Source organism: Prosopis cineraria, unplaced genomic scaffold, assembly GCF_029017545.1.
Source record: "Prosopis cineraria cultivar Desert tree isolate PC_DT_omini unplaced genomic scaffold, ASM2901754v1 PC3, whole genome shotgun sequence".
NCBI classification, from domain to species: domain Eukaryota; kingdom Viridiplantae; phylum Streptophyta; class Magnoliopsida; order Fabales; family Fabaceae; genus Prosopis; species Prosopis cineraria.
The window spans coordinates 27294025-27366113 of NW_026555334.1; the positions used below are offsets into that span (position 1 = coordinate 27294025).

At 32.9% G+C, this 72089-nt stretch overlaps 1 protein-coding gene and 1 pseudogene across 2 annotated transcripts; one reads left to right on the plus strand and one right to left on the minus strand.

Moving 5' to 3' along the window:
* Positions 1-14254: 14254 nt before the first annotated feature.
* On the plus strand, positions 14255-24420 carry LOC129307358 (phytochrome E-like; annotated as a pseudogene).
* A 690-nt stretch (positions 24421-25110) lies between these two features.
* Positions 25111-34069, minus strand: LOC129304847 (protein MEI2-like 5). Of its 2 annotated transcripts, none has more exons than XM_054944672.1 (13): positions 33845-34069; positions 32187-32229; positions 31958-32101; positions 31393-31868; positions 30231-30389; positions 30030-30146; positions 29788-29939; positions 28831-28922; positions 27744-28695; positions 27580-27664; positions 26538-26606; positions 26082-26261; positions 25111-25723 (listed from the first exon to the last, which is right to left on the minus strand). In XM_054944672.1, the coding sequence occupies exons 2-13, from the start codon at positions 32215-32217 to the stop codon at positions 25595-25597; spliced, it is 2586 nt and encodes an 861-aa protein (XP_054800647.1). In that variant the 5' UTR covers positions 32218-32229; positions 33845-34069; the 3' UTR covers positions 25111-25594. The 2 variants fall into 2 exon arrangements, with proteins under 2 accessions (XP_054800647.1, XP_054800645.1); XM_054944670.1 differs by having other exon boundaries at positions 33713-34069.
* Between the last annotated feature and the right edge of the window lie 38020 nt (positions 34070-72089).

Here is a 72089-nt window from a genome sequence, read left to right on the forward strand (position 1 = left end):
AAATTGAGTTTTATTAATTGTAACAAGATTCACTCATTAATTCTTGCCAATTTTTTCTTGCATTAGTTTCAATCTATTTTTTTCTTCTTCTTCAAGTTCCCTTACAAGGAGGAGAAGGTATTGGTCTTTACTTGTTCTATTGCTCCATATATGCTTCTCTTTTATTTCATTAGATTTGATATGATGTTTTCAAGTGCTTTGGTCTCTATAACATTTAAAAAATTTTAACCTTGATTTATTAACTTAATTAGGTAGTTAGTGAGTTAAGAAGGTGTGTGGCTAGAGGGACTTAACTTAGTATAATTGTTGTAATTTCATTCTTTAGCCTTAGAAGTAGGTCGAATCGATGGCGGGCCACCCGGGCAATAAAAGAGGATGAAAGGTGAAGAGTTATGTTTTGTGCCACACGCTGCAGCACATGGTTGGTCTATTACAATGCATGGACAAAATTTAAATGTAACGGGCTCTTTTGTGCCATGCACCACGGTGGAGGGTAGTGTGCGCCACGGCGCATGGCTAAAAATTAAATAAATTAGCTCATGATTTGCGTGAAAATAAAAGAGAGAAGAGGAGGAGAATGAAGTTCTTGGTTTTGGCTCTGCTAGGGGGGTGATATTTGGTCCCTTATTGATAGATTGAAGTTCTCAAACACCCAAGGTAAGATTATGGTGCATTCTTCTTCCTTTATCTCTCTCATTTATGATTATTTATGATAAGGTTTGAGTTGGGAGAGTAGATTTTCGATCCATAAGAGTATGGGTTCAATTATATTGGTTAAAATGAGATTAATGGGGGAGTGATTTAATGTATTGGAATATCACATTGATGATTTTAGAAATGGTTGGTCTATGGGAGTATTTACTATCTAAATTGGTATTTATGAGGTAGTTGGGAGAGGTAATATGGATTAATGATTGTTTGAGGTCTTATTAATAATAATATGCATTTCATGAAATCTAATGAGCCCTTTAGGTATAAATAGGTAGTGGTTATGAGTTGCTAAAAAGTGGTATGAGGAGTTTTTATATTGATAAAGCTTAAAGAGCTAGATGATGATGATATCCTTGTGATATGGTGTAGATAGGTTTTATCTTGGTACCATTCAAGCTCATTGAAGCTTAAGGGAAGTTGATATTAGTAAGGGTAAACCTTTGACCTCTCAAAGGTTTTAAGGTAATCAGGGAAAACTTAATATTTATAATTGTATGTTAATTGGTTTATAAAATGTGTTTTTATGGTTTATTTGATGATGCATGTTGGCAAGTGTGTGATTGTGAAATTGGTTCTTTTGAAAGAAAACCTTAATTTCCCACACCCTTGATGTTTTATGAAAGTAATTGTGAATTAGGAATAAGATAGGAGAATGTGATGAAATATTGTTAAAAGTAGAGCAATTGTGTTATGGAGTTCATGTGTTGAGAAAAGATTGTTAAAATGCATATTATGTGGAAAATGTGCATAGCAGTGATTATTGATGGGAGTTTTCCTAGGGATAGGAGTAGATTGGTTGAAATCCATGTGGTATTGGTAGTGACCGTTGGAATTGAGAACTAGCCTTGTCATCGACCGTTGAATCAAGAGGTAAGCCCTTGTCTCATGATTGATTTGAGACTATCTCACTTTTTCTATAAAGGACTTAAACCTAACTAGTCTCTATCGATTCATGAGGAGACTAGATAGGGGTATGACACCCAATAGTTGTTAGTATTGAGAGAAACCGGATTACATAAGTGAGTAAATTAACTCTAGCTCGGTAGCTCCTCATAAGTGAAAGGCTGGGTTAGTCCCGTGAAGGATGTATCCACGTGATAGCTACCGATTTTGTGTTGGAGGTAACAGGAGGATATAAGGTTAGCATATAATCATGCATATAAGTCCTGGTCACATGGGTTGTTAGTTTTATGGTTCGGCACGTGTTAAGGGCACATAGTTGTTATTTTTGCGATTCTGAGTTATGTTTTTTTTTTTGAAAATAACATGATATGGTGTGTTTGTGTCAAGCCCGATCCTATGGTTGTTAGTTTTTGTAAATCGTGGCCAATACTATATGATATATGTGTTATGTGCCATTTGCATCTATTTACATTAATATGTAATTGTAAGGATTAAGGTAAACTTGGTTACTCAGTGGCTGTACTCACCCCTCAATTCTCATATGTTTTTAAGGACTAGTTTTTATAGATTATCGAGTTTATCGAATTCGAGTAGAGGAAAACATACAAAGGCTTAGGATTATGGAGTAAATCCTGCTTATGCCTTTCTTTAGTTGTTTTCATTTGTTAATGTAATTGTCAACTAGGATTAATTGTCATGATTTGGTGTACTACTTGTATGATTTTGTGTTTAACTAGTGTATTTTGTACCCTGGGATAGTGAGTTTTTGTTGTGAACCAGAGGATAGGACCAAAATATTTGTGCAAGTCTGAACAGTATTTTTGAAAAATAGGAATGAAATGGGTTGATTTTGTGCAACTTTTCCTTCCCTTCTATGTTTTGTGTGAAATTAGGGTTGAGTAGTGATTTTGAGAAATAAGTGTTTTTTGATGTGTTGTGGTTGTTGCACGAGTCCACAAAAGTCTATTAAGTATAGTCGGAGGGTTGGTGTAGGCTATTGGCACGTGTGGTTGACTTAGGACACCTAAGTTGGGGAAATTTTGTGAAAATATATCAAAATGGGTTTTTAGTATCCAACTTTTTGATAGAAAATGAATTGAGTATGAAACAGGTGCCATTAGCTAGAATTAAGAGAAAGCTTCATGTAGACACTGAAACCACCTCAACCGAACATCAGATGAAGATTTGGGACACGTCAAGAAGTTCACTCCCTATATTGTCAAAATAACAACACTAAATCTATCAAATTTCATGCAATGCACCGTGGCACATGGCACCTCATGCCGTGGCGCATGGTATAGAGAAGACATGCTGCGGTGCACGAGCCGTAACTTGCGGCGCACGTGTCAAATTCTATGTGAAAATTTATTTTGAGTTTAAAAACTCATTATTTAGGTCCCATTGTCTTCCAAGCTTTTGCTTTGTTTTTTAAACTCTAATTTGAAATTCTTAAATTTATGTATGGGATTTGAAATGACAAATTGGGATTCCTGTGAAATGATTTTTTGAGAAATTCTCTCTTTCAAAACTTCAGATAACTATAATTGAGATTTAATTTGTGGTTTAACCTCAGGGAGGTTACAGTCTCTACTTCTCTTGGGTTTTCATTATTAATTTGGAATTAACTTGCTCATTTTTTAGTCTTTAGATAATTATCTAAATATTCAAGGGTAGGATTTAGATGTTCTTGAATGATGGCAGAGATGATGACAATCCAATTCTTGTTTCAAACTAGTTTAGCTTTGAGCACTCATCTGGATGTCTTTTTTTTTTATCTTTTGATTAGAAAGTTATGGAATCTCTCTTACTTCTGCTTCTCTTGGGCCTATTTCTTTGTATTTCTAGAATTATTTTTCTTTTTTAAATATCTGCATCATATTGAGAGCTTATCTACTATTGTCTAGTTCTCTATTTTCTTTATGATTTATTTATTGTTTATTTGCTATGTAAGTCTAGGAAATTATGCTATAATTCAAAGATATCAGAGGTGCAAACACGATGGATTTCTCATGCTTGGACTAGCATGATAGAGGAAGAAGATCTGACATGGCAAGTGATATAGCAGCCAGATATGAGATAGATGGTCGAAATATTTCACTTAATGATTAAAGTAATACCTCAGTCATAATAGGTAGATTTGTGTGATTTTGGAAAACATGGGGGCAATATTGTGTCTTTTAATACTTTAAGATATCAATTGCACCTCAGAAAAAATATTAGGGATATATTTGTACTCTAACCCAAATATAAAAATGACCACTACCATGATAGCAAATATACTACTATGGTAGAATAAATTAAAACTCATAATTTAATATAATACATTTATAAATCTAGGTCTTAAGTTTCACAATAACTAGATTTCCAAAGCAAGAAAATAAGTAAATGTCAAAGTTTGAAAGCATTGAAAGCACGTGATATCACTTGTTATCAAAAATTACTTTTAAAAGATTTAAAAACATCATTTTCTCAAAATTGGCTCACTTGCACTACTACATTTGATGACTCAGAGGTCATTCGCCGTAGCTAAGCCATTTATTAGTTGTGCTTAAATCTTCTATGACAGTATCACAATAAAGCACCATCTATCGTAGCATACTACACAGAACTCATGACAGTAACTTGTTGTCATAATAGATCTAAGGATCAAACTTCTAGCCCGCCCTAAATCTCTATCTAAGATCCAATTAAGGTAATCTAGGTGTTTACAGAAAACTCATTCAATTAGCAAACTAAATGACATTAGTTTCATTTTCAAATAATACTAGACTAGACCCAAAAAATTGGACACCTCGAAACAAAAATAACCTTATTTTCACATATAGCCCACTTCTAAGGTGTCCAAACTCCACCCTAAGTGACAAAAGCCTAAATCAACACCTAGACCACACTCAAATGATATAGGACAACCTGTATAATACACCATATTATGTAGTTAGCGCACATATCATATTTTTAACTCTTAACCTTTATTTTTGACAAAATTCCAAAGGAAGGTTTCTAATAACAATTTTCCAACATAAGCATTTACATGCATTAAAATGATTAATTCAAACTTGCACAAACATTTTGGCCCATTTCAAATATACAAATTCTCAACACATATAACCATGAGCCCAAAATGCAAACCAATCAATATGCATGTGGTACAAGTATAATAAAAAATCAACCTAGTTGGAAATACCATTTAATTACACATATAAATTTGAAAACAGTAGGAGTCATTACAAAGGATTAACATCCTATTGTCACGGGCTGAGAGTCTGGCGCAGCATACAGCACCCGTGCGGTGTCCTGGAGGACCTATAATCCTCAAGACAAGCCTTACCACATACGAATCTCACTAGTTTCGCCCTGCCATGGGCTCATCAGGGAGGCGGTACTAGCCCCTAACCAATTGTGCACTTAGCTCGAAGACTAAAGGCAGAACATACCCAATGCCAATGTCGCCCCCTTTACCCCATATTGTGCGAGGCTAACTAACGGATCGTTCAATACATTGGTCTTTACTACACGGTCACAGAGATATCATCCGTGACATTCTCCCATACCCAATTTAGCATGCCCTCGTGCTAGGGGAGAAAGACTCTGCCCAAGGATCGCCCGTACAGTACTGCCACAAACACATTAGCTTACTGCTGAATGGCCACCCGAGTCCTGCACTCTTAGGACCTACTCGCACCCACGAGCCAACAGGAGTGGAGTCGACCACGGCCAACCTTCCCCCCTGAGTCACTATTTTGGACCCACCTACTCGGAGGCCTTTCTGGAGCGGTGCCGAGATCGACTAGTCCCAACATGAGACTCCACAGGCACATGACAGTAAAGTACAATCCTGCTCTCTGATACCACTCTGTCACGGGCTGAGAGTCTGGCGCAACATACGGTGCCCGTGCGGCGTCCTAGAGGACCCCATAATCCTCAGGACAAGCCTTACCACATACGAATCTCACTGGTTTGCCTGCCATGGGCTCATCAGGAGGCGACATTAGCCCCTAACCAATTGTGCACTTAGCTTGAAGACTAAGGCAAAACACACCCAATGCCAATATGCCCCCTTTACCCATATCGTGCAAGGCTAACCAGCAGATCGTTCATACATTAGTCTTACACGGTCACGGAGTTATCATCCGTGACACTATGCCTCAAATCATTCCCTTTTCCTTGTCTGGAGCTAGTACATATACAATGTTAAATGAGGGATGAGTATATTACTTAGGACTAGAATTAGTATAACTAAATCATGCACATACAAGTCAATCAATTAAAGGCATGCAAGTGGGCATTTAAAACAAACATCATAAATGACCAAAAAAAATACTATGCATGATCATTAATCTCCCTTAAGACCTCCACCAATCCATAAGCTACAAAATAATTAAGAGCTAGACCTATGTAATTAGGCTAGTCCAAGTTCTTTAATCATGAGAGGTGATCCAACTAAAACCATATACTCATTCTCAAACTATGAATTTTCCCTTCTCAAAGTCAAGGATGTCACAAATCCCTGTTACCAACTTTATTAGTTGGGGTTTAAGGGTGACCCCTATTACCACCTTCACTAGGTGGGGTATAAGGGTAGAAATTAAGGACGAAAACACTGAGGCCTTATAGTATTGGTGCGATTCACATGGATTTAAATTCACTATTCTCTACTAAGATGAACTCTCGCTATCATTATGATCATGCCAATAAAATCACCCCCTAATCAATACATGGCATGTCTCATTGTCGTCATACTTACATTTATCAAGGTCTTTCTTAATCTCATGAAGTTCAGGTCATTATTTGAAAATAATCATCATTTCAATATTTTCTATTATTTTATTAATACACAAAGCCATACTTGCATATTTTCAAAATAAAAAACAATATATTCATTGAGTATATAAGAAATATATTTTCATGTTTCACAAACACCCATAATTAAATTAACGAGAAAATCACATGAATTAGATCCTCTTAATACCTTTAACCTTTAGGATACCAAAGGTTACTCATCACACAACTTGCTTATCAGGCTATATCCAAGCTCAAATGTTGCACAATGTAGTTAAGCTACAATATAACAATAACATCACTATAACATCCATTTCCAACACTTTAATTCTCACATAATCAACCCAAATCCCAACCTCTTGGATTTTCTTACAACTAATAGGTACATTATCTCCCATTAATTTCATTTAACTCCCATTAGGTTTAATATTACCTTTTACAGCTCCAAACAATTCAAGTCCATTACTTAAATGCTTAGGGTTTGTCCAAAACCTAAGACCCATGCATATAAAAGTATAAAATCACCAAACCTTGGTATAGAAAACTTAAATTCCTATTAGACCCATTTAGATCAATAGATTTGGACCCAAGCCCTAAGATCAAAAAAATCACCATCTCCTTTACAAACCCTAACTTAAAATGGAGTAGAAAGGAAGGAGAATGATAGGAGAGGCTAACCTTGTGTTTTAGAACTCTAAATCCCATCAAAATTGCATATAGACAAAGCCTTAGAAGAGCCCAAACAGAGATCCCTCGTTCTTCCTTCCTTTTCTTTTGCTTTTGAATACTCGATCTATCTTATTTATTTCTAATTCAAGCCATCCCCTATAATGAATGGTATAGAGAAGGCCAATTCACCTTAAGTCCTACAATTAGGCCCAAACAGCTCAATACAAATCCTGGCTTGATCTAAAGGTTGTAAACAAAATATAATAAGCCTATTAGTCATTTCTAACCATCCTTAAATCAATGTATGCTTAAATTAATGATTAAAATATATGATGTTATGATGCAATGATAAAAGCTTCTTCTCACTGCACAAAATCCATCAAGGAGTAAGTAAACAGTAATATCCACCTTGACATTACCAAAACAATACTCTGAACACATCGTTGTAATAACCATGAATGATAAAATTTCCTAAATAAGGTTATCACAACACAAGGGTTTAAGGAAAAAAATAGGTTAAAATATTAAAATCTCAAGAAAAACCTTTTTTAAAAATACGTTTGAGCTCAAACCATGATTTAAAACAAATTAAATATGGTAGCGGAAGTATAGAACCCAAAATCATCACTTAATTGCAACAAGAGACAAATCTAGAAAATTTCCAGAAAAGGCCCAACCGCCATGGTTCAGGTGTCACCTGCCACTGTGGATGGTACAAAGAGACCTCGTTCCCTCTGTGTAGTGCGCCACAGTGCATTTTTGCTGTCATGATAGCAAACATCTATTATGATAGCATTCCAGGACAAACTTTTGGAGCACGCTGTTTCATCATCCAACATTCGATTTAAGCAATTCAAGTGTCTACACATTGCTCTTCGAGCTCTCTATCTATTCTCACACCCAAACACTTCATCCATATAAAAGTAGGACATCATAATCCAATTTAATCCATTTTCAAATCAAAACACACACAAAGGTGTCCAACATCCACAACTTAGTGCTAATAATCTTAGAAACACTTGAACCAACTCAAATAGACCACAAACCACCTAATAGACTAATTACAGCACATCAACAATCCAAATACAAATTGACCATCAAAACCCCAATTCCATAATGAATTCAAAGGTTGTCTATAATTCACCATAATTATCATTTTGGCCAATCTAACACATAAACAACACAAATAAGTTACTTACACTAATATCTTGACCTTTCACAACAATTTCAATATAAATATATTATTCTAGGTCAAGATACATACTCATACACCACAATTCTCATGCAAGTGAATACAAAAAATGAATTCATAAGCTATTTGTTATAATACCAAAACATAAAGGGAAGAGCTATACAGATAAAGCTCTTCAATCCTCGATAGTCCCTTCCTTCTCTTTGCCCTTATTGGAGCCCTCATTTGTAAAATTGTAACACGAGATAAGATAAATATCTCAGTAATATAATAATTTACAACTATCAATTAATATGCACAACTATAAGAAAGTAAAGCTCATATATATAAAAACACCTATTTAGCATATTTAAACATAAACGTTTCCACAATCATAGATCATTTTCACTTTAGCATAATCATTCTACCATTTGAGCCTCTATATCACCTTGATTAAAACTAAAGGCTCTATTAGACCAAACACACATACACAATAGCCTGAGCTTATCTTTAGTAGTAGAATCACCTAGTCAAAGGTGTCATATCCTATTTCTGAACTATAGTTTCTCCTTATGACACACGATTTAGGGTGTCATTATTCCAACACTACATTACAGTGATGCTAAGGAGCATAAATTTCCAACACCATACTCCACATGAATACTAAGGAGATAATCTCCAATGTCATATCCTATTAGGCACTAAGGAGATGCCATATGGACTTCCACTACTTCTTCTTACAGGCAAACTTCCACCCCCTATCATGATCATACTCATTTTTTTCATGAAATTTACATATTTGCATCTAAACCATCAATTACACATATAACTGCTTTCATAAATTTATTGTTTTTAAAAGTCATTTTCTATGCACAACATCCTCATTTTGTAATATGCAACACTTCCAAACACAGGTATGCAAAATTACACATTTACTCACAATAGTTAAATATTTAATCAAATAGAGTAAATTATTTTATTACCTCAATCCTTTTATCACAACAAAGGGTTACCATGGTCTAAATATGTGCTTCACAAAGTCCACACACGTAACAATACTCAAGCAATATATAATCTACATGATTTAACAATAACCATCAATTATCACTGTAATTAAACCCTAAATACCTATTATACCCAAGATCCCATATAATACTATCAATACCTCCAACACACTCCATTTATTCCATTTGACAACTAAACACACTAATAACATTAATCCTTTACTTACATTATTTCAAAACTCCCAAATTTCATTTAGGGTCCATCCAAACCCTAACCAAAAATTTTAAATCACTACACAATTCATAAACTTAGGTTTACAAGTTTGATTTAACTCTCCAAAACCTTATCTAAAGCAATGGGTTTGGTCTAAATCTAAGGAAAACCAAAATTAAACCTCAACCACACCCACATCTACTAAAAATTTGTATAAAAGAGAAAGGAGAGGAATAAGAAGCTTACCAATGTAAATTCCAAGCTCAACACACTCCCAAAGTAATGTTGGAAGCAAGCCTTAATGGCCCTCAAACCTTCCTCCATCGCCTCTCTCTCGATTCTTCCTTTTCTCCTTTTGAAATTAGAACATTTTGCGTCTGGTTTATTTCTGAATTTGGCCGTGCACCATAGTGCAATGTGCGTGCGTTGTGGCACATAACATAGCAAGTGCCTATGCCGTTTTGTCCTCCCATTTGAGCCTTGTTGATCCTTACACCATCCTAACACAATTTTCAGGCTGTTCAAATGTCCAATAACTTTATTAGTATCCCTTAAACATTATTAATCTCATAAATATCTTATTTTGATCAATTTATCATTCTTAAACACTCAAAATTTTAAATTAAAAATTTAAAATGTTACGCTGACTATAATGGCAATACCTTCTTAGGTTTCCGTACTCTATTAATGCAAGCCTCTTTCTTGATCCCGTCATTCGAGAGGATGTCAATTCCCCCATGCCTTTAAGTCGCTCAACCATTTCGCTCCTGCTTTAGTCTATCTAAACAATTGAACGCAGGTTGAGGGTGGTTGGTGATATTGGTGGTCTTTTTAATGGCAGATCACAATAATCCATGTAATCCATGTCAGACAGCCATTGTTTTGCCACATGTAAGTCTATTCAAGAGATAAAAGATGCCACATCTGATTCCGTCGATCAAAACTAATAAATTAACGGTCAACGTGACTCTAATTTGACAATTGGTCAACATTGCCACATTCCTGAAAGATTAAGAGCAGCATTGCTTCAAAAATTATGTTAGGATCCCAAACTAGAGTAAAAGTTTTAAAATAAATTTATACTTTTAACCATATATATATTATATCCATTTAATAATATTGTTTATTTAATTATAACTTTATTGATTCAATTATCAGTCTGATTAAATAAAAAAAATGGAAATTCATTGACCTTTTTCACTTTAACATCTGGTTTGGATTCTAAAACGTGAATCACATCTCAAGCCAAACTAACTTTTTCATATGCCAATTATCATATTAAATTTTAATCTTTGAAGTTCCGTATGTTAATATTCCTTTTATTGATCATGATGATGATGTATCATTAGTTTTTATTTTGTTGGTTAAAAGATCAAATCAAATAAAAAATTAAATGAGGATGAGTACAGGGCTCATTGACATTGTTAAAACTTAAAATGTCATTTTACCGCGTGACTCTCAAGTCAGCTTCTGTAAATGCTTTCTTCTTAATCATGAAGTTGTTATTTAAATTTAAGTTTTATCATTTTTAATGTATTATTAAGGTTTCTTACAAATTTAGCATTGTTTTGTTTTGGCCAACGATAATTTCAACATTGTTACTTGGTGATTTGTTCAATCATATAACCTATATAACCTTTAGAGGTAGGTAACAATAACTTTAATTATCAGATTTTTATTTAAAAGTCAAGCTAATTAATTGATTACCCTTACATTAGTGTGAAAAAGGCCACCAGCGTACATTAAGAATTGAACAAAGCATTACGTATAATTTGTTTTTAATAAATACAAGAAAGCTTGACTCAATCCTTTTAAAAAAAAAAAAAGATTTAGGTCAGACTGTCAGATTCAACCTAAATTACCAACTATAATTATTATATGCACAAAAGTTAAAATTTAAATATCTCATTATTTATTTAAATAATAAGAGTATTTACTACACGTACTAATTTTAGTTGGTATCATGTAGATTTCTTACCATTTATTAAATTAAATGATATTCTTAAATTTTAAAAATAATAATTGCTAAAGGCCATTGACCATTGGGATTTGGTCCACACAGATTCCCTCCCCATCCCTGGCCTGTCATGAGAAAAGTCCCATGTCCGGAAAAGCTATTTAAAAAAAAAATTTAAACACACACACAAGACACAATTCTCAGAATCTTTATATGAGAAATTAATCTATATTCCAAAATAAATACTCTAAAACGCCATCTTAATATTTTAACACAAAAGTGCTAATGCTTCACGTCATATATAAATTGTCGTTTATATTATATTTAGTCTTTCCTGTACATCAAAATAGATGTACTATGCATGAATATTTTGTGTTGGCCAAAAAAAAAATAGTTTAATATTTTGCTTTTGAATTCGAACTTTAGAAACTGGCTTTCTTGGGGTTGATGCTTGACCTGATAAATAGTGCACTTTGTTTGTGGGCTACTAGGGATTCTTCTCAATCGTTCACCACTAACAATAATCGTTAAATTTGTCCCAGAAAAAGAAAAATTAATTGTTAAATTGTAAGGCTCACGTTTCATGGCCAAACCAAACTTTCCTTCTGTTCTGTCCCTTTCTTTCACCACAGATTTTGTTTTTCAGCCGCATACACTGCGTCCAAGGTGTATGTTGATTCTTCTGGAAAAAGGGGGGAAAAAGTGTGTTAATTATTATTGGAGATTTCATTTTAAACATTCAAGTGTCATAAGGTAAAAAAAAAAAAAAAAGAAATTGCCATGGATGATCTATTAATCCATGTAACGTTCCCTAATTTCTCAAAAATTACTTCATGCGTCATGAAGAATAATCACGTGTATAAGTACAATTTATGTTAAGCTGCACTTACATAGGATCTGAACAACTAATTTATCATTTTTTATTTAATGCAAAAAAGATATATCTAACTTACATATTTGTAAGCAAGGGTTACTCTTTTATTTCTATTTATAAATCACTTCTTACATATTTTAATAAAATTAAAAAAAATTTAAATGTTATTAATTATATCTTAAAATTTAATAAGTTTTTACTTTTATCTTCTAAATGGGCAAAAAGAACTATTTTTAATTTTTTTAACATTTAATACAAGCAAAAAAGTACTCCCTTTGAACTACAATATAAGACATCTTTTAAAAAGTTTACTTGTTATTAAATATAGAATATTGGATAATTTTTATATTTGTTGTTTAACTATACCTTTACTTCAATTATTACCCTTTTTAAAAAAAGTTATGCATTGAAATATTAGTTATCATTATCAAAGCTCTTATGTATAGTATTTAATGATAGTGTAAATAAAAAGATATGAACATGTTTTTAAAATTTAAAGTTTTAACTAACATTGTTCCTTAATCGTGAATTAATTAACTATAACTTATATTATGATTCAAAGGGAATAAAGATGAATATAAAAAATAGTAAAATACTTTATAAATAAATTAAAATTAATATTCTCTCTCTACTTTGAAAATAGCACAAGAGAAGTACATATCATGGGAAACTAGCATATTTTATTAGGACTTAAAGTTAAAAGATTCAAGATAAACTAACTAAGCTCTTTTAACCAGTTGAACTAACTATCCTTAAAAGAAACACATAATTCTAAACATATATATGGCACAATTGTTTATGGCAATGGAAAATTAGAAAATTAATTAATAAAAATTAAAATTACAGGAACTAAATTAATAATTGGAGGAAATTTAATGGATAAAAATTTTTATTATTACTTAAGATAATTTAGGGAGTAGCATTAGAGTGTAAATCTATTTATTTATTTTTATTATAACTAATATCAATGTCAACGAAAGATATTTATAATAAAGACATAACTCATAGGTAGTAAGTGAAAACTAAAAAGTATAACTTATTAAATAGTATGAATTCTGTAAAAAGAAGTCAATATAATTAGATTGTGAATTCATATTTTATTGTGCAATATTTTATAATTATCATGTTATCAAGTTAAATAAAAGCGAAATAAACTGTTAATAGACAGTGGGAAGAATGTCATTTTTTTCCAGCAATAACTCATACTGATGCAGAAGATTATTTGCATATCCAAATTCGCAGTTTCTGTATATATCAATGCACTCTTGATTGAAGTTAAAGCGAGTTCTTAACGAGCTTCATTGCTTTCCACGTCCCATTCTTACTTGGTGAGTTATGAACTTCATTGCTCTAACAACCATATTCCAGAAAGCTTTAGACTACAGATTTCCTCGGTCTGAACTATGAAGTTTTCTTCCTGGTGAGAAAAGCCTAGCACGGCTCATGGCTGAACCGGGTCTTGAGTTCAGATGCGGGTTCAAGAGATTTTCATTTCTCGTTTATCCTCTGGCATTCTGGCAATCCGTGGTCCTTGGGAATTGTCATGGCAATAAAGCACAATTACGTTGTATAGAAATTTGCTTGGATTGATTTGGAAATAATATAGGGAAGAGAGAGAGTGTGTGTGTGCTTACATTTTGGCATTTCATTATCAGTGCGCACTTTTAGCAAAACTATCACCGTAAAATTACGTACATAAGAATATGCTACTATGCATTCGAAAGGGAAGTAAGGTGCTTCATGATTCGTAATGCAGGATTAAGGTAAAGTAATTAACGAGTTCTAAAACGATTTTAAGGTGGAGATACCATCATAGCAGCAAAATGACGAAGGTGTGGGCAAAACACGACGAGAATCAGGCACCAGAATACACAAGCAGGTGTAATATAGATGGTGGGTCATAAAGATCCAGATGCTTCAATTCGTTTTTGGGGACAAACCAGAAGGGTAGATGAGCTTCTAAAGATCTGCTACGAGCAACATGAAGACCATCACCAACACCGCCAACAGAGACAAATCGATTGCTCAGTACCGTGCCGATGCTGAGATTTTCACCGAGTTTGGGCGTTCTAGCGTGTCTGGCAAATCATTCGACTACTCGAGGCCGATACTTTACCCTCCAAAATGGGCGTCGGAAGAGAAAATGACGACTTATTTATCGAATATCCAGAGAGGGGGTCTCATTAAGCCCTTTGGCTGCATGATCGTAATTGAAGAAGCCACTTTCAGGATCATCAGCTATAGCGAGAATTGCTTTGAATTGTTGGGTTTAGAGAGACGTTTTGATTCGAAACAACTGATGGGTCTGATTGGAGTTGACGTTAGAACCCTGTTCACTCCTTCTTCTGGGGCTTCCTTTGTTTAAGCTGCCGCGTCAGAGGAAATATCGCTTTTGAACCCGACTTGGGTCTATTCAAGGACGACTCAGAAGCCATTCTATGCAATATTGCATAGGATTGATGTGGGCATTGTGATTGATTTAGAACCTGCACTGTCCAATGATCATGCTCTGTCACTGGCTGGGGCAGTACAGTCTCAAAAACTTGCAGTTCGGGCAATTTCAAGGCTGCAATCTCTTCCTAGGGGAGATATTTGTGTGTTGTGTGATACGGTTGTTGAAGAAGTCCAGAAGCCTACTGGATATGGCAGGGTTATGGTTTATAAGTTCCACGAGGATGTATCACGGTGAAGTTGTATCAGAAATCAGGAGGTCAGACTTAGAGCCCTATTTGGGTTTACATTATCCTGCCACGGATATCCCTCAAGCTTCTCGCTTCTTGTTTAAGCAAAACCGTGTCAGGATGATATGTGATTGCCATGCAAATCCTGTTAAGGTCATACAGAATCAGCAATTAAGGCAGCCCATTTGCCTGGTCAATTCAACCCTCCGGTCACCACATGAATGCCATGCACAATACATGGCTAATATGGGCTCTATTGCTTCTTTGGTGATAGCAGTTATAGTCAATGGAAATAATACAACAAAACTTTGGGGTTTATTAGTTTGCCATCACACTTCACCACGTCACGTGCCTTTTCCTCTTCGCTATGCCTGTGAGTTTCTCATGCAGGCTTTTGGACTGCAGCTTTACATGGAGATGCTAAGAGCATCACAAATGGCAGAGAAGAGGAATGCTTAGAACGCAGACTTTGTTATGTGATATGCTTCTTCGCGATGCCCCATTGGTTATTGTTACTCAGTCTCCTAGTATCAAGGATCTCGTGAAGTGCGACGGGGAAGCATTTTATTATGGTGGAGATTGTTGGCTATTAGGCACTACCCCAACCGAGTCACAGTTAAAAGATATTGCAGAATGGCTACTCAGTGACCATGGGGATTCGACAGGTTTGAGCACCGATAGTTTAGCCGAAGCTGGTTATCCAGGAGCTGCTTTACTGGGGAATGCCGTTTGTGGCATGGCAACAGCAAGGATAAATATGAGAGATTTTTTGTTCTGGTTCAGATCTCATGCTGCTAAGGAAGTTCAATGGGGAGGAGCCAAGTACCATCCAGAGGATAAAGATGATGAAGGAAAAATGGACCCAAGATCGTCATTTAAAGATTTCCTTGAAGAAAGCAAAAGCAAAAGCTTGCCTTGGGAAGTGTTAGAAATCAATGCTATTCACTCATTGCATCTTAAAATTCGAGAACCCTTCCAAAACACACGGAACTTTTGTCCTAAGATATTTAGTTATGCTCAGCTTAGTGATACTGCAATGGCTGGGATGGACGAACTCGGTTCAGTGGCATTTGAGATGGTTAGATTAATTGAGACAGCAACTGTTCCAGTTTTTGGAGACGATTCAGCTGGTCTAATCAATGGATGGAATGCGAAAATTTCAGACTTGACGGGTCTGCAGGCCAGTCAAGCTATGGGGAAATCCCTAGTCAATGAAATAGTCCATATTGACTCACTTGAAACTGTTGAAAATATTTTAAGCAGAGCCTTAAGGTAAATCTGTTCTAAGAAAAAGGTTCCAAAGTGATCTCATGTGGAGTTTTGATATTGGCATGTAACTCAGATATCATGGCATTCAAGAGTCATTGCTGTAACTAAATTATTCTATAGTTTAAAAGTCGCTCTGGGGGCAATCCTTAGAAATATGATTCCCCCTTGATTTCGTGAGATATTCAATTCATAAAACTCAAAAGTTACCCTTTCCATTTGTCGTGGTTGCCAAAAGTGATTTCGCTGCTCTATCATAGATAATTTCATGTACCTTGATGGGCTAAACTCTCTTGATATCTCTATGATTTATTCCTGTTTGCCTATTCTTAACTCACCAAGCTTCTTTAAATAATTCTAGTTTTGATTGGTTGACTTTTCTTTATTTGCATTCCTGCATATAATAGAATTAAAGACAAGCATTAGGCAACGCTTCTGCTGGCTTTGCCAGTGCTTACGCTTGATTGATATTCTGAATCTGTGAGACTGAACATCTCTTTGGTTCATGTATGTTGTGGAAGTTACTGGTGTTAAATTATTATTATGACTCATGAAAGATCTGCAAAAATGTTACTGATGACTTGGATTCTGACTTTCCCGCTAATTTTTATTTCTTTTCATTCAGTATTCTCTAGTTTTATTTTGGCCTACAAAGTCCTTGGTTTTATTATTTTGTCATTTCTCTCTGAAAAGTTTCCGAAGTATAGTCATTGATTTAGCAATGTATTCTTGAGGTGAGGAGGACAAAAATGTTGAGTTGAAATTAAAGCATTTTGAGCTTCAACAACAAAAGTCTGTTATATATATAATAGCTAATGCTTGCACAAGTAGGGATAGCAGAAATGCTGTTGTTGGGGTATGCATTGTGGGTCAAGATATCACTTGTGAAAAAGTTTTCCAAAACAAACTTATCAAATTGAAAAGCGATTACAAGGCTATCATACAGAGTCTAAATCCATTGATTCCACCTATATTTGCTTCTGATGAGAATGCCTGCTGCTCTGAATGGAATGCAGCCATGGAAAGGTTAACTGGTTGGAAGGGAGATGAAGTTATAGGAAAAATGCTCCCAGGGGAAATCTTTGGGGGTTTATGTCAACTGAAAGGTCTTAATACATTGGCCAACTTTATGATTTCATTGTATAGAGGAATCAGTGGCCAAAATTCTGAGAAATTCTCTTTTGGATTTTTTAATAGACAAGGAGAATTTGTGGAGGTTTTCTTAACAGAAAACAAGAGGAATGATGCATGTGGGAACATGATTGGCAGTTTTTGCTTCTTGCAAATTTTGTGCATGTTTGGATTAACCCTCAACCTTAGTTAGAATCAGCCCAATTGAGGTTAGGACAAAAAAAGCCCATTTTGTGTTGTTTGGATTAAGAAGAAATCTCAACCTCAGTTAGCCATAAACGAGCATTTTTTGGAAGCCCACTCTCCTGGCTTTTGCATCAGCGTTCACATTGTAAACTGTTGGAATCATTAATGATGTTTTAAAATTTGTATGCTTTCTCTCTTCTCTTAGCATCAATCTGCGAGGCCATGAGGCTATTTGATTATTTTTTTTATCTTGCTTTCTTCCTCCCGTGACCTCCTGAGCAACACCTCCAGCTTTGCTTCGCTTCACCTCCCAAGCTCTTACACATCCAGCACTTAACCTCGGTCGATCTCTACCTTAGTTGAAGCTCCAAGATCTCCATGTTGAAACACCAAAATCTGAGGTTACAGTCATGGTTTCTCCTTGCTTAGAAGTGGTTTCTCCACGTTACAGTTGCCTCTCGATCTCCACCTTCTCCACCAGATTTAAGGTTGCCGTCACCGAATCTACTCCCCATCGACTGTCCTTGGCAAGTAAGGTTCTTCCTTTCATCTCATTCCTTACCTTCATTGTTGCTATGCTCTGAGTTTGTTTTCTTCCTCCTCATCGTTTGATTTTGCTCTGCCTGCATCGTCTTATGCTCTGCCATCCTCACTCTGCTTCTTTTTCTTTTTTAATGAATTGTGAGCAGCTTTTGTTTTTTGCTTTGGATTCTAAAGTCTGAACTATCTGCTTTGCTTTCATTTTTTACATTTGCCTTTCGTTTTTCATCTTATGCTTTGCTTCTTATTTGTGTTGATTCTGTTATTGGTTGCATGAGAGACGAGTTAGGTCAAGTCCTGTACTTGAGGATACACTTCTTTCTCGCTTGTGTCTGCAAAATCATCTACCATTTTCCTTAAACATGTGCGAACTCTTATGTTTAAGGAAGCCAAAGCATTAGGTCGATCTTTGGCCTTGATAGCATCATATTCCTTCAAGGTGACAACACGAAAATGAGGATGAGAGTGAAAAGGAGAGAAAGGAGTTTCAGGTAAGGGCCTATGGAAAAATCCAAAGGAATATCAATGAGCACTCCTGCTCACTGTGATGCAATGCAGCACCGAAGTGAACTTCCCATTTGACAGTATCTCAAGGATGTAACTGACATGCACCACAAATGCATCTGGATTCGGGCGCACCGGAACCCACCCGATTCATTCTTTGAAGATCTGGAGCCCACCAGTTTGGTCCTGGGTCAGGACTTGGCTTCGGGTTTGGTGGAGAACTGTGATGATGGTGTGTCTTTGTGTTGCGCGAGACCTATGGCTTGATCTGGATCTAGACAACTTGGATATGAGTTCATTTGAAGCATTTGGTTATCACTTTTCACCCATTTCTTCTCTTTATCACACACCCCCAATAAATTCAGCATCATGCCTATTCCCTCTACTACATTCTTCAACTGCTTTTGAATTTCTTCCATTTTTTCACTGCACCAACAATATGTACATTACATTTGTACGAACTCTGCTTCTGTTATAATATTTGTTATATCACATTTTGGAAATGGAGAATCTAAAGCCAAAGCTAGACATTGGAAATGGAGAGATAGTGAAGGCTTGACTAGTTATAATCAATTTTATTGTTATAATATTTGTTATATCACATTTTGGAAAAGTCTTGTCCTAATCATTTTTTTTTTGTTACAAGGGAGGAAAAAGTCTTATCCTTATCTATTTATAGCAAAATGTGGAAAAAAGAAAAAGGAATAGAAAAGATCCTGATATGTTTGCACTATGAAGTAACTTTAGTGCTGATTTCCCAACTTCGCTTATGTTATTGTGTGTTCTTTCTTTTTATAACCTTTTCCTCTCTTAATAGAATCTGGGCATATAACAATTCCTTAATTTCATTTAGTTTTATTGTGGCTCTAGGATATGATGGTAAATTGATATATATATATATATATATATATGTAAAGATATTTATTAATTTTGCATGTTTGTGATGGCCGGCTAGTCTATAGAACAATGAATAGTGACAAAGGAAAAGCTGTGTGGAATTCAGCCTTGACAGAGATTTTCATTAAGGAATGCTTGGAGCAAATGTATAGGAAACAAAAGAAAGGAACTGCTTTTAACAAAAATGGGTGGCAAGCAATAATTGAGAGGTTTGAGGCAAAAACAGCAAAAAGGTATGAGTGAAAGCAACTGAAAAATAAATTGGACAGCATGAAGAAAGAATGGAACATATGGTACAAATTATTTTCTAGTGAAACCGGCTTAGGATGGAACAGTGTCAAGAATATTGTTGATGCTTCGGATGGGTGGTGGGAGCGAAAAATCTTGGTATGGATAAGTTATTAAGTATTTTTTAGATTAGAATTTAATTTGAGAATCTTAATTGTTGGCTACTTGAATGCTTGCAAGAAAATTCCCTTTATAAAAAATTTAGACATAAAGGGTTGAGATTTGCAAGGAAATTAACCTTGATATTCAGGGATGTCTTAGCAACAGGGGAGACACTATTTGTACCGTCTACTACCCAAACCCAAATAAAGGAGGATGATGATGATGAGGATGTGTACCTTCCCACCATTGACCTTCAAGAAGGATTCAGTGATAATAAAGAGGAGCTAAATTTATCTGACACTGCAGCACCTACGGGGGTCATTGATGAGTTGTTAGGCCTAAATGTCACCACAAATATCAATGGAACTAGTGGTGATGGAAGTCAAGGCAAGAGAAAGAGGGTTGAGGGAGTTGGTGGGAGGAAAAAGCAAAAAGTCCCTGCTTAATGAAAATAGCAGATGTGATGAGTGAAATAGCTAAAGATAATAGAGCTAGAACAGAGACAGTGAACAAGATTTTGGCAAATGACATAGGAGTTTCCAAGGTGGTGGCTCACCTAAATGGACTTCTAGAAGTTTTCGGTGATAAAGATTTGCATTACAGATGTGTCAATCTTGTTCTGTACAAGCCTATACGAGATACTTGTTTGCAACTTAAAGATCATCCCAATCACTTGATCAATTGGTTAAAGCACCAAGTCTACCATTTACCAGATTTTATTTCAAAGAATATATCTAGATGAACTTTTATATAGACTTATGATGACTTGACTTGTCTTTGACTTGTAGTAATTGCTTTATTTTGACTTGTAGTTTGCTATGCTTACAATGACTTGGTTTGTAGTGAATATTTAACTCTTATCTAATGCTTATCTTATGCTTTATTTTTATGTTGTTGAATGATATTTATATACTATGTATTTTATATTATATACAAATGATATTTACATACTATTTTACCTTAAATTGAAAAATCATGGAAGATTCCAATGAATATATGTTAGGTTAGAATGAAAGTTGGGATGTAGATGTGGCTCATCAACTACTTCCCTTATTACAACAAGATATAACTAAGCAAGAAGAAATATGTCAATTAGTTAGTGAATATGTGATGCCATATGTGTGTAAAGAGCCACGGAGAACTAGTAGGCAAATAGGGCAAATATGGGTTAATAAGATTTTGCAAGGTCATCCTAATCGTTGTTATGAAATGTTTCGAATGAAAAAACATTTGTTTAGGTAACTATGCACAACACTAGTTGATTTTGGTCTAAAGAAATCTAAAAAAATGAGAGTTAAAGAAATGGTTGGAATGTTTTTAAATACAGTTGGGCATAGAGTTGGTAATAGGATGATACAGGAATGGTTTCAACATTCAGGGAAAACTGTCCATGGAAATTTTCATAAAGTATTAGCTGCTTGCCTTGACCTTTCCAAGGAAAACATAAAGCCATTTGATCCTTTGTTTCAACGATATCATTCGAAAATTCAAAATGATCTACGTTATTGGGCATTCTTTAAGGATGCTATAGGAGCAATTGATGGCACTCATGTGCCATGCGTGGTTAGTGCTGCTGATCAAATCAAATTTATTGAAAGAAAGGCATATGCAACATAAAATGTCATGGCTATATGTGATTGGGACATGTGTTTTACTTTTGTCATTGTAGGATGGGAAGGTACAGCTCATGATGCTCGAGTGTTTGATAATACCTTATCAACTCCTTCAATGCATTTTCTGCATCCACCTCCAAGTATATTTTATTAAAGTTATTATAATTATTATTGTACTGATTTAATGTTGGTAAGATTTACAACACTTCCTTTTATTTAATAGGTGAATATTATTTAGTTGATTTTGGTTATCTAACATTAAATGAGTATCTTGGTCCATATCGTTGCAAACGTTATCACCTTCTAGACTTCAAGTGAGTTGCAGGATTTGCAAATAATAATGAGGTCTTCAATTATTATCATTCAAGTTTGAGATACACTATAAAAAGAACTTTTGGAGTGTAGAAGAATAGGTTTGCAATTATACAAACATGCCCAAATTTAAAAATAAAAAAAAAGTTCAAATTGTTTGTGCAACAATGGTAATGCATAACTTTATTAGGAAAAATTCAATTACTAATGAGCAATTCATACAAGTTGAAGATGAAAGTGTAGATGTCCATGAAAAGATATCGATATTGGTGAGGCATCCTCATCAAATCTATTCGGATCATCACGACAGATGCAACGTGTTCGTAATATAATTAGAGATCAATTTGTACATCATATCACTTGAATATTAATTTATTTTTTGTGATTGAATATTTAAGATATTTTACTTATTAGTTGTGATTTAAATTTTTTACTTATTAGTTGGTCAAAAAATATAAACATCCTTATTTAAGATTTAATATTTAAGGTAAAAAAATTCATACTTATTTTTGTCATTAAACATCTCAACTGACTTTTGAATCAAATCATCTAAATAAATTTCAGTTTATCTAACTAACTTTAAAAAAAATATATCCAAATATAAATTATATTACATTAACTAACTTTTTATCTAACCTCAATCATACATTTTTTAATCTAAACACACCCTCGTATCCACAGTTGGAAGGACAAAAGTCAGAGGGTAATGCGAGCTTTTCTAAATTTAAGGAGCTGGCTTATATGCGTCAAGAGATGAAAAATCCTTTAAATGGTATGCGCTTCACACACCAACTCTTGGAGAATACAGCTGTCTCAGAAAATCAAAAACAATTTCTTGTTACTTGCAATGCATGTGAGAGACAGATCATGTCCATTATTGAGAACACAGATTTAGGAAGCATTGACAAGGGGTAAGTGGTCTTGCTCTCCGAAAGGCACGAGTTCTCTGAGATTATTATTTTGTTTGCTCAAAAAAAATCTGTTTGTTCACTTCTTAGCGTAGGCGTTTGGAATACCATTAGTTATCAATGCTCTGTGTTCTTACTACATATATGCTTAATTTTGTACATACAAATTAACTAGTGTTCCTAAGTTCACATCTAATTCTATTGATAGCAGCACCACGAAGCTAAACGATGAAGAATTTCTTCTGGGAAATATATTAGAGGCTATTGTCAGCCAAGTCATGATCTTGATAAGAGGGGAAAACTTGCAGCTATTTCATGAAATTCCTGATGATATCAAGCCACTTACTCTATACGGTGATCAAATTAGGCTTCAAGTGGTCCTGTCTGACATTTTGCTTAATGTGGCGAGCCATACACCATCTCCTAATGGCTGGATAGAAATCAAGATTTCACCTGGTTCAAAGATAATGCAAGATGGTGACGGGTTTATCCATCTGCAGCTCAGGTACAGAGACTAAGAATTTTATGTCTTTTGATCACAAACAGATGGTTAATTTGTTGGCTGCCACTTTTTCTCCTTAGCCCCTATAATGATTTGTTTACAATATGATAATGTACTATATGAGATTCGAATATTTGATTGTCCCTTTTCTTTGGCGAGTAAAATTTATATATAATTACTTATTTTATGCTTTCGCTTGCTGCCTGCATGTCTTATCAATTATGGATTTATTTTTTGACGTTTAACCTTCTTGACAAGTGAAGTCCAACTCCAAAATCTGTATCAACCTTCTATTAGTGGATATGAATTTCTACATTTAAGTTTCCCGGACAATATCCAGTCCATGTTCACGCGCTCCTTCAATTTAAATTGCATATCCACTGTACTTCGCCATGGAAATTTAAATTTAGTCAAAGCTGCAGATAACTAAATCTAGGGTAACAGAAATGAACGAGTCATATTGCTACGTACTGGTTTTTTTTTTTTTTTTTTCCTTTTTTCTGTTCTAACAGTTAATAGTAGTCATCATTGCAAATTTTAATTTTTGCTGAATTTCATTCAACTTTAGGGTATCTAGAAAGCAGATAATACGGACGAAACCTTCCAAAATCCATGCAAGCAAGCTTGTTACTTGTACATATACATATACGTCACATCTAATTACTATGGTGGTTTCTTTAAAGGAAAGCATCAAATAGCAGTTGATTTATATGGAGTTGTATACTGACCCTCTCATTTTACCATCTTGACGGTCTAGAATGACACATGCAGGTCAAGGTCTTCCTTCTGCTGTTCTTCGGGAATGAAGCAGAGGATCAATGGACTACACAGGAAGGTCTAGGGCTACGTATGTCCCGGAAAATCCTCAGTAGGATGAATGGTCGTTTTCACTATGTAAGAGAACATAACAAGTGCTACTTCCTTATTGATCTTAAATTTAGAGCCAGAAAATGAAGGAAAACGAATTTGCTAGAAGAGACAAGCGTGTTAAAGGTTAGCGCCAATTTCTTTACTGGGTTCTATCCATCTCTATCACATGGTTCAAGAAAAAGGCATAGCTGTGGAGGCAATCAGCGAATATGCCTTTCTTCTGTGGCTCGGGCATAATACGTGTGTAGCGGGTTGTTATCCCACACCCAGGGGGTAAAAGATGCCCTATACTTGTTTTTGAAATATAAGTTTTCTAATGTTACTTTCTATTTAAATAAGTCGTAATAACCTCTTTACCAAGAAAATAAGAAAAATATGCTGCATTACCCATCTGAGTTGGTTTCATCTTCTAGGTTTGATTCAAGTTCGAACTTTTTAGTGAAAATCAAGAGGGATTCTTTATAACTATGGATCATTTCAGTTCAAAACTGGGGAAATTTTTCCCCCCTTTTTTTTTCTCCTTTTTGCGACAATGAGGGGGGATGGGGTTTGTTCAACAAATTAAGCTTCTGCTTTAATATTGGCAATGATGTCGACTCTCACGATTTATTGTTCACTTATCAGCACTGGACAGGGAGTAGGCATAACAAAACGAACCAGTACAATAATTAGAACGTTGTAGCAAGCCTGTACTAAAAATCATTCTTAAATATCAAAAAAATAAAAGAAAACGTCAATGTCAATGTACAGGACTAAACTTATAACATGATCGGGTTACTAAAGGATCTTTGGGGTTCATTCTAATTCAATCCGAGTCATGAACAGGAAATGTGGAATTTTAAATTTTGTAGATCCCTATCGCACATCACTGAGAAGACTAATAAACTATTTGAGTATCTTTTAAAAGTACATTCAAACCATGGTGTTAAAAAAAAAAAAACATTCAAACCGCATATGAAATATGCTAATGTCAAATAAACTAAAATCCAATCGAGCACTAACAGTATCAAAACAGAGTAGCAAAAGTCTTGGGAACTAATTAGCATAGATCTATTCTTTGAATGCCTTAAATAGTAATATCCGATACGCACTCCACAATTTAATTTCAAGAGTGCCAATACATTAAAGAACGAAGTCTGTTTATCTCCCTCTATACAATTTGTACCCCCAAAGTCAACTTGCCAACTCTCAAGATATCAACCCCTAACTAATATGAACATCTTCATAATATATCCAATGACAAACCCACCAATCACAAAAATCAGCAAAAATGGAGAAACACCTTCCGCAAAGGAAATTCAGTTCACTCAGCTCTTAAGCTAATGCCACCCTCCTTTTAGTATTATATCAGACCTGCTATATGTGCAGCAAATTCTAGCAAAATACTTCGGAGAATAACTACAATATATAATCTACACGTTCCTGTTATTCCTTCCTAAATACACATATATGCAAAAAATTGCTAACAGCCACCAAAAGTTGGGCTTCAGCAACTATGCATCTAGCATAAAGTTAAGTTGTCTCCAAGTTCACAGGAGGCTTATCCTGGTGGGGGCTTCCAGGAGAGTCATTCAAATGTGAATCAGTTGACCTGAAGAGCTGGATGTTGAGATTGTTGGAGGGAAGATGTTCTTGTACGATCTACAGGAGTTTAAAGCCATTGCAGTTAGGCCATTATGAAGACGTTGATTAACTTATTTAGTTGCCAAGCTGCTATTACTTCAGTAGACAGAATAAGTTGATCAAAAGAGGGGAAAAGATAAAACTATAACCATTTTAAGGTACAGAAAGCCATTGCAGTTAGGCCATTATGAAGACATTGATTAACTTATTTAGTTGCCAAGCTGCTATTACTTCAGTAGACAGAATAAGTTGATCAAAAGAGGGGAAAAGATAAAACTATAACCATTTTAAGGTACAGAGAAAATAAAGAAAACACAAATTATGTTCTTTTAATGATTTCCCCGTACATATCATTAATAAATGCTAATAATATTACCTGATCCCCAGCTTCAGGACCCTCAGAGTGGAAGAGAATAGGGCGGCACCGCTTGTCTTCATTCATCAAACTTGAATTCTGAAAGTGGCTCACAAGGGCAGCCTTTCCTTGGATTCGAGCGTATGCCAAAGAAGCAACTTTCTCGCTATTAAACTTCTCCCACTTCTTTCCATTGAATGTCTACAAAATCAGGCGCAAAGTGAACCTTCTACTGTTTTCCCACATACAACTACATAGTTAAAGATGAAGCATCTCTTTCCTAATAGTTCATTTTTCTTTTTCTTTTTTTTTATCTTATTTTTTCCTATTTTAAATAAATGCAAGGAATACATTACCACTATATTAAAATTTATGAGATGTTCAGATGAAATTGGAAAAGTAGAGTCAACAATACAACTTTAACTCGGGACAATGAAATAGAATTGTGCAAAAAAGCTTCTATGATATTTCTTATACCTCAGAGAATGGAATGATAAGAGAGGGTGATAGCATGTTGATAAATGCATAGCCCACATTACACTTATTCTGCATCCACAGCACAAATATATATAAGCTTCGCTAGATTAAAAGAAACTGGAGACCAGAATAGCTAGATGAGCAATATATATGGCTAGTAACGATGAGACCTTGTATAATTTTCACTTCTCCGGAAACTTAAAATGTGAGAATTATTTATAATCTTTGCTTCGTTGTAGGCAACCCTTGCTCCGCTTTGTGTTTCCACTTCTCCCATTAAAAGGATCAGGAGTTGAATTCTGTTTATTCTGGCTCTTTTATCAGATTTTTATTCAAGTCTGAATGGGCATTGGTTTTCTTTCTCTCAATCTTTTTGCAAGTCCAAGGCGCCCTCCAATTGTTTGGAGTGCTATACTTAATAGAATATTACAAAACATCTGCTTCAAGTTTAAAACCCAATGTGCCTATTTCTCCATATTCTTGTGTAACGTATTTTTGGGATTCTACAATAAATAACAAATTGTTTTACACAGTGAGATAGCTTGGCAATGTTGGACATGTTGCTTGGAAATTTTCAGAAGGATTTGGTGTATCCACCTAATCAGAGCAGGTTTTTTTCGACCATCAAATAAACTGGGCTTCCCTTGAAGAAAGAGCAGAAAGCACTTTGGCCATGCGCTAAGCTAGCTGTTTTGTGGAGTCTTTGGTTAGCACGCAACAAGTGACCAATCAAAAGTTTTCCCCTATACGTCTGATTTGGGAGACAATCATTGTCTTCTGGCCTCTATCAATTTCAGCCAATGTATAAAGGACTGAGGGAAATCGGAAAGCTCTTTTTTGCTAATGAATCTGTAATTTTTTTCCCCCTTTCTGGGATTTCCCTAGCGGATTCGCAAAGAGACTGGAAAGCTATGTTTACTAATGAATCCATAATTTCTTCATCTAAGGAGGAGGACTTCTTGTCCTCTTTTCTACCAATAGTCTCATCAATACATTTTTCTTTCTTAGACACATGGCTTATAAAAAAAAACCCAGTACATACCTTAAAATCAATAGGCAGATAAAGGAAATCATAGGTGCCCCTGTGATTTTCGTCAATGGCAGCTAGTAACATTTTTGAAGTGTACCTGCAAAATATCAACAATACATCAATCATCCACGCATCCAATAGAAAGATTTCAACAAATAGCCTAAAACGATTCATACTTATTTGGGATATTCTTTATCATTAAAGTAGTCCTTGCATCTTCACCACTTTTTATCTTATCCAAGTCGAGCAAAAATTGCTTCTTGCTATCAACTTGGTTACCATTGTTCTCTAGCCGTCTACTCCTCCCACGATCAGTCAAACCGTCCAAGGCAGTGGGTGGAAGCCCTGAGTAAGGACCATTACCCAGAAACACAGGGCTAAGCCTCGGAGAGGATCTCATTCTAAAGTTTGATTGCACATTTTCAGACATATTCCTTGCTATAGTAATGCCAGCATTAACAGATCCACCCATGTTAACCATGTAGTTTCCATCACTGTGTCCCATATTTATGCCTCCATAACCAACATGATTCATAAATGAGGTTTCAGGTGATTCAGGAAGAAAACCAAAGCGTCTCTCAAATGGAACACCTGATGGAGCAGAGCCTACATGATGGTGAAGATGATGCTGGGACGATCCAACAAAGGAACCATTCTGACCAGAGTATGGGAAGCCGTGACTCTTTCCATTCGATGTGAATGGGGGCCCTACAGATGGTCTAGGCCAAGGTGAAGGTTTGGTGTGCTCAGAGTATAAGCTCGAATTACCCCAAAGAAACTGAGGCCCAGACAAGGTTTCCACAGAAGATCCATTTGAACTTGATGGGCCAAAAGGGGACAAAGCTCCATGATATTGGCTGAATGATGGCTCTGGAAGTGAGTGAGATTGAAATGTGGCTCCATGTGATGAATTGGTACTATTAAACATGTGATCTCCATGACTACTCCTTCCTAGGTCCTTGCCAATGGCTGCACCCTTTATAGAGTTAGATCCTTGCGGTTGCAAGATTGAAGCTAATCCTGGCAAATGGCTGCCAGTTGTTGGGCTCATGATCCTAGAACCAGGAGAATTACTGATAGATTGCATTGGCTTAAGTTCAATGGAGCTGTTAAACTGCAACCAGTTACCTGTTATAATTGCATTATTAACTTCATTCCATAATAGAGATCACAATTGCAGAGGGAACACAATGATGGTGGAGAAAATTCAATGCAATAAAAACAAAATGACACAATAGATTTTTAGCATCTCGAGGGACCTACCTGGTGGAGAGTTGGCTACAGGTGAACCCACTTGATGTCGGAAATTTCGAGATTCATCTTGATCAAGATCTTGATTTAGTTGGAGCATCAAACTAGAAGATACAAGTTATTATCAATTGATATTTAAACATCAATCATCAATCTAGTAGCTATGAAGCAACAAATTAAGGAATGCAAATACACTGAAATTACACAGGCATAATTGGTGATGATAACAAGGCCAAGAAAAGCAGTCATGAACGTTCCCATGCCCAACCCACCAGAGAGATGCCTTTTGATTTCCCACTTTCAACCCCCACATAAACCATGCATTCAACTTTGGCATTGATATATCCCAAACCCATAATCAATCAACCAGATTTGAAGACCAGGTTATCTAACCCCTAGCCAGGGCCTAATTAGTTCTAATCATGTCAGATCCCAACCAAGTAATTGCAACTTGAAGACTTTTTTTAAAAAAAGAAAGAAAAGAAACTACATAATAGCTCTAGCCTCTATAGTAGGATCAAGGCAATCCCCAGTTACTCTCTAGTTGAGCCTGTTCCTAGCCTTTGACCAACAAGCCTGGACCATTATATGTTTGTTTAACCAATGTGATACGGCTTTCTAAATAGGGCGTCATTTTGCCATCCTTGTCAGAGGAAAAATAAAGTTTGATAACCAAATACATGATAAAACCAATAATACACACAGATGGCAAGTAAAAATTTTAATAATAATAAGTAATTACAGATATCATATGATAGCAGTTTCAGAAGAGTATTCAGCTGTCTCACTGTTATTAAGCCACTCAATTCAACAGGCCTCAATCACTTTTTGCATTAACCCACAAATCACAGGAGAGAAAATTAGCAATCAATGCATCAAGTGATTGCAATGCTGAGAGAAAGCAGATAACAAGGAAATAAGTTATGAAAAATAAAATTAAATCAGAAGTCACTTTAGAAGTATACGCACTTTCGACGAGCTCCACCCGGACGACTAGGTTCCAGCTTTATGCGTTTACCTGCTATATCACTCCTGTTCAATGATTTAAGTGCTGCTTCTGCAGCTCTGACATCATAAAATTCAACAAATTTATGGTGCCTCTTGTGAGGAGTTTCCCTTATCTGTAGAAATGTCAAGTTATTATCTATTAACTCCCAAGTTATAAAAAATGCAACCAGGAAGTACAACAATAGAAAGGGATTAATCATCACCTCTTTGACCTCGCCATAAGCCCCAAATATTTGTCGAAGGTCTTCATTTGAAACAGATGGATCCAAATTAAAAACCACCAAAGTTCCTTGATTTATATCCTTGTCTGATGGATTATCCTGGGATGCACCCAAAAAAATGATTCTTATGGCGATCACTTAATTAAAGGACAAAACATGAGGGCAGTAAAGTTGCTCAAAAACCTTTGGTATTGAGAAATGAATGTCAAGTTTCCTCCGCCGCAGCGGTTTATTTTGTAATGCACGCATAGCTGTTCGAGCAGCACGGATGTCATAGTAGGATATCATTACAAACCCCCGATGCTTACATGCAGTATAGAGGGTTCTAATATCACCATATTGCTAAAAAGAAAACATCTAAAACTAATTAATAATTTGTGTAGAAAATTTAAAGAATATCAAAATTAGTTAAGAGATAATTGGCATGATTTCTATGCAAGTGGAGGCCCCTCTTGCTGCAAAGGAAAAAGGTCCAAGGACAGAAATTTTGCACAGTAAACGTAGAGGATAAAAGCATCAATTAATAAGCAGTTCACATTCCATAAATCCATGCCCAAAAGTTAGACAAGATAACTAGGGTTTTAATAAATATTCTCCGCACAGTTCCCATGAGACTAAAAAGACAAAGCGTAAAAAGCAACAAGACCTATATCTATTAATCATTATACCAACATATTGGCAAAAGAGCGGATGTTAAATTTAGGCAAACAATCACTTGGTTTGATTTCCAATTCCAATCAGTGGAAAGTGCCTCCAACTAAAAGCCAATAACCACAACAAAGTATGAATTACCACACCAAATCACTTCTTTAGTTTTATAAACAGTTCATAAGCAAACAAACAATTAATATGCCCAGCTTTTCTGAACAATCCAATAACAAGGTTCCCCTCTTTGTATAGCAAGAGGGTAGGAAGAAATAAACAACTAAATAAAATATAGATATTGCACGTACACACGTGCAGGTGTACATACTTAAATATTACTTAACACCTCCCTAGTCCCTAAATATCCGCAAAAGCAATGCAAAATTACCCACACCGTTGACAATTAAAAGAAAACTGCCCATTCTTATGTGGCAAGGTAATTTTTAAAGTAACATGACCGATCCAAAGGAAGGATCTATAAAAGTGGCATTGGCAAGAGCAAACATCATTCAGTATGCATTGAGCTTGACTGTGGTTAAGTCTAAATTACAAAGATCCTTATCGCTTTATCAACAAAGATATCCATCAAATGCAATTATGAATTACAGATACGGTCAAGCCATATTCACAACATTATTCAATATTGTCACACAAAAGTTGGTATCAATGTTTACATTGAGCTCCCCAAATTTAGACTCACCTCAAAAAGGGCTCTCAATTCTGAATCCTCCACGTTACTATTAATATTTCGAACAAATAATGTTCTAGAAGGATGCTCCCCATACGGATGTTCCCCAGCAACAGTTCCAACACCGTTAGGAAAAGAAAAATGGGGCAAACCATTGCCAATTGTACTATCAGAGAAACTTAATTTTGAAATGCCCACTGTAAGACTTTCTTGTGGGTCAGTTTCCAGTTCCATACCTCCACAACTACCGAAAAGATCATAATCTTCCAAGTCCTCCAGGGAACCAGGCAAACCACTCAGGTCAAAATCATCTGTTAAGCCAGCTAAAAGCTCCTCCTCATCATCTGGAAGCATTGTTCCAAGTGTATGAATATTTGGACCTCCAAGTGATTCACTGACCTCTAAATCTTGGTGGAGCTTGTTAAAGCCAGATGAGATGTCATCCACATCCACAGACTGATACTCATTTTCAGTGTCATTCAAGTTCACTACAGATAAGCCGAAACAAGTCAATAAATTTTGTAGCAAACAGAGCACACAAATAACAACCTTTTTTAAAAAAGCATCCAATACGTACACTTTTCATGTGGCAAAACAGGTAATGAGCTAGAAAAAAGGCTAGCATCCGATGAGGCATGGTAGGCATCAGATCCAGATAAGACCTCCCAAGCGTTGCGTCCCACTTCTTTAGGAATATTTATAGATGGAATCTTGGTTGGACCTAGCAGTAATGCAAAGGATATATTTAACAAAATCTCATACTCATGTTGACAATCAAAACAAAATTAAAGACTTAGGAGAAATACCAGAAGCTGAAATGTCAAAAGACTGCTTCATTGCATTGCTCCGCTGCATCAGACACAAAATAGAGAACAAAATTTCAGTTATTTTCTCTTTCACCACAAGTGACAGTGCAAAAGATATGTCAACCATCAAATAACTTGAAAAACTGCTAATAGTGGCATTCAGGTAAGAAAACTCAACATCTACAAGACTAATGAGCTATTGGTAAAGAAAAATACTACGCACAATGACACTAGTAAAGGAAAAACCTATAATTTCATTTTTAAAATAACTAGGTTCATCAGCCTTAAATGCACAGACAGGAAAATTTAAAATATATACATCTACAGTAATAGAGATTTTAATACACACGCATTGATTTTCCATGAACAAATGAAAATCTACCATTTCCCCCATAAATGTGCATACATATACAAGTGTAAAAACTCAACTGTGACAGATGCATCTTCTGTGAAGGAAATCATTAAAAACATAAACAGGAATCTACCAGAGGCACACGGTACCGCAACAAGTGCTTATGAAAATCTAGCTTCATGCTTCAAATAACAATATGCTTCGAAAAGATATAAAACCGAGGTATTCTCTACACAGTTGTCACGAATCAACAGACAGATCCAGTAATTGATATAAAAGTTCATATACAACTTCATTCAATGGAGTCAATGTAGCGTGAACAGATGCAACTCCAAGTGAAATACTATCCTCCATAGTCCTTCCACAGTATGAAAATAAAATTGGACAAATTTCAATGGTTTTCTGATTTTCACTATTGCAATAAAATATATATGAAGATTACTTTCATGTTGGATGATAGATTGGGAAAGAGGACAGAGAGCGACCACTATCTTCCTCCATCAATAAAGCAAAGTGAATGTGTCATCAGAATATGACTGAATTCATTCCCAATACTAATTCCAAAGACCTTGCTAACCACCCCAAAAAAATCATTTTTAATTTAGATTCCTGGCAGCTGGTCTCACTGCCAAAAAAAAAAAAAGGCGATGTGGAACCTGGTCACCAATATAGTTCTGAAGTCATGACGTTTACAATAAACAGCATGAGCTCAATACACTTTAACTGGAACCCGCCCAAATTTAACAAGCGCTGGCAGTTGAGCTATTACTGTGAAATGTCTAACCATACATCCGGCTCTTAAATATGAAATTTCCGAAACTCAAACTGCCGTCCTTTTCGACATTTTTTAGAGGAAAAGATGGACAGTTAACAAAAAATAAAACAAGTAAATAACGATTTCTCGACAAGAACAAATAGGTAACCGACGTCCCAAGATCATAAATTTAAACACTTCCAGCAATTTAAGACTTCAGAGCAACATAGACTGAAAACACGTGATCATCATGACCGCAGCACTCAAACTTGCTCCCATTCCCACCCCAGAAATAGAAAGTAAATTCAGCTGCACTTGTTCACTGATCAATTTGATCAAAACCAAAAAGTGTTCAAAAGCCTCAAAATTTGGCACATGAAAGATAAAGTAAGGCCTAATCAAAAGAAAGCCCCAAATTACCTGGAAATGAGGATACAAAATCAGCAAACCCTAGAGCTTAAGAAAGAACACAGATGGAGTTGAGGGACAAAACAGCAAAGCACGATGGAAATTCAAAACCCAAAGAGATATCCAACTGAATCCAAAAAAAACCTATTCTCAACGATCAGAAAGTAGAAAGAAGTGAAGGATAGAAGGCACAGTCCCTTCTGCTTTCATGATGCAGCCCCAGCGGGAATCTTTTGTAAGAGGAAGAGCATGATGAGGAGCAAGAGCGGAGCGATGATTGGTCCTAAGGAGTGAAAAGGAACACAGAATGATTGAGAGAGAGAAAGACAAACAAGAGAGAGAAGAATAGGTGCGAATGGAGTTGGGATGAATGTGGAGGATTGAACTGTATTTAATGGTCATTTGGCGTCCAAATAATAATATAAAACTAAATTTCTCAGTTAAGATTTAGGTTAAAGATTTTCGGATGTACACGTTGTGATACTCCGAGGACTCAACCTGGCGTCAACATTCATTTCCTTGGTCACTTTGTTATTATTAATTAAGTTACATCTTTTCGGCCAAAAAAAATTAAGGTATATATTTTTCTTCAGAATTAGTAGTCATTTTTTTAATAGTCAAATTATATTTTTTTTATTTTTATTTTTAATACCAGTACTGTTTTTTTAATTACACACAAGAACTATAAAAAAATATTATTCTCAATAAAGGTTAATAAGAAATTGGTTGTTATTAAAAAAATAAATTTTTTAATAAATAATGACTTGTTATTAGTTATTATTTATTAATAATATATTTTAATAATATTTTTATGTGATTTTCCCTTTTTTTGAGTGCAAATATTCTTATTGGAAACTATCAAATCATGATCCACACTAAACATAAAATCTCTTTTAGTCAGGAATTTCAATCTTATTCATCACATATTCACATGGTGAAAAATTAGTTTTTTTTTTTTTTTTGCTAGACTTAATCTTAATAATTTATTTTTAGATAATTTATTTTAGTACTATGTCAGGTGTTCACTTTTGTTGCCAATAGGCACAATAATTTACTAGATCACATTATTTATTTTAATGTCCGTATGCCTTCTTTTAGAATTTAGTCATTTGTTATCCTTTTTTCTGTTAACATGTGTTTTTTTTCAAGCCTTTTATTGTTTTATCATTCACTTTGTTAACAATTGCCAGAACGCTGTGATCAACTTGTAGCCACGTGATATTAGAATATTTTACGTCTTGTGTTATCTGCTTTATCAACTTTTCAAGTTACACCAAATTTGCTGGCTAAAAAAATATTCAATTAAAGAAAAAATTAATCATTTAATCTAGATAATTTGATTCAATTATAACTCAATTTTTAAATTTTAATTTATTATAACTCAATTCTTATAATCTTAACTAAATTGTAATCCAGTCCCTAAATTTTATCTCTTTTAATTCAATCCTTATAATTTTAATTACTTACATATTAGTTCATATATTTTAAAAAATAAAATTATAAAGATTTAAAATATTTTAAAATTTTAATATTTATAAAGATTAAAAAGATTTAATAATGTAGAATATTAGTAATAAATGTTAACATAATTTTAATCTTGAGAAAATTAATCTTTTAATCCTTCAATTGTTAACTCACTTGTAACTCAATCCCTCACCTATGACTCACTACGACTCATTCCCTCAACTATAACTCATTACAACTCAGCCCCTTAACTTTTGATTCACTTATAACTCAATTCTTATTTTTTAATTTTAAAAAAAAACTTATCAAATAAGAGGGATAAAAAATGCTCATATATTATTTTAAAATACCCTCCTCTTGCTCATTGATGTAGGATATAAGCTAATATAAAAAAATTAACAAAAATTAAGGGACTAATTTGTAAGTGATTCAAAAGTTGAGAAATTGAATTATAGGCAAGTCATAGTTGAGAGATTAAGTCACAGCAAGTCATAATTGAGAGACTAAGATATAAATAAATTAAAAGTTGAAAAACTAAAAGATTAATTTTTCCTTTAATCTTTATAATTTTATTACTAATATTGTAAATATTAAAAGTTTAAGATATTATAATTTTAGTCTTTTAATCTTTAAATATTATAAATTTTAAAATTTTAAAATATTTATAATCTTTATAATTTTATTTTTTAAAAAATATATGAACTAATATTTAAGTGGTTAAAATTATAAAGAATGAATTGTAAGAGGTAAAGTTTAAAGATTGAGTTACAATAAGTTAAAACTATAAAAATTAAGTTAAAATTACATGGACCAAGATTAATTTTTTCTAAATTAAATTTACCTTTTAAATATAAAAATGTCTTGATCAAATTATCTATTATACATTCCCAAAAAATATTACTCTCGAGTTATTGTAATCGTATCCACGAATTAGAATATACTGATGAGCTATGTTTCTTTTTCCCCCCTTTAATTTTAACTATCATTCTGAGTTTTGGTCATTCTCTAAAAAGAATAAAACTTATTAACTTAAAGGTCTAATAAATTTTGGAGCAATTCATCTTAATTTTTACTGTTAAAAAATATCAACTTAAATGTATATAAACTCGTGAGTGTTGAAATTTTAATTTATCTATTTTGTAATCAGTGAACAACACGTATGAAATTCTACGAGAAATTTCATGACTTAATTTTAAAAATGGAAATGAGGCGATGAATCACAATTCTTCATAATAGATAAATTAAAAAAAATGGTAGAGTATTGCATCCATATAATTTTTAGATTTTTAAAATATGTAAATCATCTCATAATTCAAGGGAAACAGTGAAGCAGCAAGATTTAACTTTTAGAGCAAAAAGGAGGCCAAAAAAACTGTAGGGCATGCAAAAAAATAACTTAATAAATATTAATAATAAAAAAGAAAATAAATTTATACTTTATGAAAAAAATAGGAACTTATATTTTGTAAATCTGAAATAAAAAAAATCCTATGTTTGTGATTATTTTAAATGGTTTATGATTTTCAGGTCTTTTTTAATATAGTTTTGAATATAATCAAATTTTATGTTTGATCTAACACCATGGAAAGTATAATTTCATTAACACCATGGAAAGTATAATTTTAATGGAATTTTTTCATTTTCTAAATTTATAATTTATAATAATAATATAAATATACCTCCAATCGGAAATATAAGCATTTTTTCAACTCATATTAGTTCAAAATATAAGCAATTTAGTACATATAAAAAATTTCATTTTATTCCTTATATTTATTTACTATAAATTTTTCTCTCACTATTTATGAAATGAATTAGTAATAGGAACTAACAATGAGAGAGAGAGAGAGATATATATATATATATATATATTATTTTGAGAATGAGAATTTTATTAATATATAATTTAAAAAATTATTTATATTTTATAGTGAGAAAGAATAATATAACAATAATAGAAACCAGCAACATGAAAATTTTGGCCTAATGTTTATGCTTTTTTTGTTAAAAAAATATAAGATATTTTTTAAAAAATTAGATACTTAAAAAATATAAATTTTTTAAGTCTTTTAAAATATAATTATTATCTTTTTTTTAAGTATTCTATTGATAAATAATTTTATATTTATTATAATATATTTAATAAAAATAAATTTAAAAAAATAAAATTAATTTAAAAATAAATAATTATTTTATTGAGGTAAGATTTATAAGAGTAGTCTAAAAACAAACATGACATGACACCGGAAAACGAAATGCGGAATATTGATGCACTAAAAATATTAAATAAGAAAATCAAACGAATCCAAGTGGGCTAGCATCCCCATGATAATTATAAATATTCACAGGATGGTTTGTACTCTACACAATTTTTTTTAGATAAGGACAGAAATAAATTCTCTCGAGACAATAGTGTGTAGCATTGGGCTTCACAGTCAGATTATAAAAATGCTGTAATTTATTCAGACTAAAAGTATGAGGTTATAAAGCTAGCAGTAGGAATTTAATATTTTTGTATCATAAAATTTTCTACACTCAAAATTCATTTAAGCTTGGACCCAATGCCAATCTGAGTCCTATCATTTGGCTTTTTTTTATCAATGTGATATAAACAATAAATAAAATTATCGAAAGTATTTATCTAAATATTATACCAAAAATCATTCAAATGAAGAACAAGTTTACATTTGTGAATAACTCATTCACACAAAGAACAAATTTTTAGTAAAAAAATTTGATATTCATGGATCATTAAATAAAGAGATGAATGATCCAAAAGTCAGAATGGATGAGTTAAAAAGAGATAATGATAAAAGTGGCATGTAATGAGGTTGACTAAAATTTTGACCTTTTTGTTTCCTTACATTTTTATTTTCAATTGATGGTTCGATCAATAAGCAACCACCATATAATAAGAATAGGGAAGGGAAAACATGTAGGGAGATTCTTGCAATGATGGGTCGCAATTTTGTAGTGAATATTTTGTTTTAACATTTAAAAAAGTTGAACTCATTCACTAAGTGAATGATTTTGCTTTTCATTAAAAAAATTAAATGTTAAATTTTCTAATCACAAAATTGTTCTTTTCGTGAACAAGTTCTTCATAAATGTAAACTCTTTTTTTGTCTGAATGATTTTTTGTATAATATTTAGGTAAATACTTCCCATAATGTAACATTTAAGTAATTTTATTTACTATTTATATAGCTTTTTGATAAAAAAGCCCCCATCACTTGTACGAAGAACGAAATGAATTATATTGTTTAAAAATTATCATATTATGGAGTTGTCTTGTTAAGGGGAAAAGATATAGAGAGAATTATTATAAAGTCTCACGTAAGAAATGCAAATACAATAAAGTCTTGTAAAATTTTAACATATCCTGTAAGTCCCAAGTCCCTTAAATGTAATTATGATTTAATACTCAATTATCAAAATACCCTTATATCGATCTCTCTTCTTGCTTGGCTTCCTCCAAAACTTCACTATTGATCCTTACTCTCTCTCATCAAACCACCTTCGTCTGTGTCCTCTCTTGCTCCTAAGAATCCACTAGCATTAGGGAGGTGATTTTGGTTTTGGAAATGCAGGCTAGGAATCAATGATTTGTAAAACCACATATATTAAATACCGTGTGATGTGAATTTGGTTGACAAGCCACGAGAGTATTCTACAGCGGTTACCAATGAGGGTGTCATGATTTTGATAGCAACCATTCTAGCGAGGAGCAAGAATGGCAACGTCAAGGGTGAGAGAGAGTAAGAACACATGTTTTTGCACATGATTTTTACAGAGAAGTAGAGAGGATTTTCAGGCGAGTTCCTATGCCATGAGAATTTGGTGGGGATGGTGGATGTGTTGAGGCATTTTCATGGTGGAAAGAGGGAGTGAGGATGATAATAGTTTTAGATTTTGTAGAAATTCGAGCTATCTAATATCTTCATTGTCATTGCCATAAGGTGAAGAAAACAATTAAGTTTTGAATATGCAAAAAGATGCTTCTTTCCTTCCATTTTTTTTAAAGTATAGCATCAATAGTTTCAAGTTTAGCAAAGAAAAATGAAGTTGTGGAGTCAAGGGAAGTCACAAAAAAAGAGGTCGGATGAGGGAGACAGCAAGGATCAACCGTGAAGTTCTAGGAAGCCAAGCAAGAGAAGAGGGAGGGATATAAGGGTATTTTGGTAATTGAGTATAAAAACATATTTACGTTAAAGAGATTTGGGACTTGAAGGATATTTTAACATTTTATGGGACTTTACTGTATTAACATTTACTACTACAAAAAATACCTTTGAGAGAGCGTATTTCAAAGTGCTTAGGAAAAAAACGTTGTTAAAAATGAAGCAGAACCTACCAAAATGTTTTTTAATAAACACTCCAATAAGTTGTTATTTAAGAGCGCCCCTAGATTTTCAAAATAAAAATATTTTAAAAAAACATTTCACATTTAGGAGTGCTCTATAAATGAGCACTCCGAAATAAAAATAATTGAAAAAATTATATTAAACCTTTAAGAGTACTCACAAGAAGAGTACTCCTAAAGGTTTAACATTTCAAAGCACTTAAGAGAAGAGTGCTCCAAAATGAAATTTTAAAAAAATTATTTCGTATTTGGGAGCGCTCAACATTGAGCACTCCTAAATGTCATGCATTTTGAAGAGCTCTTCTACAACCTAAATGCTAGCATTATTTTTTTTGTTTTATTTTTAAACTTATCGTTTCAAGCTCTTTGAAATGAGTTTTAACGAGCTCTTCAAAATGAGTTTAAAAAATAAAACAAAAAAAAGTAATGCTAGCATTTAGGGGCACTCTTTCTGTAAGCACTGTCAAAGGCAAACCTTTCAGAGCGCTCAATAAATGAGCACTCTAAAAGGTCATGAAAAGAAATTTTCAAAACTTTTGGTTTTGCGTTGATTGAGTAAACCCAATGCCTTGCTCATTTTTTTAAAAAAATTTCTCCCTATCAATTTTCCCATACTCGACCCTCTCGACCCATTTCTTCACACAAACTTGAACCTCTTCTTCGCACGTCGTGGTTGAAAAGCTTAAAGATGGCCAAAAAACTGCCAATCCATCACATTGTGCCATCATGTTGCCTTCCCCATTTACTATCATCTCCCATAAACTCACAAATCTGTGTTGCCGTCGCCATTTTCCTTTTGCCATCATCTCTCAATAATCTCGCAAATTTGAATGTCCTTCTCACCGTTGCCCTCCAAAACTAGCTAGATAGTGACTTTAAGAACTACAAATCTATGAGATAGTGACTTCAAGAACTACAAATCTATGATAATATTATTTAATTAGTAAGTTTTTAATTCTATATTCTTTATATATGTTTATTATAACAAATAGTTTTTACTTAGCATGCTTAATCATTATAAGGCTATAGCACGTTATCTGTAACAGCACGGAGCCACCCCTTGGGCCTCGACTCGGTACTGGACTCTGGCCCATCACTAGACCAAAGTCGACTTTCCCACAGGTGGTACTGTGGTTATTCCTCACCACTGCCTCTCCAGGGTCTTTTGGAACCTCCCCAGACTCGAACCTCCAACCTCTACCACCTTAACAAAGTTGAGGCTAAGTCTGGTACCATTGAACCACTTAGTTCAATGGTACCAGACTTAGCCTCAACTTTGTTAAGGTGGTAGAGGTTGGAGGTTCGAGTCTGGGGAGGTGGTTCAATGGTACCAGACTTAGCCTCAACTTTGTTAAGGTGGTAGAGGTTGGAGGTTCGAGTCTGGGGAGGTTCCAAAAGACCCTGGAGAGGCAGTGGTGAGGAATAACCACAGTACCACCTGTGGGAAAGTCGACTTTGGTCTAGTGATGGGCCAGAGTCCAGTACCGAGTCGAGGCCCAAGGGGTGGCTCCGTGCTGTTACATAAAAGGCGCCTTTTATGTAACAGCCCTTCTGGGTCACCACTGCCTCTCCAGGGTCTTTTCCTAGGCGCTGGACAACACACATGTCACCACATGATTGCCGGCTTTCCCACTGGTGGTACAGTGGTTATTCCTCACCCCACCCTCACGGGGGTCTTTTGGAACCTCCCCAGACTCGAACCTCCAACCTCTACCACCTTAACGAAGTTGAGGCGAAGTCTGGTACCATTGGGTCAACTCAATGGTATCAGACTTCGCCTCAACTTCGTTAAGGTGGTAGAGGTTGGAGGTTCGAGTCTGGGGAGGTTCCAAAAGACCCCCGTGAGGGTGGGGTGAGGAATAACCACAGTACCACCTGTGGGAAAGTCGGCTTTGGTCCAGTGATGGGCCAGAGTCCAGTACCGAGTCGAGGCCCAAGGGGTGGCTCCGTACTGTTACATAAAAGGCACCTTTTATGTAACAGCACGGAGCCACCCCTTGGGCCTCGACTCGGTACTGGACTCTGGCCCATCACTGGACCAAAGCCGACTTTCCCACAGGTGGTATTGTGGTTATTCCTCACCACTGCCTCTCCAGGGTCTTTTGGAACCTCCCCAGACTCGAACCTCCAACCTCTACCACCTTAACAAAGTTGAGGCTAAGTCTGGTACCATTGAACCCTATCCATCTGGAAATCTTGATTCAAACCCTTCGATACTGGGTGAAAGATGCCTCCTCCTTTCATTTATTAAGGCTCTTGCTTTATGAGTATTGTAATTGGAATAGTCTTATTACTCCAAAAAAAGGGATTTCTACTTTTTTTTCAAAAAGTAATCCAAGATTTTTCCTGTTGCTATATAATTTTTATGTATGTGAATACGAATCCATCTTTCTTTTTCTCCGTAACAAATCTTCTTATTTACGATTAACATCTTCTGGAGTCCTTGGTTCAATGGTACCAGACTTAGCCTCAACTTTGTTAAGGTGGTAGAGGTTGGAGGTTCGAGTCTGGGGAGGTTCCAAAAGACCCTGGAGAGGCAGTGGTGAGGAATAACCACAGTACCACCTGTGGGAAAGTCGACTTTGGTCCAGTGATGGGCCAGAGTCCAGTACCGAGTCGAGGCCCAAGGGGTGGCTCCGTGCTGTTACATTGTCGAGGTGGTGAAGATCTCCTTCCAAACACCTAAAGGCCTTATCCTATTGAGTTTTATACATGAAAAAGAATAAAGGTTTATATTATTTTCTTAATAAAACAAGTTGGTATGTATATAAATGATTTTTTGATTGATATTTTATATTTGTTATTTTGAATATATTGTTCAGGATTGATATAAAATTTTTGAAAAATTTTGAAACTTTCAAGTTATAAGGGAGATTCTACTAGATTTTTGACAGCAAATACTTGTATTATTTATATAACTTTATCACTAAAGTATTTTAAATTAAGTTAAAAAATTTTTCTATCATATTTTGATAATGACATTTTTTATTATTTTATAGATGCCTGCACAATTACAAGATTGGGAGTATAGATACTATGTTATGAAATTTATGAGAGAAGTAATCACACAACAAGAGTTAATCATTCCTAAAAATGTAAGCCAAAAGCTTTGAAATTAAGTTAATATAATGTTAATTACTTATATATTGCATTCATATATTGTGTAGTATTTTGTTGGAGCTAGATTCTCATATTTTACTATAGAGCAAATAAAAGATTTAATTGAAGAGTAGTCAAAATACATTATTGACTGTTTGTGATTGAAAGTTAGATTTTAATATTAGAAAAATACTAATAGTTTCATTTGTTAGGTTTGTTAGAAATTAAACTAGTTAATTAGGAAATTGAAATTGTTGTTTAAATTTCAAGTTCTTCCCTTGTCTATAAATTTTATATTAAAATTGTTTCTGGATTAATTTTTAACATTGGGATTAGTCATTTTTAAAGAGATGTAAAGGGGGAAATTTTGAAAATTTTGGATTAAAAAAAATAAAAATGGCCAATGGAAGCGCTCATATAATGAGCGTTCCTGTAGAACTGACACATGGGAGCACTCTTGGAATGAGCGCTCCTATATGTAATATCATCCTCCTTCTAACCCATAATTAACTTAATTTTTCAAGTAACAAGGAAACGGGATCAAGGTAATTAATATAATACCAAGTTTCAAATGGTTAGAAAAGTTGAGATTCTAAGTTTACGAAACTAAAATTATTTTTAAAATCCTCCAAATAGACAACTCAGAGTTCATGCCCGAAAGGATGAAATCATTTCAAATATAAGTGCATTAGTATAAGAATTTGAAAATAAGAAAATTATGAAAAGTATTGGGGCATGCGTTGCAGCTCATTAAACATGCACCACGGTGTGTTTGCCTCTATGACATGTGCTGCGACTTGTGGTACCATACGCCACGACGCATTTACACAATTTTGACAGTAAATTCTACTGTCAATTTAATAGCTTTTAAGGCAACTTTCGATGTGCCTCAATTCTCTGCCCGACGTCTAATTGATGCGAACTAAGTGTCTATAGAAAGCTCTTCCTGAGCTCTAACTAATGGATTTGGTTTCATAATCAAATTATTACTCTATCAAAATTTGGACATTTTTTTCAAAACTTGCACCTTTCTTTATAAATTTCACAAAACTAAATGCCCAAACCATTTACCATAAGCCTTTAGTCATTGACACCTATTTGACCACATGCAAAGCATCAAAACTAACTTATGTAATGCACCATATCACAGTAAACACTTATAGACCCCTATTTCACTACTCAATCCTTTAACCTCAAAAATATACGAGAGTTTAAGCACATTTTTATTAAGTAATCCATAATCCATACATAATATGCTTAACTCTTACTTATACTAATATTTTGGCTCTATCACATATATCACATAACATCAACTCACTCCCTAGGGTCCAAAATACACTTACAACTCATAAACACATAATGCAAGTAAGAACCAAAAATGGATAAAATCTAGTTGGCAATTTAAATTGTCAAATACACATAATGACTCAAAAATAAAGAGGTATACAAAATTGGATTGCAATCCTAAGCCTCTGAGAGCTTTCCTCTTTCTAATCCTCTTGAGTTATTCCCTGTAATATTGAAAATAGTGGGTGAGTACAACCACTCAGCAATCAAGGTCTAACTAACCCATACTAATGCATGCCAATTAGTTTAAATGCAAGTGACATATATAAACAATTCTTCAAACCATGTAAAACATTTGAGAATATATATCCACATTTCCAAACATAACAGCACATACTTGGGACATAATGCTTTCTAGCAATTTTCATATTAAAAGAGGTTTTTCACATGATTCAATAATATATGATCAAAAATGATTAAGACTCAACTTATTATTATCATCATTAGGGTTATAATACAGACAATCATGTGCCCTTACTCACTATGTGCATGATCACACCTCCCTTATATCCTCCTTATTCTTCTAACATGAAATCGTGAGCTATAACATAATAAGATAGTCTATAATCCATGATTTCCTATCTTAAACACTTGTGAGGGGATTATCCAGTCAAGGCACACCCAACTCATTTATGAAACATGATTTCCCTCATTTCTCATATTATGGGATGTCATACACCTTAAACTAGCTTCCTCATTGAACTAGTGGATAACTAGCTAGGTTCGAGTCTCTCATTGAACCAGCGGGACAATCCCTCGTTAAACAAGTTGGATAATATGACTGTAATCAATCTGGGCAAGCCATCACTCAAATGGAAGCCCTACCACGTAGATTTAATTCTCTACTCCTCTTTCTAGGTGAACTCTCACATCTCAAGATCATACAATGCATATTCATGCAAAACGCACATTTAACTTAATTCATACTACTCCATATAATCAATTTCATTGAACTTCACCATTTTATAAATTATTAAACTTCTTAAATATATTTTCATTGAACTCTAAATCAAATAAGTCATTGAACTTCAAATTTCAAAATCATTGTACCTCACACATCCACCACAATCATTGAACTTAATACATTTTAAAATCATTAAACTTCTATCAACTCAAATCATTGAACTCCTATTTTCATAATCATAGTACCCCACACTTGACAATTATTGAACTTCAAAATTTTAAAGTTATTGAACTACATCAAATCACTACTTAATAGTGGGCTTTTTTTTTTTAAAGCAAAGCAAGCCACATTTACATTTCAATCAATTTAACATAATTCAATCATCATTTATCAATCAATAACTAATAAACACACAAAAGTTTAAGTTATGATTCCTCCATTACCTCAAACCTGTAAGAGGTTAAATGTTTCACCCCTCAAATACTCATTTCCAAATCTTTCAAGAAGCTTGAATGGTGTCAATAATAGTTACTCTACAAGCATTTATAATGCAAATCATCAATATGCACTTTTGAGCTAATTTTTAATAATATTTCAATACTTCTTAATATGTAAGATTCATTCTTGACTCATGTAAAAGTATTCATAGGGTTTCTTAGCTTCCTTTAACCCTCATTAATATCATTGAGCCTTTTATTGGTCATTAATGAAACCACATTATTCCTAACCACCAAATTTATGAGGATTTTCGAACACTAAATGCCCCTCAACTACAAATCCCCATGTAATCATTAGTACCAAGTTTTTTTAGCTCAATCTACTCTTATTAACTCTATTTAAGTCAATGAATTCAGACCCATAACCTCTATAGATTAAAAATGACCATTATCAATCAAACCCTAACTTCTACTACCAAGAAAATGGAAGAAGAAAGAAAAATTTAAGTAAGGAAACTCACCTTTAATATTTAAGAGCTTCAAAATACTCTCAATATTCAGATTTACCAAGCCCTATCATTGCTCTTTCGTGTTCTTCATTTCTTCTCTTATCTGTTGCAACATATTCGTGACTTGTTAGTTATTATAGTGGAAAAGTGACCATGTCCCACGACACATGGCACAAAAAGCCTCTTTCCAAGCGCGTCGTCACACATGCGTCACAACGGCTTATCCACAAGCCTCGGCGCGTGGCACAGAATCTTCCTCTCCAGAATTTCTTTCTCTTTTATTCTCGAGTAACCCGATTTTCTTTTGGACCCACGTTTAGGGTTGAAATTGAGACCGAATATGCTCGTTAGGTTCCTCTAGCTACACATGTCACTAATACCTACTTAATTAGTCTGATTGAACTTAGTAAATTTAGTTTAAATTGAGGATATTGCACCATATGTCAGCTCTACGGGAGCACTCATTTCAAGAGCTCTCCCATAAAGTGACTTACAGGAGTGCTCATTTCTTGTATGTCAATATATGGGCACGCTCATTTCAAGAGCACTCTTATATGTGCTCCCCAGGCCATATTTAACCTTACATATAAAAGAGCATTTTTTTCAAAGCGCTCTTGTATCTAAACATACAGGAGTGCTTTACAAAGCACTCTTGTATATTTTGGAGCACTGGATATAAGAGCGCTTTTGAAGCGCTCTCTAAGACTAAAAAAAGTACTCCCATAAGCTTATTTTGTAATAGTAATTTTTTATGTGGGGCTTCATAGTAATTCTCCCAAAAATTATTCTAGTAAGAAAGAAGAAAAAAAATAAACTCCTTAATTAAAAAATATAAAATATTTTTAATTGAATCTCACTACCCAATAAAGTAATTAATCGTTTTTAAACTAACACCATTTTACATACTTATCCTTATTTAATAAGGTGTTTCACTTTTAAATAAATATAGTATATGTTTGGTTTTCAATTTACGTATGGCTAAAACACATTTAGGAGGATTCAACTATTTGTTAGATTTGACAAAAGTACATTCTAAATGTAATTTAAATGCGCTTTTGAAGATTATCCAAATAGGCATATAAAGTGATGTATCTATGGAAAAATCACTTTAATTACACTTTAAAACACCAAAAATTTCTTATATTTTTTAACATGCAACCTCTCAAAAAATTCCTTATACGTTTTAATAGAAGGAGTATCTATTTTCTCCTATTAATTATTAAGTTAACTGATCAAGGTATAAATATATAATTTTGAAGTCATGATATGTAACTTCAATGAATAAAAATGAAGTCTTCAACTTTCAACCCAAACCCTCCTATTTCAATTGAAAAAGTATGTTTTCATTGTATTCTAGTTAAAAATATTAGGGAAAACTAATTCCCAAATCTTTATAATTTTTTCTAATTTTGAATCAGGTCCCTGAACTTATTTTTCTTTTGATTGGATCCTTTAAGTTTCTTTTGTTAAGTGTGTTAGTCCCTTGTCATTAAAACCGTTAAATAAACACTAACAATGTTAATAAATCCGTTAAGTAATGACGAAGCGGCACATAGGTGGATACGAATGATTCACGAAAACAAATTGAGCCTGTGTAAGCCAGTATGAATGATTCAAAAAAAAAAAAATTAAGATTCATATATCGAAAACAAATCATCCATGCTCATGTGAAAACAAATTTAATTACAACGAAGTTAACTAAATCTTGTAATGGCATTCTCATGGTCCGTCAAAGCAGATTTCATCAAAACAGGAAAAAATCACAAAAGCTTAGAAGTCACAATCTTCTTCACATTATCGACTATATAACAAAATTCAGAAAACAAATCAGAACCCAAAAAAAAAAACAAAAGAAAAGAAATCTAGCAAAGTTAAGAGGTATTTCTTCTTCAATTACAAGAACCTAGAACTTGATATTCACAAAAAAAAAAAAAAACCAAATCCAGAGTAAAATCGAAAGCAAAAATCATAGGCACAAACCCATCAAACCTATAATGATCATGCAAAAATCAAGAAATTTGGGAAAGGAAAACAAGAAACGACTTAGAACAATGTTTTGAAAAGACCAAGACACAGCAACTAAATGGAAGACGGAGAGCGAGCTGTGTTTGTTGTTATAGGCGGTAGATATGTTCATTAGATAAAAAAAAGAAGAAGATAGAAACAGGCATTCATTGTTAGTCTGTCGAGCTTTGCTTTCCATAATGCACTCAAGGTTAAATTGCCCATATATCTCTATCTTCTATAAGTTTCTTTTCTTTGTTCTTTTATTAAAATCTTATAATTGACGGCCAACAGTGCCGGAGTACACACCATCGGAAATGAAATTAAGATTCTTGCCACCTGTCATCTCCTAAACGGCGATCTTCCCTTCTCCTTTCTGAGCTTCCCCTCTGCATTCACGATGATGATCCCCTTCTCCCTTCTCGGCTTCTCTTCAAGAACCCTAGGATCAAGAACAAAGTAAGCCGACCTTGTTGGCTGAATTTGTCTTCAGATGTGCAAAAATAATTTGTTTTTAGATGTGGCTTAAATTTTCAACATGGATGCCTAATCAAAGCCAACTTGTCAAAGTATACCCAGCTATCGCCACCTAATCAATACTCAATACATAACAGATTTTTCAATACAATTAGTCCTTGTTTAACAATTTCAAAAATAAGGGACTAACATATCTAACAGCAGAAATTCAAAGGACCTAACAAAAAGAAAAAAGAAACCAAGGACCTCATTCAAAACTAGAGAAAACTATAAAGATTGGGAGATTAATTTTTCCAAAATATAATAAATAAAATATGTTAAAATTTAATCGTTATAAAATATCACCTAATCATTAGAAGACGGAAGTTTTGTGGATTATTAATGGGCCTTTGATTAAAAGTGCTAAACGATGAGCAAGTTGTATGACGGATATGAAATCATTGATATCGGTTCGTGAGGTGCTTTCAATTATTATAATATATAGTCACACACCAAGCTCATAGGACCACATGATCACTCCCAAAAAAAAAAAATCAATAAAATAAGCGAAAGAAAGAAAACGAAAAACAAATCATTATTTGTTTATGGGTAAATGAGCAAATTATTTTTTGAATTTCAACTCCAATAAAATCATAAAATTTAAATTCATTTATTATATAAATTGTTTCTTTAGTTTTTAAAAATTATCCAACCTAACCCCAGCTATAGAGTTAGTTAACGGGCGGGCCTAGCCCATATGGGCCTGGCCTTTATGAGCTTAAGCCCTAAAACTCGGTTATCCCAATTTTATCCTAAAATTAAAGCCTGGCCCTTATTCATAAGGTTTAGGGCCGGGCCCGTAAGCTCGGATAAAAATAAAATAAAATAAAATTCAACATTAAAATTTATTTAGAATATTTTAAAATTTAACATATATCAAACTAAAGTCTCATATAACCTAAAAAATAAACAAAAAATTTAAAAGTTCAAATAAGATGAAGGCAAACATCATCATCAATCCTAATCAAGATCTCACTCATTATCATCCATAAATAAAATATTAAAACCCTCAGATGTAGATCCACTTGTAAAAGATGGAGACGGAGGCTCAATATTAATTATTTCTGCAACTTCTTCATCATCACCTACAATAATTATTAATTAAATTGTTTTATTATCAAATATATATCTATACATATATCACAAGATAAAATATAAAAATTACTATAAAATGGCACAAAACAATTCAACCAATTGCTGGTATAAAATATAAATCAATGTTTGCACATTATCTGGAAAAAGGTGAAAACAATACTTTGTGAATAGTAAAACGGGCTTCACAGGCCGCTCGGACCCGAGCCCTTTTTTTAGGGCTTAAAAGGGCCGGGCTTCGAAGCCCGATTACTTTAAAAAATGCCAAATTTTTAAGCCCGAACCCTTATTAAAATGGGCTTAAACGGGCGGCCTGTCAAGCTCAGCCCTTATTTCCGACTGTACCCAACTATTAATAAAAGTTAATTTCAATTGTTATTTGATCAAGAAAAGACTTCAAAAGTTACAAAAAAAAAAGACCTAAACCAAAAATTTGTTTGTCCCTTTTTGTAATTTTTTTTATCCATATATGCAATTTTTTAATTTTTTATTATAATTAGTTATTTATTCATGTAATTTTTTAGGTCATTTTCTTGTTAATAAATTATTAAAGTTAACTTTTTTAACGGTAAGGATTATATTACAGTATTTTTTAAAAATTGAATAAATAATTTATATAATAAAAGAATTTAAAATTTATAATATTATTAGACTTAAAATTTTGCATTTATCATTTTTATTGGTATTCTCATATTTCAGTACTGTGGTATGTACACTATATATAGCTAACTTTTTGAGATGGGTTTCTTTTCACTACCTTTTTTTTCCACTATCTCTGCACTATAAATTTAAATCGTTTAAATTGAATCTGTATTTTTAAAAATTATTAAATTTAAATTTATAAATTTAATTTGATGGTTCAAATCTGTATTAATTTTTTCATTTCTCTCCTTTGCAAAGGAGAGAATCCACCTCCAACTTTTTCAATAAGAATGTGAAAGCTCTTGTGGGTCAAAGCAACATGTTATTTCAACACAATGAACTTAAACAAACGTGCACGCATGTCAGTCTTTTTTCCCTTCTGTCATGTGGTTGACGTGTCATCATCATCCAAAACAGTTATTTGGATCTCCTAAATAGTTAGTACAGTGATTAGGCTGCGGGCCGAAAAAAGATTAAAAAGGTACAGCGAGCAGGTTAAATAAGAAAAGGGAAATGAAACGTTAAAAAATTTTTAGGTGCATGTCTTGCGAGCTTATATATATAAATATTTATAAATCAGTGAAAGTATATTTTTACATCTAAAATTTGAAATTAAAATAAATCATCATTCTCCCACCCATTCCATTGACTAAACCAGTCACAGCCTCTAAATCAAATAAGGATATTATAGTCACTTTTTGAGTATTATATCATAGAAATAAGTGTTGATCATGTTCTTTTTCAAACACACCAAATTTTGTTGACTTTTTATTCGCTAAAAGATAATTTTTATTTATAATCAATCAATTCATATGTGTGTACAAGTTATTAAAAGCCACATTTTTTTCACGAAGTTATCAAAACAGCTTGGTTCCCACTTTGCACTGCTTTGTTAATGTTCTGTACGATTTCATGCAACACATGTATCATTGATGTAATTGATGACATGTTTTTTTATTTAACAATTTAAAGATAAATTATGTCAATTTATTTATGTAATTTTTATAATTAAAAATGTATTATTTAGGTAAAAAAACTAACATCTTTATTTTTAGTCAATACTTTTTATTTTGTTCACAAAAAAATTTTATAATTCATTCATGATGCAAAATTAAATGCCACACTCTTATTAATCATACTAACTGTCGCACCCCAAAAAATGCGACGCAGACGGCGCGAGAGCGGAGGTCTTGGGCTTCGTGGCGGGAATCGCATGATCGAGGAGTCGCCACCAAGATTTTGAGGTAACTCTCGGGAAACCGATTAAATGGAGGATAAGAATGATCTGCGTAATCAGAGAATAGGTTCGGAAGTCGGTTGAGTGTGGGGAAGGTGTTAGGCACCCCACAACACCCGTTCGTCAGAACGGTTACCTGAAATTTGCTGTGCTCTATTAATATAGTTTTATAATTATTTTAATTATCCCTTTTATATTCATATGTTTGATAAAAATGATAAGAAATATTTATTTATTTACGATGGAGGACGGACTTGACTCAGAATCTGACTCTGAGGCCTACATACCCTGTGATGGGGATCAAAGTCCACGTAGTTCGGGTATAAAAGTTTGTTGGTGAAAATATTTTTGAAGTGAAATTAATTAGAAATAATTCACCATTTTGCAAATAAAATAATTTTTAAAATTTTGATATGAGTGTTTTAAATTGCAAGAGGTAATTTAATTTTAATTATTTTTCTATTTTTGAATTTTTGGAATAAAGAAAGAAAAGAGTTTAAAATTATTTTTCTTTTATGTTTTATGATTGGGAATTTTAATTGCTATACCTGCAGAGCCTTATTGGTTCATATGGAAATGCAATTACTCTAAATATCTGTGGAGATTCTAAAATCTCACACGATAAAAAGGTTTGGCCATTTAATTATTTATTTATAAAAAGGAGTTATTTACGACTGTAAGGTGCCTAATAAACTTAAAGGAAAGTTTTATCGCACTGCTATCAGACCGGCAATGTTATATAGTAGTGAATGCTGGGCTCTAACAGGACAACAAGAGCATAAAGTTGGAGTAGTAGAGATGAGAATGTTACGATGGATGTGCGGACATATATGTAAAGATAAAATTCGAAATGAGCACATACGCGAAAAAGTGAGGGTAGCACCTATTGAGGAAAAAATGATAAAAAATCGGTTGAGATGGTTTGGGCATGTATAAAGAAGACCAAGGGAGGCACTAGTGAGAAAAGTGGAACATATAACTTTGAGTCCGATTAAGAGGGATAGAGGAAGGCCTAAGAGAACACTCTTAAAAGTTGTTGAACACGATCTCTTAATTAATAATATTCCTAAAAGCTTGATAAATGATAGAGCACAATGGCGTCTTGCAATCCATGTAGCCGACCCCACCTAGTGGGATAAAGGCTTGTTGTTGTTGTTGTATATTTTTAATTGTTGATAATAATTTTAAGTGTGTATATATATGTTTCAAAGAAACTTAATCATCATACCTGCAAAGCTTATTAGCTTGTACGGTAATATGATTATCCCTAATATTTGTGGAGATTCCAAAATCTCACACGATAAAGGAATTAAATTTAATTAATTAATTTAATTAATTATATAATATATATGTATATATATATTTTAAAAACTTAATCGTTATATCTGCAGAGTCTTATTGACTCATACGATAATACGATGATCTTAGAAGCCTATAAAGGTTCAAAAATCTCATATGACTAAAAGATATAATCAGTAAATATGATTAGAATTTAAATACATTAATTTGATTAATTAATTTTTCTAAATGGTGTATTATATGATTATTTACAAAAATTATTTATTTATTATAGAAATTGATAATCACTACATCTGTGAGGATTTATTATCCCCACGATGAGGTGATTAATTCAAGTCTCTACGGAGATTCTTGAAACCTCACATGAGACTTAAATAAATTATTAATTTGGATTATAAAAGGAGAGTTAATTTAATGGTAGGCCTTTGGAACCCATATTAACATATAAGTTTTACTCTCATATTTGTGAAACCTCATCAATTTATACGATACGAGATTATCCTGAATATCTGTAGAGATTCAAAGTCTCATACTATAAAATGATTAAATAATATTCACTTTAAATATATTTTAATGTGTAATTATGTAACACATATTTTTTTAATATAGAAATCTTAATCATTATACCTGTGAAGCCTTATTGACTCACACGGTAGTACGATTATCCTAAAGGTCTACGGAGTTTCAAAAACCTCACATGACCAAAAGATCTAATTAGAAAATGTAATTATAATTCAAATTTATTAATTTAAAATCATAAAAAAAATTTATTATTTTATTTACAAAAATTTGTTTATGTAATATATACAGATTGAGAATCACGATATCTACGGTAATATATTATCTCACACGATAATGTGATTAATTTAAGTCTCTACAAAGATTCTTAAAATCTCACATGAGACTTAAATATTTATTATATGATTGATCCTCACACCTACGAAATCTTATTGATTTACACGATATGAAATCATTCTAATACCTACGGAGATTCTTAAAATCTCACAAGACAAATAGATAATATAAATACTTGTATTTGCAATCGATGCATAATATTACGGTTGGCTAAACGATTCATGCGATGAAGGCAATGGAAAGAATAGAGAAATAAATTATTTTCATAGTTCACTATTCTTTTGACCTTGGAACATATTCTAAAAAATCCATATTTGGCATGAATTTCTAGCAATAACCACGATAGACACGGTTCTAAACCACAATCAACCTACAAATTATCAATAATATTTTCACAGACTCTCTTATTTTTTTTTTTGTCAGACACCTTTCAGATATGTTCTAAATTCTACTTAAAAAATATTAAATTCCTACATTTTTTTAATGTCTAAACATACATCTGGATCAGTCCCCTCCTATCAATATATATATGTTCATCAATAAATTCAGATTAAGGAAGGTGATATGATTTAAATATTACCTTGAACAACCTGTGATTCTAGGTACGCATTCTTCAATGCTTTCATCACCTCAACCTCAAGTTTTGAATGTGTTTCTGGTTCTTTGTTGTTTGTAAAAACATCCCGAACTCGTGACTGAGGGAAGAAGAAAGTGATGATCTTGTTCAGTCCATAAACCCACGTGTGCATGCATGTTTATGCGTTTTCTTCTTCTACTGTTGTATTTGTGCCTTTGCTCCTCTTCTCTTTTTTTTAGTGCTTCTCCACCTCTCAGCTTCTGCTACAAGCTTTAACTCCTCCTTTCTCATTCGGTAAAGGAACTCGAGTGCATCAGAATGAAGCATGTGGCAGCAAAGTGTAACACCCTCAAATTTACAATCCGATTGTTTCGCAAATTATTAAAAATATTATTATGGTAGAATTTTTTTTTTTACCATGATACATCCAAGACATACCACAGATCTTAAAATATCCCAAAAGGCAATTAAAACCATGAGGGACAGACATGATCCTCATGGCATGATATTCAAATCAGATCATAAATCAAGAGGGACAGACATAATCTTCTTGGTCATATAAATACTTTTAATAAAAAGGATTAGAGTTTACATGCTTCTCAAAGAAGATATGTCCTAAGTTGGCACAAGATACATTGTATAATCCAAAATAAGAGGCAATGTAAAAGATGGTGTCTCATACACCATAGTTACACCTCTGGTGCTTTCTCGGCCGGACTCGCTCCTGTAAAAATGTTAACCATGGGGAATGAGACTTAAAAGTCCCAGTAACCAGAAATTAATATGTAATGATGCATGCGGATGTAACTAATCATGCGATTGCTAAGTGGGCACACAAAACATTTAACCGAACAATATTTTCAAACAAACCGAATAAGTATTTAATTTGCATGACTGCACCTTATATCCTCCTTTCACCATGCTCGGACGCCAAATCACCCGGCCAAAGGTGAGTTGGACCAAGCGACACGCCACTCATTGGGTCCAATGAGGGCTTACCACGTGGTAATAATTAACCGAACAGAAATTCCCATTAACACCATACATTAAAATACCCTGACAAGTCATGCATCATTCAAATATCCAAACAAGAATATATCCAAACAATAATATCTCATCATGATAAACAAAAATAAATTTTTAACCCACTTGGCAATAATTTCAAACAAGTATATACAGTATTTATTTTCAATAATTCATAATTTTTCTCAAACAACAAAACAACACATAACCATTCACAAACACACCCATCACAACACATTAATAATGGTTACCTTGCGTCTTGAATAACAAGTTCCCCTTCACAACTCCTTTTTCACCACTATCTTTGTCAATATAATCTACATAATTATTTCACAATACTATATATTAATTTTACATTAAAATAAATAACTCTAATTTAAAGAATTAGAAAGTCTTAGATCTATAATCCATATTAATACTAATTCAAGATTTATGCCTCATTTAACTTCCCAAATTCTTTTTTAAAATTCTCGTACCCTAATAAACTATTTTTTTTTATCCTCAAATCACTTCTAGTATCACAATTTCATCCTTCTATATTCTAAAAATTCGTCCAAAAATAAATTAAAAATTTTAAAATTATCCTGAAGCCTCAAATCACCTTTCTATAACCTCAAAAATACCTATTCATACTTAAATAAATATTTAATAATCATAGGTTTATCCCTATATCTCAGATTCCACATAAATTCAACCATATAGATCTAGATTTTAAGTCAAAAATTTTAAACATGAGTTTCAACCTCAAAAAAATATTCTATAATATTTATTATATCCCTAAGAGTTTCAACCTATATTTTTACTCCATCATATCATCAGATTAACTATCCTATAGAAAAATCCTAATCAGAATATTTACTCTATCCTACAAAATAATCATATCACTAGAAAGCTAATATTATTTAGAAAATAACTATAAAATTAATTTTGTAATTAAATAAATTTTTAAATGCTAATCTAAACAGGAAAGCTAGAACATACCTGAAGAAAAAGAAAATAATTCCCCTTGCGAGAAAACGCCGAGCAACGTGAGAGGAAGAGAGAAAAATAATATAAAAATGGGATTGTGAGTCCCAAAATTATATTAAAAAAAAACTATAGGTTTGAATTTAATTATTCAAACCTTTGGGCCAAAAGTTGCAATTTCCTCTAAATTGCATCTTAGCCTCTCATGCTTCCTAATGCACACACCCCCTCCTTTTTATACATGAAGGCACCTCTTCTCTTCCCTCATCTAACCAATGTGGGACTTAGAAACAACAACCTTTCACCCCCTTTTTTTTTGTTCTTTCTACCTTCTCTTTTTTTTTAACACACACATAAAAAAAAATTATTTATGTATTATATCTTAACTAAATATTGCTTATGTGGTTTTAAATTTAAATTTTTAAATTCATAATTAAATACCAAATCATAATATTATTTCTAAATAACCTCAAATAATATAAATTCCTATTATTATTATTTTTTTCCTCAAAACCTAAATTCCACAATTTCTTTATTATATAAAAATTAGGATGTTATACAAAGAGTGAGAGTTTGAAGTATGTGCTCTGTTTTCTTCCTTCATTTTCTTTTTGTCCAGCTGTGTTCTGCTCCTCCTCTCTTGGTCTGGTGCTCTCTCTTTCTCAGTCTCTTTCTCCCCCTCTCTCCTGCGTCTCTTATGCTCTGTTTTGCTCCCTCATTCTCGCGCTGAAACGTTCCTGTCTCTCCTTCTCTCCATGCTCTGTTTTTTCATTTTCTTCCATTCCTCCAGTTTTCCTCCTCTCTTCTCTTCCTCGGTTTTCCTCTCAGCTCTCTCCTTCCTCCATTTTTTCTTCTCTTTCTCTGTGTCCCGTCTCCAGTGTTCCTTCCCCCGTTTCCTCCTCCTTTTCTTCTCAGTTTTCTACATCCCTTTTTAGAGCAGAAACAGGGAAGCTTGCGTGTGAGGAGAGTTTACGTGTTTTCTCGCTCTGCTCTACTGTGTGCCTCTATCTGAAATTTCTTCTGCGTTTTTCTATGCTCTGTTTTTGCTCTCGGTTTCTTCTTTCTTCCGTCCAGCTATGTTCTGCGTTTCATGCTCTCTATCTCTCTTCCCTCTTTCTCAGCTTTTTCTGCTTTTTTTTTTCATGCATGCTGCACTTCTGTTTTGCTTTTGCTGCTGTCCAGTTTTTTCTGCTCACGTGAGTGTGTGTCTTTGCATGGCTATCTGTTCTTCTCAATCACATGCGGGTCTGCTTTCTGTGTTTCTTTTTGTATGTGTATCAGATCTACTGCTCCGCATAAGGCTTGTGATGAAATGCTTCATCCAGCCTTCTTTCTTTTTGCTTTTAAAATTTTTTTAAAAAATGAAATTAACACACACGCATATATGTATGTATATTTTTTTTAATGAAAAATAAGATTTAAGGAGAGAAAAGTTAACCCTCAAAAATTGACTCCCAATATTTTGAATGATTGGGATAATTTAGGAGAGATTTTTTTTTAAAGATTTAAGCAAGATTATATTTTTTTGATTTTGTTAAAATATAATCTTAAAAAGGATAACATTTTATTTTTGATTATTTTAATGAATTAAAAGAAATAAAATCCTAACCAAAAAGATTATCTAAAATAAAATTAAGCCCTATCCATTAAATTAAATTTTTGTTTTGAAAATATAATTCTAAAAAAGATTAAATTTCATTTTTTTATTGTTTATATTTTTTGATTATTTATTATTAAATTAAAAAAAATTTCGGGACAAAATACGGTGTTCACACTAACAAATGACTTAGACTTAATTATAGAGAAGCCTCACGCTTCAACTCATATTCAACAGTAGAATTTTAATACTAAATTGAATCAAAACAGGTGGATTTTAAAATTAAAAATAATTTAACAATACCAATAATAAAAAGCCTGTTGTTTACCAAAAAAAATAATTAAAGTTGGGTGATGCTTGAAAAAATCTAATTATCATAATTTAATTGGGATGAAATGCCTTAAAGTATATCCAGGAAAAAAGAAAAAAAAATGCTTCAAGTATATAAATTTAAATAATTTGTTACGAGCATGTCTAATTATTAATGTGTAAATCAGCTCCTATAGTCCTCAAAATCATGAAAAAATAAATGTAAGATACACTCACATCCAATTAAAAAGGCCACAAAATTCAGGGAGACAAACTGTTTAGTTATATCTTAAATATAACCAGTAGTAATATATAATAATAATGTTGATGTTGATTTTTTATTCTGTTTTACTGCTGGGAGGAGAATAATGTTAGAAAAAATTATATTTCGATTCTCATTAAACAAACAAGAGGTGATACTTATATTGATTGGTTCGATAATCATTTATTTTGTACAAGTTTTATAAAAGAGTCAGCTAACTAATAAATAAATGTACTCCTGGTCATGTGCATGAAGCAATGTTTTCAGAACCGAATCGAACATTAAACCAGAAAGATCAATGGTTCATGGTCTGTATGGTTCAATTGAGTTAAACCAATGGTCAAATCGGTGACTTAATAATTAAATTAAAAAAATTTTATATGTATATAATAATCTAAATATAAGAAATGAATATAAAAATTGCTACTTAACTTAAAAAAATTAAATATTTTAAGTTTATCATAACTTAATGTAACATCCTCAATTTTTAAACCCAAATTAATTAAGCTTAAAAAGATTAGTAAGTGAGCCTTTGAGGTGTGTGGCCAGAGAGACCTAACGGGTGTGTTTAATCTCAATTTTAGTACCAAACGCGAGTTTGAAGGAGAATTAGGTCACTTGGGAATAGAAGAAGAAGAATTTCTGAAGGCAGTGGTTCTGTGCCACACGCCGCGATGTGGGGTTGGTCTGCCACGATGCATGCATGCCAACACGCCTGGGAGAAGCCCTCTGTGCCATACACCACAGCGCATTGTGAGTCCGCTGCGACGCATGGCTAGAATTTTGCAGTATTAAGTTGCGAACCTGATGTGAAACAGAAGAGAAAACAAAGGAGAATGAAGGAGTGGCAAAAAAGCTAAGCTAGGGTTTGAAGAAGCTAATTGTTAGGAGTAATTTGGAGCTCATAAACACCCAAGGTAAGCCTCCTAGCTTAAATCTTCCTCTCTTCTTCTATTTTTTTGATGGTAGAAGTTAGGATTTGATTTTTAATGGTAATTTTTGATCCATAAAAGTTATGGGTTCGAACCCATTGACTTAATTAGAGTTAATGGAGGTAGATTGAGCTAAGTAAACTTGATAATTATAATTTTAGGATGATTGGTGGTTGGAGGACATTAAATGTCTGAAATTTCCATAAATTTGATAGTTGGGAATAATGTGGCTTCTTTAATGCCCATTTAAGAGCTTAATGTTATAAATGAGAGTTAAAGAAAGCTAAGAAACTTTATGGGTACTTATACATAGGTTTAGAATAAAGTTTGAGTATTAAGAAATGATGAGAATGCTAGTGAAAAATAGCTCAAAATAGATATTGATGTTTTGCATGATAAATGCTTGTAGTGTAATTACCATTGGCACCATTCATGTTTCTTAGAAGCTTCGGGAGCAAATAGTTGAGGGGTGAAACCTTTGATCTCTCAAAAATTTGAGGTAACTAGGGAAATTCTATCTTAGGCTTGTGTGTCTATTAGTTTATTAATTTATGAAATACTATCGAAATGTACAAACTAGAGAAAAATGCAAGTGTGGCTTGATTTGTGAAGAAATTCACTAGATTAAATTTGGGAGCTTTATGCCTCATGATGCAAATTTTTCCTTGAAAACAAGAGTGGTGGATTTTTGTATTAATATTTATTGGGAGTTCAATGATTTATTTGGTCTAGAAGTTCCATGAAATGTGTTTGAGAGTTCAATGATTGTGTAATGATGAAGTTCAATGATTTTAAAAGTGTTAGGTACAATGATTGTGATTCAGGAGTTCAATGATTTGTTTGATTTAGAAGTTCCATAAAATATGTTTGAGAAGTTCAATGATTATGTAATGATGAAGTTCAATGATTTTAAATGTGTGAGGCACAATAATTTTGATTTGGGAGTTCAATGACTTATTGGGTTTTGAAGTTTTATGAAATATGTGTGAGAAGTCCAATGATTGTGTAATGTGATGTTCTATGAACTACATATGTATGAGTTATGGCATGAATGTCCATTGCATGATCTTGAGAGGCAGGAGTTCTCCTAGGAAGCAGAGTAGATGAGAAATCCACATGGTAAGGCCCCATTCGTGTGGTGGATTGCCTAGTTTAATTCTATCCTTACTATCCCACTGGTTCAATGAGGGACTGTCTCACTAGTTCAATGAGGGATTCAAACATAGCTAGCTATCCATCGGTTCAATAAGGAAGCAAGTCTAGGGTATATGACATCCCATAGTGTGAGAAATGGGAAAAACTGTGATCCATAAGTGAGTTGGGTATGTCTTGGCCGGGTAATCCTCTCACAAGTATTTAGGCTAGGGAAGTCAAGGAATATAAACTATCCCGTTGAGTTATAGCTCACGGTTTCGTGTCAAAGGAATAAGGGGGTGATAAGGGAGGGGTGATCATGTATATAATGAGTAAAGACACTTGTTGTCTATATTGAGTCCATAATGACGGCATTTTGAGTTGAGCATTATTTTTTGCTTTTATGCTTGTCAATAAATTTGTTTGATCAACTCTATCTTAATGAAAAGTGCTAAAAGTGATATTTTCCTAGTAGTTGCTATTATGTGAGCTAAACTGTGGATATCAAGTTTTCAAATATCTCACATGATTTAAAGTAATAATATTAATTGCCACTTGCATTTAAACTAGTTGTTATACATTAGCATAAGTTAGTCAGACCTTAGTTACTGAGTAGTTGTATTCACTCCTTTATCTTCAATAATAGCTTAAAAAGTATGGACAAAGGAAAACAACCCGAGGCTTAGGACCACGATCCTTTGTAGTAGGCCTCTTAAATTTGAGTAATTTGTGTGTATGACAATTTCAATTGCCAATTAGGATTTTCCTCTTTGTTACTTACTTGTATTAAGAGAAAAGTAAATTGTAATTGATATTTTGGGCCCTAGTGAGAGAGTTGATTATTATGTGTATGTTGATAAGGCTAAAATACTAACACAAGTGAGGGTAGCGTATATATTGTGATGATTTGGGAAACCTTGATGAAAATTGTGGTGAACTCCCCCTTCCTATGATTTTGAGTTAAGGGGTCGAGTAGTGAAAATTTGATCTAAACATATTTCTTTTATTTTGGTGCTTTGCACAAATTATCTTTATTGAGTTGAATGTGGTCATTTGGTGTCGGTGGCCATTAGTCCTTAATTTTGGAATATGACACATGAATTTTGTGAAAGTTAAGGTAAAGTAGTAAGTTTTAAAAAGGGTGTCCAATTCTTGTTTTACAAATAATTTGAGCCTGAGACCAATGCCATTGGTTAGAGCCTCGAAAGAGCTTTTCGTGGACTCCTTGTTCGCGCCATTCAGACGTCGGACGAAGAATTAAGGCGTGTCAAAAATTGGCCCTAAAGCTATCAAATTAATAGCAGAATTCACTTTCAAAGTTCGTGTATTTGTGCAATGGCGCATGACGTCACAAGTCGTGGTGTGTGTCTTAAAGATGAACATGTCGCGATGCATGTCCAATGAGCCATGGCACATGCCTTTTAAATTTTCAAAATTTTCTTGTTCCGGATTTTTACACCTTTGTAACCACTTATGTAATAATCTTTTGCTTTCACGTATTTTCAAACTCTGTTTGCCTTTTTACAAGACTTGTTTTGACTTAAATTTATAAACTTAGGGTCCCCATTTTGTTAACCAATGAGGATTTTGTATTTAATGATTGTTATCGTCTCATTTTTCTTGATTTCTTGAGATTTGGATTTAATAATGAACTAAAAGGATGAGGATATTACACTTAACAAGCCACATAATACAACATAATATCAAATGATTAAAAAAATTGGTCATGTCCTAAAAAAAGTTCAATAAAAAAATTTTAAAATTTTTTTTACAGTTTGATTTTTAAAAATCAAATCCAATTCTTGGTTTGATTCCAGTTCTCAGTTCGACCGTCGGTCTAAAATTACTGAACTCAGCTCAACTTCCAAAATAGTTTTTATATATTGATCGAACCAAAATCTGGATCGATTGATGGTCGGACTAATCCTACCATTCGATCCGATCTGATTTTAAAATCACTAGCATGAAGAATTAAAGTTTACATTCCAAATTCATTTCAAATAAATAAACTATATATGGTATCCAAAATAATATATTACTCGGGACTTTATTTTAAAAAATAAAAAATAATGATATTTATAGCAAAGGAAGAATGACAATAAACAATTATATTTTTGTATTGAAGTGTTTGACAGGTGGTAGGTCTCACTTTCAAACAATATTTTCAAACCAAATCAAATATTAAAAAAGTTAGCAGTTCATAATTTACATAACTTAATCGATCAATTATTAAATCGATAACGTAATAATTAAATAAAAATAATATTGAATATATACACAAAATAAATACAAGAAAAAAATATATCATATGTTAATAGAATGACATAACATGACTGTAGATTAATAATATTTTAAATTATAATTTTATAACTTATTAAATATAAATATATCTTGATTGAATTAAAATGAGTAGACTCACAATTATCTGTATTTGTATTTATAATTGTCAACATTTTAATAAAAATGGTCTCAAATCATATTTTACACATGTGAATTATCCAAAAATAAAGTTAGTTTTTAGTAAGATCTAATTTTTGAGTTTTAATTTTTTTTTAAATTTTTTAGCTTTTTTTAATATTATATCAAAAATCATTCGATTTTTTAAAAATTACTCCGGTTTGCGATTTAACTTTGATTTTCAGTTCAATAACGATTCAACTCTGGTTCAATCTAACTTAATCATAAAAATAATTTTTTAATTCAAACTAAATTATTAACGGCTTTATTGATAGTCTAACTAGTTTGATTGTCCGATTTTTTATTTTTAAATCATTGCTTCCAAATAAACCTTAGCAAAAGTTATTTAAAAAAATAAAAAAGTAGGAGCAGCAGCCACGAGAGAAGCCGATAAAGAACCAATGGCCAACAAATTACGATTCAAGGGTATCAAAAAGTGGTAGCTCGAATCATAACTACTTGTCATACAGTAAAACAAGTGACCGCAACTATCGAAAATTTAAACACTCCCGGCGATTTGGGACTTTAGAAATAGATAATTGTTGTTTACAATTAAGTCGACTAACTGTAATTTTAGTGACGGATTTAATTTAGACAAATATTTCAAAACATAGAGAAAGATTATATTCATCTTTAAAGAAATCGTTTTCCCAAAAATCTATCTTAACTTCTGCCACTATGCATTAAAAATCAATTATGTAAAAAATAAAAAAGTTAAAGACGAATTTATATATGAATGGATTTCATTTATAAACTAACCATATTTGAACTCATCTTTAACACTGATTTAAATTTTTTAAAAAATTCTAGAGACTGAATTTGATTTTTTTTTAATGAATTTAGATAGAGAAATTCAACCATGTCTAACTTCCTGTTTGTATTTTTATAAGAATTTCATAATTTTACTTTTATTAATTTAGTGATAGAACTATAGGCTAATTTTTTTCGGAGAGATGACTAGAACAGAAGTAGCAAATTACAAGTTGCTCTATAGAATTTTTTTTTATCAATAAAATCCAACAACTAAAAACCATTTATTACCTCTCTCTGTTTTTTTTTTTTTTGGGAAAATGACTAGTTTAAATGAATAAAGCAAATTAGCAAATTATAAACTCTCTGCGAATTTTTCCATTAGTGAAGTCCAATGATTAGAAATCAGTTACTACTATGTTTTGAAAATGACTACTTTAATTCGAGAAATGATTAGAATGAAATGACAAATTGCAAGTAGACTAACAAATTACAAGTGCACTTTATAAAATTGGATTATTATTGATTGAGTCCACAAAAATGAGATTGTAAAGCTGGTATTAGGAATTTAATAGTTTTTTTGTATCCTGAATTTATTTTTTTTTTTACATTCAAAATTCATTTAAACTTGGAATTGGTGCTAATTTTAAATAGTGAGTCCCATCCTTTATATAGAGATCGAAAATTATATCTTTTTGCAAGAAAAAGTGCTAATTTTATTAACCACAAAAAACAATTACACACACTAATAGTCAAAGCCCAAAAAAAAACACTTGAAAAAACTGACAAATATAACCTAGTATACCAAAGCACAAAAAACACAATATCTTGTTCAATAAAAAAAATATAAACTAAACCAAATATCAAATAGAATAAGAAAAAAAAATACGTATAAAAGTCATCAACCAATGCTTATCTTTACAAAAGAGTCATCCGTGCTAGCAACATTAATATTCACTACTTTAGCATTGTCAAGAAGCAAAATTTGAGGCAAAGTAGATGGAGGTCACAGCACTAAACCAATCAATTTCATCTTCCTTTTGGTATTACTTGGAAGAAAATCTGCAGCTTTACTCCCATTCTTGCAAATAAAAGACAAGCAACAATTCTTCATGAAAGGCCATAACTAACAAATATCATTGATAATACGAACAATTTTCCAATCACATTTTTTATAACAGCCTTATATAAAATTTCACAATCCCTTTCAACACAAATCTTCGAATCCCAAATTCTTTAACAAGTAGCAAAGTTCTTTTTAAAATCAAAACTTCAATTATCAAAGCTGAAGAACACATCCTAGCAAGAAAATCTTTCTTTTAGCACCACCTGCAAAAAAATCTACAGCTTTATTTCCATCCTTGCAAACAAGAGACAAACAACAATTCTTCACAGAAGACCATAGATAACAAATATCATTGATAATGCCAACAGTTTTTCAATCACAAGTAACAGTCACACCCTTAATAACAGCCTTATATACAACCTCACGATCTCCTTCAACACAAATCTTCAAATCCCCAAATTCTTTAGCAAGTAGCAAAGTTATTTTCAAAACTAAAGCTTCAATCATCAAAGCTAAAGAACCCACCACCTTTTTACTTATACCTATCACAAAATTACTTAATTCATCTCTCCCAGCAACTCCAATGCCACCACAACCTTTTTCTTCATCAAAAGCCCCATTATAATTCAATTTGATCACACCTTTATCAAGAAAACACTAAGGCAACATAAATTTCTTACTTCTATCAGTCTTAAACATTGATTTAGAATTCTATACAGTATTAAATTCACCAATAGACTTGTCAACTAAAAAATTCACCTCAATAGGATCAACATTCTTACCTTCAAAAACATATCTACACCAAATTTTCCAAATATACCAACAAGTAATGGCTATTCTACACTTAACCATATCAGAAAGATTAGTATTTATAGGCCATGTAGTACCCCAATTCTCAATTCTGCTTACCAAAGATCTCTTTGTTTTCTACTCAAGATGACCACCAAACGAAATAGCCTCAGCCCAATGACACAACAAAATCATATGTTCCTTAGTCTCCTCTTCATTACCACAAATCTTACACAAAGGATCATTCAAGTATTTCCTTTTTTCCATAAAGCATCACAAGCAGGCAAAGCACCTGTCATTAATCTCCATTAAAAAATGGTTAATCTTACGCATACACTCAGGATGCCTAATCTCACACCAAATTTCATTATTAAATCTACTAGTGAACTAGGATCTTTTGCAACCACAACTCTTTTCTCCCCTGCATACTTATAACCTAATTTGGCAATATATATACCATTTTTAACACCATCCCAAACAACTTTATCCTCACAGCTAGATAAAGGAAAATGTATACTCAAAATTTTTTTTCTTTTTCCACCTCAGTTAACAAAGTGGAAATACATTATATATATTCCAACCATTAATATCTGTCAAATCTACCACAGGTCTATTCAATTCATCATCATTAGAAAAATTAACATGTAACTTTCCATTTTCCAATCCCCATATCCACCTATACCAAAACCCATTCCCAATTTCTACCAAAGTTTTTCGGCCAAAAGACCTCTCCTAACAAGCATACTCGACCAACCCCAAGATACAAGGGAACCCTTTTTTCACTTCTAAAAAGGATGAATTGGGAAAATACAAACGTTTTAATATATTAGCCCAGAGATCATTCTCACAATTCAACAATCTACGAGCAGATTTTGCCAATAACCTAGTTTTAAAGTTTTCAAAACATCTAAAACCAAAGCCACCATCATCCTTAGAAATAGTCAAGGATTCCCAGGACTACCAATGATTCCTCCTCTCATCACCCTTTTAACCCCACCAAAATCTAGCAAAAATTTGATCTAACTTCACACACGACTTTTTAGGAAACTTAAAGTAGGACATAAAGAAAATAGGGATAGCATTAGCAATTGATTTAATCAACACCTCCTAAACCCCTCCTCAGATAATAACAATTGCTTCCACCCCTCAATTCTTTCAATCAACCTTTCTCTTACAAAAGCAAGGACTTGTGTTGTAGATCTTCCCCATGGAATAGGCAAACCCAAATATTTTCCAGGTTCATTATCATCATTAATTCTCAAAATCAAACACAATTCATCCCTTAAATCGGTCTTGACATTATGAGAAAAGAAAATGCTAGACTTATCCATATTAATTTTCTGTCCCAAAACCTGCTAATAATTCTATTTAGAAGCACACAACTTTCCTTTTTAGCTTCAAGGAAAAATAGAACAAGGAAAATATGAGTCAAAATAGGGCATGCACCAGTCAACCTTGTCCCTTTAAATTCACCCAAATCAGCATGTTTAACAATCATTGCAGATGGCACATCCATAACAATAATAACCAAATATCGTGACAAATGATCACCTTGACATACACCTCTACTAAGTTTAACCCCTACCACCTTTTTACCTAAAAGTTTCAAATTCAAGGAAACAGATTTAACACATGTCATAACATGCCATCTTACTATTACTATAAGAAGCCAAATTATTAACTTCCTAACATACTCCTTTCCCTTTATCCTTCACAACAAAACTCACCATTCCCAACTTCTGTTCAATACACTCAAAAACTAATACTAATGCTTCCTCCACTTTATCACCATTCTTCAAAACCAAATGCACACCCACTTCCCCCTGTAAATTACAACATTTCACTCCCTCCCACTCCGGATTGCACAAAATCATCTTACCAAATTTACTTTTAGCACCACCAATTCTTGTCCATGGACCATGTGAAGGTTTCCTCTCTGATCTACTTCAAACATAATCTTCACCTTTCAACAAATTATATTTCCATGCCCAATAACTCCACAATCATAACTAAAATTTTGTAATTACTCAAACTTCACACTAAACCAAGTCTTCTAACAAGCAGGTCCAGCAACCCAAACCCTTGCAACCAAAGCCTTCATCAAATCTACCAATACTCTTACCCAAAGACAGTTCCTATGCAATCTTCCCTTATCTAGTGGATCCTCCAGAATCATTACTTCCCCAACCATTTGACGGATTTGCATAGCATTCTCCCATTCAAACACCTCTAATGGAGCATTATGAACCTGAACCCAAAAAGGACACTTATCAAACGAGCACTCCTCAATAACCATCCACTCTCACCATTTTTGAACATTAAGCAAGCTTCTAAGAGTCAAAACAAGGTTTGCCGCACAAAATATGATCGTAGTCCACCGTTTTCTCACAACGAAAGACATAGATATTGTTCTCATGATTAATAATATCTAAATCCTTAGATAAATCCCATCTCTAGCGAATCATATTCATAACCATAAATCAATTAAGCTCTTTATCTACAGTGATTTTGCCAATCAAAGTGCCACCTCCAAAAACCCTACCGGCATTACTATTATTTTCCAATTCCACTTTTGGCATTCCTCCCGAAGCCTTATCCATGCTCAAATCATCTTTCATCAACAAGAAACAAGGAGACAGGCAAACCAAGAAATAAGATGAACCATCACACCAAACCCTCACACAGTTCCTGTTCGCAAAGAAATGAATCAAGAACCCACTCTTTCTTCTAATCTCAACCTTAGTGGGTGGCAGAGGGATCACTCTTCACACTGTCAACTACAGCCACATAATAGTCACGAACCATCGATGATGAAACTGGCATAACTTCCCCCCACAAAACAAAAAGAGAAAACGCACTCCCACAAAACGGAGAGAAAAAACCCAAAAGTTATATTACTTAAAGATTATGATACAATGGTGTTGTTGGAAGGAAAATATATTTTGGTCAAAAAAGGAAAAAACAATACTCTCTTAAGTTTTCTCCTGTCAACTATTAAATTGATTAATCAAGACAGAAATATACAATTTTGAAGTCACGATACGTAATTTTCCATGAATAAAAATATAGTTTTCAACTTTCAAACCAATCTCCTACACTACAATCAAAAGGAAACTATATTCATGGCATTTTAATTAAAAATTTAGTAAATAAAATGCGGCCAAATTCAATCATTATAAAATATTACCTAATAATTAGAAGCTGGTCGTCTTGTGGGTTATTGATGGCCTTTGATTAAAAGTGTCAAACGGGGAGCGCTGATTGTTGTATTATAAAAAAACTCATTTTTTTAACATCATACTCTCAATTATTCTAATAACAAGTTTATAGTATCACATGATAATTCATCAAAAGAAATAAAAAAGAAAAACAAAACAAAAGAACACGTGATTTTATTTGAACACATAATTAATGCAGGAGGTAGAGAAGTTGACATTGAACTCAAATGAAGGTGCACGTGTGTCAAACTTTTTTTACTTCTGGATGACGTGTCATCCTCATCCAAATCAGTTATTTGGATCTCTCGCTTTTTGATTAAATTTTGATCTCTTGAGTACAGTAAACAATTCGAGCGCCGAGAAAAGGGGGAAAAAAGGCCCAGTGAACAAGTTGAAGTTGAAAAAACATTATAGGAGAGGCTTTTCATGTTGTTTTTTAGGACATTTTACGTCAGTATTATGGGAAATATAGATTTGAGAAATTTAAAAAATTATCTTATCTATATTACTTTTTTGACTATATGGATAAAATGAATAATGCTCCTAAATAAATAAAGTGTAAAAATCTTAAAAAGATTTAAAATATTAAAAAATAAAAGTGTATGGATTTAGAACATTAAAAAATACAAGGATTTATAGTAGAATACAAATAAAGTATAAGGATCAAAAGTTATATTTTTTTTAAATTTTTATTAAGGTGAAGGAATAGCCACATCATTTCCCCAAAAAATTGACATGGTTGCATAAATTTTTATTAAAAAATTAATATCACCTAGACCATGTTGTTTATTTAATTATTTACAAAATGACGTGATTAATTTTAATTTAAAAAAATTAATTTCCATTTTATTTTGCATGAAATTCAAATCCATGTCACTTTCCCTTAGAAGTGACGTTGATTTGAAAAAAAAATATTTTCTAAAGATGGAAATATGAGCCTGGTTATGTGAGTTAATATGAATAATTGGTTATAAGAGTCGAGTTGGGTTGAAAAAAAAATTGATCCAAATAAAAACAAGTTTTTTATTGCTCGGACTATATAATCAGTGAACCATATGGGTTAACCCTCATGGGTTAGGGCTGGCCCGTTTAACCCATATTATTTAAAAAAAAAAGAAAAAAGAAGAAACTTTTAACCATATTAAGTATGTCTTATTTAGTTGGATCAATTTATATATTTTGTACAAATATCATAAATTATTATTTTATATTTAAAATGAATCATGAAAGAATATTAAATTGGCACTTATTATTTAGGTGCATTTTTAAAAAATATATAAAAATAAATTAAAAAATAAATAAATAGATTAATGGGTTAGCTCATTTAACTTGCCAATTTTCAAAGGTTGAGTTGGATTGAGTTGAGATTTTTTTACCTACATAAAAATAAGTTGAATCAAATCCAACCCACATTTTTCCTAAGCCATAAAAGTCTGGTTGATCCATATTCTTACCTCTATCCAACCTGACTTTTATAATTGATTATTCGAGCCAACTCCTACTCTTGACTCTATTCTTAAATCCGTTTTTTTTTTTAAACAAACCACTCGCTTGAGCTGAAATAGGATGTGGTTTGAGCTAAAAAGCTATTAATATCTATATCGCATTGACTAAATAAGCGACATGGATATTCTTCCACATTTTAGTTTTAATTATTGTTCATTGCTGACCTAAACCTAAAATTCACATTGCTTTCTATTTATGCCGCGTGGATATATAAACTTACGCCGTTCCATTGTGAACGATGTTGATTTTATCAACACTCTACGTTGCTTTTTAAAAAAAGTGATGTGGATTTCTTCCTTTTTGTCCAATAATTTTACATATTTGAAACTTAATTGTATAATTGCCACTACGACTATTTTTTTCCTCACATACTTAAAAAGTGACATTAATTGGGGACGGTAGAAAATGTTTTTTTATATCAGGGAAAAGGGAATGAAACGGGGGAAAAAAATATTTGTCTTGCCTATATTTATAAAAACTAATAAAGTATCCATGTGATGCACGGAGCTTTCTACAATAATATTTTTAAATAGGTGTCAATGTTATAAAAAATATTTTCTGAAATAATAACTTGTAGGAGATATCTTCTCTTTATTATTCTATATGTAGTGAGGCTTTATAATTATCATCATTAATATTAAATTTTTATATTAGAACAAAGCAAATGATAAAAACTAAAAGCATACCATATAAACGGATACAATAAAAAATTGATTCAAAAATCATAATTTTTTAGATTAAGTTATCGAAGATCTCCCTATAAATGACATTAGAAGTTATATGCGTGAAGTGACTATATTCATCAAGGACAAATATTTTTACACCCACCCTACTTCAACGTGAGAAACAATAACATGTAATTGGCCATAAATAAAAATAGAATGAGGCAGGTATAAAACAACCTAATATGCTCTGTCCTTGGCTCTTATTAATAGTCATTGCAAAATAAGAAACTGCCTCCTTTTCATAGCAAATGACAACTTGAAATCAGATGAACACATAACAACACGCGATATACATATTTTCGTTCTTACATTTGATTCATCCATTTCTTGATCCTCGATAACATGGTTTTTAGTTCATGTAACTATAAGATGTACACTATTGCACAATTCCATAGATTTATTAATATTTTACATTAAAATAATTGAAGCACCCACTTTGAACCTTATTTCATGTTGTAATTGATTTAGAAAATCAGTGGAGTACATGTCATCAAGTGAATTCATATCTCCATATTTCACAATACTATCAGAGCTCTAGTATACAATTTCCTCTCCAATGGAATATATGATTAATTTGGCAAAATTAATTTATTTGACTATGGTAATTTTTGCACCTTTAATGTATCTTGGTTACATATTTGAATTTTAAATCTAATATTTACTAATATTAAATCCAACGTGAATAATAATTAGAATATATAATTATATTTTTGAAGAATATTAGAACCATATAGTTTTTTAAAATAAAAAAATTAATTATATTATACAATAATTAATTGTTACAGAAAACAATCCAATACTATTATATTCTATTATTAAAAAAATTATCAAAAAAATATTAAATTTAAAATCAAATAACACAAATAAAACATTCAAAAAATTAACAAAAATACTAATTGGTTACATGATATATTTAAATTTCAATCTTAAACTTAAATATTTATAACATCTTAATCAAGTATAATTATGTAAAACAAATATTTAGATTGATATATTTTGATATTGTATAATTATTTTAGGTAATTACAATAAATCAAAACTTAGAATAATTTTTTTAATCGATCTCATAATCCTCTGAACCGATTTAATTAAAAGAAATTGCTAAACCTAATGTCCAAAATATAGAATTGAAGGAAAATGAAAGTCAACACAAAATATAAAATCTAAAAAGAACACCAAAACAAACCGTCTAACCTTACTTTCATATATATAATAGATAAAATTTTTCCTTAAATTTAAAAATATAATTAATTAAATAGAGAATATTATTTACATTATTCACCAATCTTTGAAATTAAAAAAATATTAGA

What these genes read in the sequence shown, in the direction of transcription:
- LOC129304847 (XM_054944672.1), bottom strand. Translation starts at nt 32,217, where the DNA reads ATGAAGCAGTCTTTTGACATTTCAGCTTCTG. An exon ending in TTCATTTCTCAATACCAAAG is followed by an intron (nt 30,147 to 30,230) that starts GTTTTTGAGCAA and finishes GGTGCATCCCAG; the next exon opens with GATAATCCATCAGACAAGGA. An exon ending in TTATCATTCCATTCTCTGAG is followed by an intron (nt 26,262 to 26,537) that starts GTATAAGAAATA and finishes CTGATTTTGTAG; the next exon opens with ACATTCAATGGAAAGAAGTG.